The 72089-nt window shown below is 44.7% G+C and overlaps 1 protein-coding gene, 2 long non-coding RNA genes and 1 other non-coding gene across 4 annotated transcripts; 1 reads left to right on the top strand and 3 right to left on the bottom strand.

The window, feature by feature from the left end:
- Positions 1–33307: 33307 nt before the first annotated feature.
- LOC122682051 lies at positions 33308–45630 on the top strand. The gene is made up of 3 exons (XR_006337199.1): positions 33308–33465; positions 41601–41808; positions 45329–45630. It is a non-coding gene; the product is annotated as an uncharacterized LOC122682051 (long non-coding RNA).
- Positions 35690–35793, bottom strand: LOC122682289. Its single transcript, XR_006337307.1, has one exon. It is a non-coding gene; the product is annotated as a U6 spliceosomal RNA (small nuclear RNA).
- Positions 40687–46523, bottom strand: LOC122682050. Its single transcript, XR_006337198.1, has 3 exons — positions 45817–46523; positions 41874–42048; positions 40687–40910 (listed from the first exon to the last, which is right to left on the bottom strand). It is a non-coding gene; the product is annotated as an uncharacterized LOC122682050 (long non-coding RNA).
- A 5135-nt stretch (positions 46524–51658) lies between these two features.
- LOC122682049 (enolase-phosphatase E1-like) lies at positions 51659–53758 on the bottom strand. Its single transcript, XM_043884742.1, has 2 exons — positions 53424–53758; positions 51659–53311 (listed from the first exon to the last, which is right to left on the bottom strand). The coding sequence occupies exons 1-2, from the start codon at positions 53505–53507 to the stop codon at positions 52946–52948; spliced, it is 450 nt and encodes a 149-aa protein (XP_043740677.1). The 5' UTR covers positions 53508–53758; the 3' UTR covers positions 51659–52945.
- Between the last annotated feature and the right edge of the window lie 18331 nt (positions 53759–72089).

Genomic DNA, 72089 nt, shown 5'->3' with positions numbered 1-72089 from the left:
CATGCCACATCTTTTGTCAGTTATGATTTTAATTGAGCCTCCAAGTCATGTTGTTTGAGGGAAAAGGTATTATTTTTGGTTTTATGTGAAACTGTAGATCCTGGATTTTCCAAGAAACCCGAGTCCTTGTCTTTATTTTTCTGACACATTCATTATCCTCATTGTTGAATGAAAATTATACAGGAACCAGCTCAGAGGTTTTCTGTGTAAACGACAGAACATCTCAGGCAAACAAGTTTGGACAATAAAAGGCATCTATTGACCCCATACCTAGAAAGCAGCTGTTTCAACGGCGGTCCTTCTTGCCGCCTACACTCTGTCCTGCCAGCTTCCTCCAGGGCCCTGACTTCCTTCACAGTGCTACTTCAGCGTTCTGAGATTTGTGTTCACACACCCCGATGGGCCCTGCCCCCTGTCCCATTGGCCCAGACTGGGTAACGTGTCCATTTCTTGGACTAGCACTCACAGGGATCCCCTGGCAGGGGAGGCAGACATCTGCCCACTGGCTGAGACAGTCAGACCCCAACCCACAGCTGCCTGCAGACAGAGGAGGATGGGGTGTAGACTGGGAGCCAGGAGCCCTCCTCCAGGGGCTGTATACAGATCTGTGCCCCAGCTGGGGCCATGCTCTGGAGCAGAGTTCAACACAGTGCAAGGCTCTGAGTTCTGTTTTCACAATGTCACTTTGGAATCACCCACTCAGAAGGGTCAATATCAGCTCTGCCTCAACCTTCCCCTTGGGCCCATGCAATCTCATCCCCTGGCCTCTGCTCCATGCCCTGGCCATCCCCGGGTCAGAGATTTCAAGGGTCCTCTTGAGAAAATACACATGGACAGTAAAGGAAGGTGGGACTCACAGACAGACGCTAGAATCATGGGAAGTTGTGAAGAACAGAGGGGACCTGGTGGGCATGGGGCCATGAGAACAGCAGGTGGGAGAGCCCAGGGAGAGGAAACACTTTGCTCACTTGTGGGAGCTGGTCTGACTCAAGGTCCTTCCCTGAGGCAATAGACTTTCATTTCTATTGTTGCTCCAAGGCCAGCCGCCCTGTAGCCATTCTTGGCAAAAAGTCATGACCTTCCTCCTCGCTGAAACCTCCTCTCAACTTGGATACCTGACCCCCTCTCTAGGCAGAGTCTCCTGGCTACAGGCCCCAGGGCCCCAGAATCAGGGTCAGCCATGAGCCAGATGGGCATCTACCCTTCACAAGAATCCCAGGCTCCCAGGCTGTTCTCAGGTCCACCCCATCTCAGACACCCAGCACGCCCGTCTGCATCACCACCATCAACACACTTTGTGTACATTCATTCTGCTTCCAAAGTAAATTTTATTCCCAGTATGAAAGCAACATGTTTTCATTACGAAAAGCAGGAAAAGTACAAAAACAAAACAAAACAAAACAAAACCCAAACCCACCATTTTTTAAAAACCCATCACAAAAAGAAAAGTTCTACCAATAAATTAGTGCATTTCCTTTCATTTGTGTCTTTCCAATTTGATTAAAATTTGTGAATTTTTTTTGTACTTTTGCTACCAGTCCCTTCATACATTGTGGATTTCATACAGTATTTGCACTGAAGCACCGTTTTACACGTGTGCTTTGTCTCCTGTTTTCCACTTTGCCTTGAGTGTACATGAAATAAAACATTCACGAGTGTTGCTTTGCTGATTGCACGTTGCTTTGCTGTGTAAATAGACCCACACAGACATGGGCATCCTTTTCAATAACCTTTAGGTATCTGCAAGTGTTTTCTATTTCATAAATACTGTGCTTACAGCTGCAGTGAGTGCATTGCAGACTCTTTTCTTGGGATGATTTCCCCAGCTGTGGAGTGATGAAGTGAGGGCATAGTTCAAAGCTATTTGTGTACACGATAAGCAAGGGAGTGACATAGGGAACCTGAGTCTCAGGAAAAAGTCCTCAGAGTCGGTCCCTAAGCCAGAGATTCACTGGACCAGATGTTTTCAGATGTGAAAGTTTTTGATCAAAGTCACAAAAGTTCTTCAAATTTATATTTTTGCTTTGCGTGAAATCTTTTGGAGATGATCGAGACTGGCAGTTTAGCATTTCTGGTTGGCACTGCTTCTTTCTGGAGGGGGAAGGATGGCTGAGACACCGGTGCCCTCAGCTGCTGGTGGCACTTTCACCACGTTCCTCACCAGACCTCCCTCCGCTCTCCTGACTCCAGCCTGCTCTTGTGTGTGCACATTCACAGGACTCATACTTATACACACACACATATAAGCACTCAGACACACACAACTCTGTAACACTCACACATACACACACTCTCTCCAACGCACTCACACTCACGACACACATGCTAGCCCAACCCCATACACTCTCATTTACTAGGATTGCTGAATACAACACAGGGTGTGCAGGTTACACCGCATTTCAGATAAACAAGGAAAAATTTTCAGGGTAAGCAAGTTCAATGCATATTTGCAATAGAGCCATGCAGTATTTGGAATAGACTTACCTTCAGAAAATATTTGCTGTTCATCAGAAATTCAGATTTTACCAGATGTTCCACATTTTTATTTGCTAAATCTGGCTGCCCTAACATTCACACACTCATTCATCCATTCACTCACCCGTGCCCCTCTGTGCTCACACCTACTCACACACACCCTGCTTGTTTTCTTCATGTCATATGTTCAGTTTACTTGCTTATTATAAATAGGTACCAATAAAAGGCAAATTGCATGGCAGTAGATTAACACAGGAGACCTATGTCCTATCCTTGGATTGGGAAGATCCCCTGGAAGAGAGCACGCAACCCACTCCAGTATTCTTGCCTGGAGAGTCCCCCTGGACAGAAGAGCCTGGCAGGCTTACAGTCCATGGAGTCACAAAGAGTCGGACACGACTGAGCGACTAAGCACAGCACAGCACAGCTAAATACAGACTTTAAAAATAATTGTTTAATTAAACACTGGAGAATTTCATACCTCACAGGTGACTGTCTCTTTTAGAAACTGGTGTCACTGTGTGAAGAACCCTGGCATCCGGGCTAAGTTCCTGAGGCCTCGATGGCCACTCTCACAAAACAGGCAGACTTCAGACGGCGCAGGTTCCAGGCCCTCGGCCCCAGCAGGCGGCTCTCAGATCTCCCTGTAAACATTTCCCTTTGCACTTCCTAAGTTCTGGGCGTGTTTATTTTACAGAAAGGGGTCTCGGCCCAGCTGGGATTTGTTTGGAAAGGATTGCCTCTTTCCTTTCTTTATAAAAATAACCCCATGTCTTTCTGTAACTGGGCCAGACCATCCATGCAGCGAGCGGGCCTCACCTTTTCCTGGGTGTGTTCCTGGAAAGAGTGTGAGGAGCTGGGCGGGTTCACCATCCGTGTGCACCGCTAGCTTGGCCTCCTGTCAAACACGGCCCCATGGCTCTAGTCGCCCTACTCCTTGGTCCCTGGGCCTCAGGGGTGCAGGGCGGGTGGGCAGGCCAGCTGCATCTTTGATGAGTGAGCCCAGGAGTAAGTGAGTCAATGAGCGAGGACCCCAGCTTCTTCCAATGTGTTTGCTATCTATAAATCTCACCACCAGCAGCAGCCTTGTAGTCAGGGATCCTTCTACTCCCCACAACCAGCTCCTCCAAGTCCAGGGCATTTTAAACTCTGCATATTTTGGCCTGTAATTCTGAGAATGAGTTGAGAATGATTTCACTTGCCCTTCCCTGGGGTGAATTCTGGGTATGTGGAGCAGTGGCCAGCAGGCCACATAGCTGAGGGACCTCACCTCAAGATGTTTGCATGCAGTGGCTTGCTTTCACACCTCGCAGGGACTGGATAAAAGGACCTGAAGCTGTGACGCTGGAGATGGTTCATTGACCTGGGGGTTCAGCCCTGGAGGAGGTGTCCATGGAGGTGCTGAGTGGGTGACACACAGGGTCATGTTTTTTTCTGCGGGCTTTTACACCCACACTGGTTGGCACTGCAGGAAATGTTCACCGTTTCCTGCCCATCAACCCAGAGAGATTGGAGCTTGGCCAGTGCTGCCCATGGTGAAGCTGTCAGCAATACACGGGCAACATCCATGCAGCCTGGCATTTGTCTACTGTCCAGGGAGCATAGAGAACTTTCCAGACACTATTTCCTTAGCCCCAGAAGAGCCTGGAGCGATGGGGATGTGCTGAGAGAGATGGTCCACGTCCCTCACCATGGAAGGCAGAGGCTGCCAGGTATGGAGGAAACTGGAGTAGGGAGGGAAAAGACCCGCCTGCACCCCCCAAACCTCCCCCCAACCCCAAACCCACCCCACCCGCCTGCACATGGCCCCAGGTTCCTGGCTTGCCCTCCTCAGGCTTTTAGTGCCAAATGTACAGTTTCCTTCAAAAAACAAAGCGAAACAAAACCCCACACAAACATCTAACTGCTTTCTGAAACCCACACCTAAGTATAAATTTGGCTCTTCTGAACCCCAGGAGGCCTCCTAACATGGGCCTGGTTTCTATAGAAAACCCATTGCCCTGACGTCATGGACTTTGTTTCTGAGAAGAGACAATTGTTTTATCTTGGGAGGAAGGATGTCGGGGGCCTCAGAGGACACTTGGCCTTGTCCAGCATCGGGGATGCTCCCACATACACACAGGACCACATCTGCTCCTCAATGGAGAGGCTTCAGCTAATTGGAGCTCTGAAATCATTTCTGGCTTTGTAAAAATAAAAAGCAGGTCAGGGGAGGTCCCCAGGAGGTACTGCCCTCCCTGCTCCCCTCAGGAGTGGGCTGAGCTGAGTGAATTGCTTCCGGAGAGCAGACATGAAAAGAGACAGGGACAACTTTAGAGCCGCTGCTGACGACGGTCACCACCGCTGGCCCTGTAGACGTGTCCCCCAACGGGACGTGCTGAGAAGGACACTCACTCTGTCTCTGCTGCTTTTGGACTCCCAGACCCATGACCCCTAACTAGGAGAAGAACACTGGACAGACCCAGGTGCTGGGACATTCTACACACGGCACACCCTTTGTTGTTCTTCAAGGCCATCAAAAACAAGCAAAGTCTGAGATGCAGTTACAGACCCAAGGAGGCTGGAGAGATAGGATGACTAAATGTAATCTCGTCTCCTGGATGTGATTCTGGAACAGAAAAAAACAGTGGAAGCCAAATAAAGTGTGAACTTAGAGGAAGTGACATCAGTTCCTTAGTTGTGACAAATGTACCCAGTAATATAAGATGATGACCACCAGAGAAACAGATGAGACTCATCCTTACAACTTTTCTATCTATAACTACTTGAAAAGAAAAAAAAGTTTATTTAAATACAGATAAGAATAAAAGGAGAGCAGTCTTGACACAAGCAGTATATAAGGCCAGTGCTTGCACAGTGGTTTTCTAGAATTTCATCCTAAATTAAAGTTCTTGAGTTCTTTCCAGGTCATAGATGAGAGGGTTTTGACCGAAGTTAGTAATAAAATGGTGCAATTCTCTAGGGCAAAAGCAGTCACATTAGGTTAAGAAATATAAACAGAAATACCTAATCTTGAAAGACTCTTTACCAGGTTATATGTGTTACACAGGGTGGATGCTAGCAGCCGAGGGACTGACCTCAAAGGTCAGGGTGAGCATCCGGTTAATGTTGCGGGCTGCTCTAAGCCTTCCTCCTTCCTCCCTCCTAGAATTACCCTAGTGATGGTGAAGAAAGAAAACAAGGTCTGCTAAACCTATGAGCACAAAGAAAATGAAGAAGGGGGCATGCAGGTGAGAAAAGAACTTTGAAAGTCACTCAAGAAGATATGACATCTGACTCTTCAGAAACTTGGAAATAATGAAAAGAGCAAAGGAAATGCACCCATGAAATAAGTGGTAGAAGGACAATTCCCCATTCTGAGGCCACAAGTCTCCAGACTCCAGGTTACCCAGTAAAAGAGATCGAGACATGCATACCGATGCTGATCTTCCTGAGATTTCAGAGTTTTAGAGACAAAGCAATATTGAGAGAGTAAGAGAGAGAGAGAGATGCCATTTAAAGGGAAAAAAGTCAGAAGGCACCATTGGAAGAGCAAACATTAGTGCAGCAAAACCTTCAAATTCTGAGATGTCGCCTAAAATTCTATTACTTCCAAATAATAAACAGTAAGGGAGAGCTAAGATATTTCAAAACTGTCAGAACTTCTGCCTAATAGTCTAGGAAGATGGAATAGGTGATTTCCCCCTATTTCTCCTGCTAAGGACAACTAAAATCCAGGCCATTACACATGAAGACAACAGAAGACTGTGGAAGGTAGAAAGAAGAAGACTGGTTGGCGACCAACCTCAGGACCCAAGGAAAACATTGTGTGGGCGTGGGGTTCTTCTTGACTCAGATACCCCAGAATTGGAGCTGGAGAAGCCAACAACCCAGAAATGCCAAAGACACAGACACAAACAGCACTAAAAAGCCCTGCTCTCTCCAGCCAGAGGAGTAGGAAAAGAGCAGCCTGGAAAGACAAAATACTTTTTGACAAGAACTGATGTTCTCCAGCCCCAAACCACAGAAAAGCACGTGTCCCCACCCTTGCCCATGCCAACCATGGCCAAGAGGGCATTAGGACTTCAGCCTTCACTGGGCAGCCCCACCTCCCACAACAGGAGATATCAGAACAGGCGACCAGGGAGCCAAGACTTTCATCTTGCTGGACACTAGAAAGTCCCCATACACGTGACAGTCCATCCTAAAGGAAATCAGTTCTAAATATTCATTGGAAGGACTGATTCTGAAGCTAAAGCTCCAATACTTTGGCCACCTGATGTGAAGAACTGACTCATTGGAAAAGACCCAGATGCTGGGAAAGATTGAAGGCAGGAGGAGAAGGGGGTGACAGAGGATGAGATGGTTTGATAACATCACTGACTCAATGGACATGAATTTAAGCAAACCCCAGGAGATAATGAAAGACAGGGAATCCTTGTGTGCTGTAGTCCTTGGGGCAATGAGTCAGACACGACTGAGCAACTGAACAACAATACACACGCTGCCTAGAGTGACCATGTAGAGAAACCAGTCTGTTCGTAAATGGTTTTCATTAAGTTGAGGAAGTTCTCCTGTATTCCTGAGGGTTTTTATTGTGAATGGGTATTGAATTTTGTCAAATGCATTTTCCCTCTCATCAGTTAATACGATCAGATGGTTTTCCTTCTTTAGTCTGTTAATATGGTTGATTGGGCTTCCCCCAGTAGCTCAGACAGTAAAGAATTCACTTTACCTGGGCAATGCAGGGGACCCGGGTTTGATCCCTGGGTCTGGAAGAGCCCCTGGAGAAGGGAATGACAACCCACTCCAGTATTCTTGCCTGAAGAATCCCAGGGACAGAGGAACTCAGTGGGCTACAGTCTGAAGGTCGCAAATAGTCAGACATGACTGAGCAACTAACACATACACGTATGGTAGACAACATCAATTCATTTTCAGATATTTGAAATTTTCAAATAACCAGCCTTGCATCCTTGGAGAAATGTCCACTTGGATATGGTGTGTGATTATTTTGATACATTTTGCAGAATTCTATTTTCTAACATTTTGCTAAGGATCATTGCATCTGTATTTATGAGGGGTACTGGTCTTTGGTTTTTATTTTTTGTACTGTCTTTGTTTGGTACTAGGATAATACTATCTTTATAAAATGAAATTGATACAACATCCTTCCCACCATGTTTTTTTGGTCAAGTAGTCACAGAGCCCAGTTTCTAGGGGAGAGACCATAGACTTACCCCAGTGGAAGAAGTATGGAGAATTTGGGGTCACACCTTAAAACCATCATGTCTTCCTAGGAAGGTGCTAGGCATGTGAGTTTGAACTCAGAGTGCATTGTTTTAAGAGCAATTTACTGTTAAAATAACACTATGCTCTTTGAGTATCACAGGCTAAACCTTCTCTCTGGATGGAGGCCTGGGAGGGAGCTACGGTGCCTTCTTGATTTATCTTCTTTGTTCCTGGGGAAATGTGTTTTGAGTTCTTAAAGCAATCCACAAACAAACCTTGGTATCTAGACTTTTCTTTGTTTGTTGCGTTGTGTTTCTTAATTCTGCAATTTAAAATGTCCTTAAGGGCAATGGGGACAAATTGTAAAAAGGGGCTGGCAGGACCCATGGGAGACTGAAAAGGAACTGGGCAAGGAAATGGCAGAGACCGTGATATAAGGCATGAAAGTGCCCGACACACCCTGCTCTGAAGCCAGGAGGCGGTGGGTGGCTGGGGAGCTGTGCCCGCTATGCATCACTCTGGGACAGGGGATGGCCAGCCAAGGGTGTGGGCCACCTCCCAGGTGTGGGGTCAGTGGCTTGGGGGCAGAACGTGGCTTCCTGGTACACCTTGCTTCTTTACACAGGGTGGGTCCCAGAAAAGCCACCCCAGGCTTTCAAATACATGAGGTGAGGGCTGGAGAACTCTGCATTTCTGGATGTGTACAAATTAACTATGCACCTCTTGTTCAGAATTGCTAGACTTCAGTTACAGGGTGGTGGAAATTAACTTGTCATTTCTTCCCACCAAGAGTCCTGTGTTGAATCTCTCCAGGGACGCTGGGGTAAAGACCTCAGCTTGTAACAGCAGATTTCTTCCCTGAGGGGAAAGGACTGCTAGAGGACCCCACAGGCAGGTCTTTGGTTTATGAAGGAGGCCACCAGGGAGAGGTGCTTATTAGCGAGATGGACTGAGATGGTTTTCTTTTTGCCCCTCGAAGCCTGGATTCAAAGGTTTCTGGTGACTCGGGACCCTGAAAGGAGAGGCGGGGAAGACCCCTGTGGGAGAGAAGTTTGGACGTAGGCGGGGACTCCCCTGGACTGTGGGGTAGGGTACCCAGGGCCCCGGACAATGGTGTCCGCCCAGGTGAGGCTCTGTCCATCCACCTGCAGTCTCCCGTCTCCCTACGCTCTGTACCAGGGCCCCTGTTAGGTGTCAAGTAATGATGGAGGCGGGGGTGGTCGGTGCTTAGAGGACAGAGGAACTAGAGAAGGCAGGAGAGGAGAAAAGAAAAGACACCCCCATCCCCTCCCATCACATGTGCCCCAGTTCTCTTCAAAGCTCCTGTGGAAGCCCAGAGAGAACATGGAGGAATTCAGTCATGAGGAGCCTACTGGCACTAGTCTCCCTGCCTTTGGGGGCATTCACCCTGGAATTTCCAACAGGGAATTCCCATCTCCACAGCCCTCATCCCTTGAAACCACCATCTATGAGGTCCTACAGGAGGGGAGACACAGTGACCCACACTGCCCCCTGATTTCCATCCCACCCCCGGCCCCCACCCCCAGGGAACAGAGTCGGTGTCGCCTGACCCCCAGCTCCTTCCATGCATCCCTCCTTGACATCAGTGTGACATCAGTGTGACATCATGTGTGGCTTCTCAGCCACCAGCCCTCGGGGTCCTGGGGCCCCTCAATGCCCACAGACATAGGATTCTTTATCCCAGGATGACCTTGACCTTGACTGTGGGTGCAGGGCTGTGAAACCTCGGATTGGGACCTTCTGAGGTATCACCCACCCTCCAGGGGCCCCCGTGGGGTCAGTGGAAACCCCCACTTTGAGTCTCTCCTGAAACTCACCCTGGAATGCTTCCTCCACATCCCAACCACAACCCGTTTCCCTAAACCCACTCCCTGAAGGGGCCTCTGATGGACCCTCTTAACAAAGGCACCAGTGTCCCTTGTAGAGAAGGAAGTCTGGCTGCCCATATTCTCAGAGCAGAGAACCCATCATAGGAATTTAAATTGCATTTGCCCAAAAGGATGCAGAGCAGAGTTCTCAGCCTGGATCCCACTGACATTTGGGGCTGAATGATTCTCTGAGGAAGGGGCTGTCCTCCCCTTATGGGATGTTTAGCAGCATCCCTGGGCTCCACTCTTGAGATGCCAGTGGCAAACCCACCCCCCCGCAACCCCCCCATCCCCGCCTTTGTGAAATCTAGAAAAGTCTCCAAGCTTTGTCAAATGTCCCCTGTTGAGAGACAGGCTCCCCCACTGCTCTAGACAGTCTAGATTGGACTGGGTTTTGTGGTGGATTTGCTCCATTTCAGTTTTGCAGAGAGACAAAGGGGCCCACGAGGAAGAGTTGCCTCCCTTGGAGCCACCTGTCCCTGCCCCACCTCGGTACATCAGAGTGACAGTGGGCAGCCTTTGCAGTTGTCTGCAGGGTCAGGTGCCCACAGCCTCAGGGCTTCTGCAGTTAGAAACACCTCCCCTTTGTCTAACTCACCTCTTGGATGAACAATTCAAATTCCCTTCCTGCCTTCTTTCCCAAGGTGATGAAGAACAACCAGGAACCATTTGAATTCAAAATCAGGAGGCAAACCCGGAGGGCCCAGCTCAAAATCTGATAGTGTTGCAGCAATAACAGAAATGAGTGAACAGCCTTTGGCACATACCAGCCAAACAAGCCTACAAGAGTTAAACAATCTTGGTTATTCTTTAGCTATTACTACTAAGAGACACTGGTAGCTGGCAGCCCTCTGCTGGCTCAGCAGTAAAGAATCTGCCTGCCAATTCAGGAGACACGGGTTTGATCCCTGGTCCATGAATATTCCCCCTATTGCAGGGCAACTAAGTCCATGAGCCACAACTACTGAAGCCCCCACGCCCTAGATCCTGTGCTCCATAACAAGTGAAGCCACCCCAGTGAGAACCTCATGCATTGCAGCTAGAGAGTAGTCCCCACTCACTGCAACTAGAGAAAAGCTGGTATAGCAACAAAGACCCAGCACAGATCAAAGTAAATTAAAAAAAAAAAAAAAAAAACACTTGTAGCTGGACTTGTCCTTCACCAAGTTAATTACTCTCTGACTCTGTATAGATTATACTCTGTACCTGGCATTCTTGTCCCCCTACATTCTCTTGTAGCATTCTGCATTTCAGAAATGTCATGGGCTGATAACTTCAGGGACACCAGACCCAGCTGCTGAGTTGCCTAATGCCAGCTGCGGCCATTTTGAAACTTTACTAAAGAGAAAAAACAGCAAGACCTTCAAAAGGATTTAAAACTTCTCCCTATTCCCAAGAAAGGGGGCACAGCTCTTGAGGTGCTAGCCTTTTGCCTGGAGAAGTTAGTAAAGCTAGTCTTTTCTATTTCCTCTAAACTCGGTCTCCATATTCCTATTAGGCATTGGTGGACAGGGAGCCAAGATTTTGGCAACAATGGTGAATTCAACCAAAGAATGACTACTTCGGAATTGATTACAATGGTTGGAATTGATGAGAGGAAGTCTGGGACCTGTTCTCCCTGATTTCTTTGGGCTGCCTCCCTCTTCTGGGACCTTAGAGCATTACCCAGCATCCCCCTGTTCATGGCCTCTGTTACTTTCCCCACCATCTTCTCAAGACTTCTTAAAGCCTCAACTTTCCACCTCTGACTTCCCCAGCCTGCTTCCTTAATTAGCTATTCTGTATGCTTTTCTGATGGGAAAAGGAAGAACATTGTAGGATTGCAATACTGTAGACACTGCATTGGACAGTGTAAGTCCAGAGATTTCCCATGTCCACAGAAATCTCTCTTTAACAACTCTGAAAGCCCAGTATTTACAGCACTTTGTCCTCATAGAGGTCGTTAGATTTGTCTGGTTTATTAAGTTAAGGGTTTTCATGCATCTGTTATTTTTAACTCATCTTTCTCCCACCCCTACATCATTCAATCCTGCATTATTCTTGGGGTCTTGTCTTTTTCAGCTTTATGGCCTAATCACTAAATTTCACCTACTGAATAGAACAGAAGGGCAATGGGCTGAACTCATTTTTCAGCCCATTTCAGCTCATTTCAGCTGAACATTCAACTCATTTCAGATGAGCGTTGTTTTTCAGCTGAGATGATGTAGCTCTTCCTGCACAAAGAGGACATGGAGATGCTGGTTCCGCCGGTCCTCCACCCCTCACAGAGCATCCCAGTGTAGTCCGTGTAGTCACATGTGGTTTGAGCCATGTAGTCTCTCAGCCCCGCCCCGAGAGATGTTATTTCAAAGCCTTTGGTGGCATGAGCTAGGGGCATGCTCCCTGAAGCTCTGCTCCAATTACTCAGTGCCTTCTTGGTTGAAGAAGTTAAACAAAAAATGTCCTGTTCCCCAACTGCAAGACAGTGCTGACAGGTAAACTCAGCACTCAGGTTTCTGATGAGAAAGCAAGTACTCCCAGGACACCAGCCCATCATCCAGGGTCAAGCACATGTGGCCCCATGCTGTCTGATATGAAAGGGCAAAGTCTCTTACCCAAGACCCAAGGTAAACCCCTTGTTTCCGCTCATCTTGTTCTATAAAAATCTGCCACCTTGCACAACACTTTGGAGCCCATTTCTATTTGTTGGTTTGGATGCTGCCTGATTTCTGAATCACTGAGTGAAAGCCTGCAAGATCAGTAAATTCTCTGCGGAACATTTTCTCATGAGAGAAATGTTTAGAGTGTTTAGATCACACTCCAAGTTTCTTTTCTTCGCAGAACCTTAATTTCCTCTCCGTGAGGGGCAGTAATAAACTTCACTCACAAGGCTGTTGTGAAAATCCATGGACTAAGGGCTATCAGAACATCCCCAGCAGAGGCTAGTTTGGAATCAGGGCCAAGAGAGTTTTCCAGGTATCTAGGGTTCCCTCTAGCCCAGAAGTACAAATATTCTTGCCAGGAGGGGGTGGCTTTTCCATGGGATGAGATTTCTTCCTCCTTGGGTTATGAGCTTCTTGAGAAAAGGGTTCATCTCCTGGGCTTTGACAGGCTCCATACTCTAGCCTGGAAAATCCCATGGATGGAGAAGCCTGGTAGGCTGTGGTCCATGGGGTCGCTAAGAGTCGGACATGACTGAGTGACTTCACTTTCACTTTTCACTTTCATGGATTGGAGAAGGAAATGGCAACCCACTCCAGTGTTCTTGCCTAGAGAATCCCAGGGACGGGGGAGCCTGGTGGGCTGCCATCTATGGGGTCTCACAGAGTCGGACACGACTGAAGTGACTTAGCAGCAGCAGCAGCATACACTTAGAACCTTGCCTTTTAGGCAAATATTTACTCATAGGCAGATGATAGCATTGTTACTTTGTGTCATCAAATGTGTCTTTATTGGGACGTCCTTAGTGGGCCAGTGGTTAAGAATCCACCTTGCTATGCAGGGGCTGCAGGTTCGATCTCTGGTCAGGGAGTTAAAATCCCATAGACAAGAAGAGTTAGTGACTGGAGAAGGGGAGGAGGTGGGAGACGGTAGAGTTGAATGATCCTCAGCAATAGGAGACTACGGGGGACAAGTTGCAACGTCACTCACGCCCGACATTGATGGAACACACGTTCACATGTTTGAAAGTTCCTATGTAGGGGACTTCGACTAGAGGAGGGCACATCAATCCACTCCAGTATTCTTGCCTGGAGAATCCCATGGACAGAGGAGCCTGGTGGGCTACAGTTCATAGAGTCCAAAAGAGTTGGACACGACTGAAACGACTAATGCACGCATGTAGAGTTCTTACTGTATCTTGTTCCAACTTGGAAGATGTCACCAGGCTGTGCTGTTTCAGTTTTAACACAAAGTTTATTGTCCTGTACCTAAGAAAAAGTGCAAGACACCAGAAACGCTCATTTCATTTTCAAATTCAGTGCATCAGAGAAATGCAGGCTTGAGTTGGAAAAATGTGTTCTCTGAAAAACCACTTCCTTTGGTCACACATATGCAATTGAATACAAGGCCCTCAAATAATCTTTCTGGGCTGCTTCTTTTTTTTAGTGTGACTGTAAACACACTATTAGATTTCTATCCTCTGCTTAAACCAACAAAAATATCCCAACCTTCTTGAGGATTCATGTGGGCATTCCCGCTGACAGACACACCAACAGGCGGCTTGTGATCTGCCTTCTCTCCTTCATTTCATTCAAGATGAAAAGTGAAGAAAAATACTATTTGTTGTAAAGGACGTAAGCCCTTCTTTGAGGCGTTGTATCTCTTTTTTTAAATAAGTTTTATGTAGAAAGGTTTCCTTATAAATCTAGTCTACATCACACTACAAGGATCTGCAAAGAATACTCTCGACTGTGGAAACCCTCTCTAGGGCAGTGTCCCTAACAGTGGGGAATCCGTGACCTTGGGTGGAGAGCAAAGGGTTAGTCACTTGGTCATGTCTGACTCTTTGTGACCCCATGGACTGTAGCCCACCAGGCTCCTCTGTCCATGGGATTCTCCAGACAAGAATACTGGAGTGGGTAGTCATTCCCTTCTCCAGGGGATTTTCCCCACCCAGAGATTGCACCGGAGTCTACTGTATTGCAGGCAGATAGATTCTTTACTGCCTGAGCCACCAGGAAAACCCCAAACCTATGACTGACTTCTCTTTTCTTAGAGGCTTCACAGGTCCTTCTGTTATGAATGCAGACAGCAAAGCACAGTAGTGTTAGCGAACCCTGTGCTTTCTGTCACCCTAAAAAACCACATTTTGATATCATTTTACATTTGTCACAGATGTTCATCCTTCACACTTTACATCCTTTGAAATCATGGTCAGTAGGAGAGCCACAGCTAGATCTTTATTTTTTTCAGTTTGTTAAGTGAAAACATTTTAATTATTCAACACATTTTAATACAGATACATATGTATTTTTTGATTGGTGTATTTCCTTGTAATCTTGTGTGTTTTCCATACTGGAAAGCCTCAGTCTATGATAAGGTCTGTGGCTCAGAGGGTGAAGAATCCACCTTCAATGCGGGAGACTTGGGTTTGATCCCTGTGTTGGAAAGATCCCCTAGAGAAGGGATAGGCTACCACTCCAATATTCTTGGACTTCCCTGGTGGCTCAGACGGTAAAGAATCCGCCTGCAATGTGAAAGACCAGGGTTCAGTCCCTGGGTTGGGAAGATCCCCTGCAGGAGGGCATGGCAACCCACTGCAGTGTTCTTACCTGGAGAATCCCCATGGACAGAGGAGCCTGGCGGGCTACAGCCCACTGGGTCGCAGAGTCGGACACAACTGAGCGACTAAGCAGAGCACATGTGAAGGGGTCTGACGGCTTACCTAGACTGCCAGAGTCCTTGGCGCAAAGCAGACCCAGGGGCTGAGCGAGAGGTCAGCCTGGGCTCCTGGATGTCCCAGGTGCTGGGTAAGTTCCTCCCGCGGGTGGAATTCACTCAGTGGAGAGAGACAGGAGGTCAGAGTGGATCCTCACTTGGTATCTGCTGATGAACAACAGGCCCATATCCACTGTGCTCCTTAACCTTCCTCCTCAACCAAGAACCCCCAGACTCCGTCGCTCAGTTTTCCAAAGGTGAGGTAGTACCCATCTGGTGGGTTCCCACAAAAAGAATAGTAGTTTGGAGTATGTGATTCATCCTCAGACAGACCCAGTTTGGGGGCTGGATGCCACATCTCCCAGCTGCCTTGTACACTGGGCTTCCCGTCAATGGCATCTAACTATCCACCTATTCCCTCTATTGTTCAAACCATGAATAAAACAATTTATTATGAAATGAGACACAATGCACTGCTTAATCAGGACTCCAAAGCCAAGGCTGACGTGGACACCCAGGCCAGGAAATGGGATATTGTTAGTTATCTCAGAAGTCCCTGGAATCTAATCACATTCTCAGCTCCAAATGTAACCACTCTCCCAAATTTTATAGTCATCATCTCCTGTGTTTCTTTGTAATTAAAAAAAAATACATTTATTTATTTATTTGGCTGCACCTGGTCTTAGTTGTGGCAGGTGGGATCTAGTTCTCTGCCCAAGGATTGAACCCAGGTCCCCTGCATTGGGAACATGGAGTTTTAGCCACTGGACCACCAAGGAAGTCCCTCTGTAATTTTAAAACAAAATGTGAATCCCTGGGTAATGTAGTTTAGTACTGTTCATAGTTTTATTTATTTATTAAATTTTATTTTATTTTTTAACACCAAAACACTTTGTATTGGGGTACAGCCAATGAACAATGCGGTGAAAGTTTCAGATGAACAGCGAGGGGGCTCAGCCATACATATCGATTCTCCTCCAAAACCCCTCCCATCCAGGCTGGCACATAACATTGAACAGAGTTCCATGTGCTTCATTGGTTATCCATTTTAAAAAGAGCAGTGTGTACATAACCTTCCCAAAGTCCCTAACTATCCCTTCCCCCAGCAACCATAAGTTCGTTTTCTAAGTCTATGAGTCTTTTTGTTTTGTAAGTTCATTTGTATCGTTTCTTTTTACATTCCACATGTAAGGGATGTCATATGATATTTCTCCTTCTTACTGTCCATAGTTTTAACTTTGCTTTGTTATTTTAGTCTCTTTCAGTCTATAGATTGGCCCTCAGTCCTCTCTTTTCCTTATAATTTGTCATAAAACAAGCAGAGCCTTGCCGTTTGGTCTGCAGCGTGGGTTGTATTGGAGACACTCCTGCACCATTCAACCTGCCCCTGAGTATCTCCCAAAAGTTGGATTGAAGTTGGGCTCCATGTCTCTGGCAGGACTCTAGGTCATGTGGTTACCGTCCTTCAGGAGGCTGTGACGTCTGGTTGTCTCCTCTTGCGATGTTAGTGACCATCACTGTGAGGATGGGGCCGAGGGTGCATTGTCCACAGGGAATATGAACAAGATAATATCAGTGGCTAAAAGTCAGCCACTCTTCATCGGCACCATGTACAACGATCCTACCCATTGTCGGGGACACACCCTCCCACTGTGGGCACCCTGTTGTGGAGTCTGGGATTCTGCCATCAGACACCCTATTGCCCTATTGCTTCCTTTTCTGTACCCCACCCCTATCCCAAGCTCATAGCATCCAGGACTTGTGCCTCTGGGCTGTGTGTGTTCATCTGCTTATGCATGTGGCTACTAGGGGTTTTCCTTGCCTGTTTTTCTTTTTTTCCCTTGCCTGTTTTAATGAAGGGGTAGGGAGAGATTTGAGGACTAGGGCACCACCAATGATGTTTGCCCAGAACTCTCTTTGTTCAAGACAGTGGAGTTGGTCACCCATGCCTGGAATTGCAAGAATCCTAAAGTGAAGCGAAAACATCCGATCTGATCAATGCACTATGAGGATGAGAAACAATGCCAAGGACATGGGGACTGAGCGGGGCCCACAGGGTGCTCTTCTGCAGCAGGGATGTCTGAATCCTGATTGCCATCTTTCCCACCTTTACCGCCTGAAGTCAGAGGCAGTGAACTAGTGAGTTGTGGGCCAGGAAATGGCAAAACCCCCAGACACCAGCTGTGTCTCCAGGCTCAGATAAGCTGCCTCGCTCCCTTGAAATTTCACAATTTGCTGACATCTTCCTAGAGCTGCTGACGCATCTTTTTATTGTTTCCATATGGTCTGAAATATGGGTTTTCTCTCTTGTGTGCATTTTTTAGAACAATTCCTCCTAATGTGTTGAGTATCAAAATTTAAAGATGATCTAAAGGTTATCCCACAGCTGAGAATCTTGGATCCCAAGAGCTCTATAGTCAAAAGTAGTGGTAAAGAGTTTGATTTAAGCCAAATCAAGGTACAAGATCCATGTTGCCTTTGGGGGTAATGGAGACACGAGCATTTCCTTCTCAGACGCATTTTCACCCCAGATTCTCTGGTGGAAAACTTTTCGTGCTGGGTTCCCAGGAACATCGAGAACACACCAAGAAGTCAGTCTTCCTTGAATAGAAGAGGAAGGGGATCTGGTAGCTGTGAGGCACAGGCTGGGGTTAATTTTATATGAAAGCAAGTTGTGCAGTCCTTCTACCCAAAGACAGAGCAAGGAAAAAAAGAAACCACCACCTGATGAACTTAATATGAATGGAAAGATTTATAAATTCTCAGGAAAACATATGCTAAATAGTGGATCTCTCCTTCTGGTTATCTTATTTTAGGGATTTAAATATGTCTTTAATATAATGTCTATTAGTATTTAATCATAAGCTGAAATTGATTAGAGAATTGAGGAACTCTGGAAATTCCCAAAATTCCTGGAAAGAGTTTTTGTAAATAAAATAAGCTTTCATAATTTAAAATAATTTTAAACTTATGGAAAAGTTGAAAGGATACCATGAGGACTTCCTGTGTATCTTTCACTCAGATTCCCCCGAAGTTCACATTTTCCCACATTTGCATTATCATGGTATGTATTTTACTGCTTATTCTGGTCATTTGGGAGTAAGTTGCAGATATGACATCTAACTCTTTCTTTTTATTGTTAAATACTTCAGAGCACATTTCCTAAGAACAAGTACATTCTCTTACTTAACTCAGGACTGATATTAAAATCACAAAATTAACAAGAGGAGCCTGATGGGCTACAGTCCATGGGGTCACAGAGTCAGACACGACTGAAACGACTTGAGCATGCATGTACACTATATTGTTTCTAATCTAAAGACCTAAGTTAGATTTTGTCAGTTGACCCAATAATGGCCTTTATTAGAAAAGGCGGGGGGGAAGTCATTCACGATCTTATCAATAAACTTTAGTCTTTAAAATCAGAAACAATCCCTCAATTGTTGTATTTACTTTTTTCCTTTTTTGAGTACAGGCCAGATATTTTGCAGAGCACCCTTGAATCTGGGATTTGTCTGGTGTTACACTCTTAAAGAGATGGGAATACCAGACCACCTGACCTGCCTCTTGAGAAATCTGTATGCAGGTCAGGAAACAATAGTTAGAACTCGACATGGAACAACAGCCTGGTTCCAATAGGGAAAGGAGTACGTCAAGGCTGTATATTGTCACCCTGCTTATTTAACTTCTATGCATCATGAGAAATACTAGGCTAGATGAAGCACAAGGTGGAATCAAGATTGCTGGGAGAAATATCAATAACCTCAGATATGCAGATGACACCACCCTCATAGCAGAAAGCAAAGAAGAACTAAGAGCCTCTTGATGAAACTGAAAGAGGAGAATGGAAAAAGTTGGCTTAAAGCTCAGCATTCAGAAAACTAAGAACATAGCATCTGGTCCCATCACTTCATGGGAAATAGATGGGGAAACAGTGGAAACAGTGGCTGACTTTATTTTGGGGGGCTCCAAAATCACTGCAGATGGTGACTGTAGCCATGAAATTAAAAGACGCTTGCTCCTTGGAAGAAGAGTTATGACCAATCCAGACAGCATATTAAAAAGCAGAGACATTACTTTGCCAACAAAGGTCCGTCTAGTCAAAACTATGGTTTTTCTACTAGTCATGTATGGATGTGAGAGTTGGACTATAAAGAAAGCTGAATGCCAAAGAACTGTTGCTTTTGAACTGTGGTGTTGGAGAAGATTCTTGAGAGTCCCTTGGACTGCAAGGAGATTCAACCAGTCCATCCTAAAGGAGATCAGTCCTGGGCGTTCATTGGAAGGACTGATGTTGTAGCTGAAACTTCAGTACTTTGGCCACCTGATGCAAAGAGCTGACTCTTTTGAAAAGACCCTGATGCTGGGAAAGATTGAAGGTGGGAGGAGAAGGGGGCAACAGAGGGTGAGATGGTTGGATGGCATCACCGACTCAATGGACATGAGTTTGAGTAAACTCCGGGAGTTGATGATTGACAGGGAGGCCTGGCGTGTGGCAGTCCATGGGGTTGCAAAGAGTCAGACAAGACTGAGAGACTGAACTGAACTGAACTGAACACTGTGAGCAAGCTTCCAGTTGAAACACTTTGCATCCTCCTTGGTGCTTCGAATTGCCCAGCACAAGATGTCCATCTGTCTCATGATGGGTGATGTCAACACAAATCCCTTGGTGAATGTGACATCTGCTGGGTTTCCCCAATTTTTGCAATTAATAAATATCTTGTGAGAAGATACCTGAAGACTTTGTAAGTATCCTGTTTGTCTTCAAGTTTCACCGTGGATTTTAGAACCCACTGATGACCGTACTCTGAATCAGTGACTCCTAGGAAATAGCTGGTTTTTCCCCTGTTGACTCCATATTTAAAATGTGCACATAACATGTCCACTCTCACCCTCTTGTTGTTACCATGTGGTCGCAGTTATCACCATATCCCTTGTGCAAGGCCTTCTTTGGAATCCCCCTGCTTCCACCCCTGCCCCTCCAGACTCCCTACTAGGGGCAAAGTGGCCCTGGTAAAGTGAGAGTCAGCTCACATAGCACCCTTGTCCAAACCATCAGGAAGTTTCACAGCTGGTCTTCACAGCTCACAGTGGCTCCCCCTCTGCATAAGCGCCCCCCCACCTCAGGGCTCCTCACTGTCCTCGATGACTCTTATGACTTCTGTCTCCTGTTTTGTCTCTGATATCATCTTCCCTCCTCTGTCCAGCTCACTCTCCACTTTGACCTTCTTGCTTGCCCTTGGCCAGGCTTGCTCTTCTCTTAGAGACCCTGCTGTTCCCTCTGCCTAGAGCATCTTCCATCCTGGGAGCCTCATCCTCTTCCTTGACACTTCTTCTCTGAGCCTTACCCCCTACCACACTTTTTCTTTGTCTCCTTATCACCTTCTAAATTACTGTAACACTGGTTCCCTAGATCTCGTTTTTACTTTCCACCTCCCCTGCCAGAACACAGTCTCATGAGGCAAGTTGTTGATGCCTTTCTTGATCGCTGATGGACCAAACTCATCTAGAACAGTGGCAGTTGGTCAAAAATACTTGTGGGATAAATAAAAAAGGGGGAAACACTTGTATTATGAAAATGGCAAAATATTTAGGTGTTCCTTTATATCTATTAGGTCTTCATTGTCCCTTAATTATCTCTGAAATGTCTTGTTCCTCTCTCTCCATATCCTTTCCTTACACCACCTCTTGCTCCCCAATATTTTTAAACACAAATTTCACACTAATGCCTCCTGCCTCGTGTCTCTACTTCAGAACACCCTCTGGGCTACAAATGTCTACACCTCATGTCTCATGGGCACTGCTCTCTGTTCCACATGATCCCGTGGTTCTGCGTGTCTGAGCCAAACCTTCATCATCCATTTTTTAAACTCACTCTTCCGCTGAACTTTCCCCCGGGTGACATACGCAGCCATTCTTGGAAGGCCAAGCACAGACCAGGAAGCCATCTGAATTCTCTTCTCTTCCGATAAGATGCTAGGTCCTTGGGACAAAACTTCACACATGCTTGTACCCTGCCCCCCACCCCACCACCCATCTCCTCACTGTCCCCTTGCCTCACAGATGGGCTTCAGCTTCCCTTGTCAGGACCACAGCCAGGCTAGGGTGAGCCTAACCCTAACAGAAAAGAGAGGCCACACTCACACTGGGTAATCTGAAGACATTTTAATAAAGAGGCCATTTGCAGAACTGCAGGCAACGGGTAAGAAAGCCCCCCAAAAGTGCCCCCAATCTAGAAACAGGAGCTTCCCTGGTGGCTCACTAGTAACGAATCTGCCTGCAATGCAAGAGAAACGAGAGGTGCAGGTTCAATCCCTGGGTCAGGAAGATCCCCTGGAGGAGGACATGGCAACCCACTCTGGTATTCTTGCCTGGAGGCTCCCATGGATGAAGGAGCCTGGTGGATTACAGTCCATGGGGTCGCAAAGAGTCAGACACGACTAAATAGACTCAGCATGCATGCACACAATCTAGAAACAAATAACACTATTATCACTCCCAGGCCTGAAGAGGTGAAGGGAGGGGTGGTCATGGAATCCAGAAACACAGGTGGCTGTGAGGGTCTTACTCTTGGTCCAAGGATTCCACCAGATCAAGGCAAACCCCCAGGAGGGGTCCAGAAAGCAGAGACATCCCTGTCTCTTCCTCTTTCTGCCCTTTCACCTCCTGGAATGTTCAGCACTGTTTGAACCCAGCTGGAGCCAGCTGTGATGGTCAGCCTCCCAGGGCACAGAGCAGGGGATGGCGTGGATGCAGAGGGGGAGGTGAAGGGTATTTTAATGAAGTATAATGCTTTTCCTTGCCTACTTCTCCACTGACCCATGTGGCCCCCGGGATGAGAACACGTGGCTTATCACTGCCTGCCCTTGTACAGGATGCTGCTCTTTCCGGGATTCCCTTGGTTCTTGGTCTTCCTGGGAAATCCCTACATTTCCCATCTCTATTTAGCAGCTACTCCCTGAAGACACTCCTTGATATCCTTTACTAATTAATCTCACCTCCTTGAGCAGACCACTTACACCATATTACAATAATTCCCCTACACACAAACCTTCAAGTTGTGAACTTTCAAAGATATAAACATGTCCCTGTCTGTGAGTTGTCAAACTGTACTGCTGAAATTTTCAAGGTACTGTTTTGTAAAATTAAAAATGTTTTCTTTGTTTTTGTGTTTATTTGTTATGTATTATTTGTGTGAAATGTATTATACACCTATTACAGTGTAGTACTATGTAGCCAATTGTGTTAGTTGGGTATCTAGGCTATGCTGTGTTGGACTTATGAACAAATTGGACTTATGAATACCACTCTCGGAATGGAATCAGTTCATATGTAAGGGATTTACTGTATATTTAAAACATGATTGTAGCAGGAGACCCTAACATGTCCCCTAATTTTCTCCACCTCCCAATGTTAAGATCCTTGAGGAATCTCCTCCTGTTGACTCTGGGTGAGACCTGTGACATACTTCCAACCAATGAAACGTGACAATAGTGACAGAAGTCTTTCTGTGAATAGATCTTATGGGACTGTGGCTCATCTCTTGCTGGCAGACCTTCCTTATTTCCCTTTTAAAAAAGCAGCCTCCATGCTGGGGAGACCATGTGGCAAGTGATGAGGGTGCCTCCAGCCACAGCCTGAAAGGAGGTGAGGACTCAGTCCGGCCTTTCAGGAAGAACCCAGGAGCTTGGGGACAGCCGTTCCCCAAGTGAGTCTTTGGATGGAATCCCAGGCCTGGTTGACACCTTGACTGGAGCCTATGAGAGACCTTGAAGCACAGGACTCAGTTAAGCTGTGTCTGGATTTCTGACCCATGGATGCCGAAAGATAAGAAATTTGGCTTGCTTTAAGGTGCTAAATGTGTGGTGATTTGTTCTGCAATAAGCAATTACTAATCCAGTTCTTTGCACTAATAATAGCTGACATTTACTATTCACTGAGCCATTGACGTGATGCTCAGTCCCTCTAGTCTTTCTGCTCTGTCCCCAGCAGGTAGTGTTATTAGCACATCATAGGTGAGCACAACTGAAGATCAGCAGCTCTGTAATTGGTCTTCCCTCGTGGCTTAGCTGGTAAAGAGTCTACCTACAGTGTAGGAGACTTGAGTTTGATCCCTGGGTTGGGAAGATCCCCTGGAGAAGGGAATGGTTACCCACTCCAGTATTCTGGCCTGGAGAATTCCATGGACTAAATAGTCCATAGGGTCGCAAAGAGTTGGACTCAACTGAGCCACTTTCACAATTGGCTCAGGACAAGTGATGAGTGAGTGTCAGAAGCAGGGTTTGAACGGAGATGCTAAGAACGCCCTTCCGACTCTGGGGTCTACACTCACGACCACTCCTCTCTGTGACCTTCTGCTGATCTGGTTCTTCTCCCTACCTTGTTCTTCCCTCCTATGGTGTGGGATCCTTGGGACCAGGCTTGTAGGAGTTCATCACTTATTTATTGTGCCAGGCACAGTATCTGGCACATTTTAGGTCCCTGATTAATGTACCCTGAGTGGATATCATGCTCTGTAAAAAAGTTTTCTGCATGTGGATGTACTAAAGATAGGCAGCTAAGTTCATCTCAAGGGGGTATCTCAAATGTACATATCTAATATATATATACTATATATGTATACTTTTAAAAAGCAGTCGGCAGAAAATAAATTACATATTTAATATAGAAAGATCCTTCCCCTGGTTGTTGCTGCTCCAGCAATATCAGCATGCTTGATTTATGCCAATCACATCATAGAGGATGCTAATATTCTGAGACTTTTCTTTACACTAAAAGTGAATTAGTGCATTTGTACACAGTGAATGAAAGTGAAAGTTGCTCAGTCGTGTCTAACTCTTTGTAACCCCATGGATTATACAGTCCATGGAATTCTCCAGGCCAGAATTCTGGAGTGGGTAGCCTTTCCCTTCTCCAGGGGATCTTCCCAATCCAGGGATCAAACCCAGGTCTCCTGCATGGCAGGCGGATTCTTTACCAACTAAGCCACAAGGGAAGCCCAAGAATACTGGAGTGGTTAGCCCATCCCTTCTCCAGGGATCTTCCAGACCCAGGAATCAACCCAGGGTCTCTTGCATTGAAGGCAGATTCTTTACCAACTGAGCTATCAGGGAAGCCTATCTGTATACTGAGCCACACTTTAAAGACAGGAGAAAATGGACCTTTCTTTGTGAATAGCAATATATTCTCTTGGAAATGCTTTTGGCTTATAGAAAACTTCACATACTGGAAGATTCAGTTGTCAAAATCATGATTTCCCCTTTTTCCCTAGGACTTCTTAGAGCATATATCTGGAGGATTGCAGGGAAGGTTGGAATCTCACCATTCTCTCCTGTGAGTAGAAGGAAGTACTGAAGGAATGCAGCAGCTGTGGCTGGTACCCATCCACGTCCTCCCATCCTCATCTCCTACAATGTGCAGACAGGATGCTGAGAACACCAACTGCAGGTACTTGAGAATCTTGGCCAGTGGGCCATTTCTAGTTACCTAAGCCTGCTCTCCCACAATGGGAGGGGCCAGAAATGCTGGAGAGTTAATATCTCTAGGAGAAGCCTTCAGGCAGTGACTGAGAGGAGCCAGTGGACCAACTCTCCCTCTCCTTGTTTCCTGGTCAGGACAACTCTGGGACGTGTCCTCACTGCTCTCCCAGGTAGTCAGGACTGAGCTCCCGCTGCTGTCCGCAGAAGGGAGAGAGCTATGAGACATTTCCTGAGCAGAGGACAAAGCCGGTCACTCTCAGGCAGTCTGGCTAGGGTATGCCTGGCTTTTTCTGGGTGATCTAATAAATTGGACCTCCTACAAAATTCTATAATATACAAGAGCGAAGGGAGAGATAAAACCTCTAAAAGAGCTGTCTTCCAGAAGTAAGAGGAATGTAAAGGATAAAATGGACTCATTGTAACACTGAAACAGATTTCTGTTGACATTCTTTGAGAAACTGCTGAAAGCAAGAAGTTTTCTGAGAAACAAAAATCACTGGAAATTTTAAAGTACTCAGGAGAATTGAGAGCACTCTCTCTGCTGAGAAGCCTGCCCAGCTCAACAAAAGACATATTTAAGATCTAAGAGAAATATCTCCATCAATTATGTATTTGAACAGACATCTCCTACACATTGCCTGGATAAAAATCAGTGTTCTTGAGGAACTTGATTTATCCCTGGGGGCCTCAGAATCTTGACTGTGGCAGGGAAGCAGGGTTCTATCCAGCTTAGAAACCTTTGTGCTGCAATGTTTGGAAAGAGTTTCTTCTGCTTAAAATTTTATGTATCAGGACTCAAGTATACTTGATAAAAATAATTGAGCAACTTATGAAATGTAGATGTTACATAAGAAATGATGATCTCAGATTGATAGTAGCAGGATCAGACTACTTCTGGTCCTTTTAGGTTTGTGGCAACTCTCCATCATCAGATGATGGTTATCAATTTTTGTAGAAATAAAGTATTTTTAAATTAAGTCATGTGCATTGGTTTTTAGACATAATGCTATTGCACACTTAATAAGTTTAAATATAGTGTAAATATAATTTTAATAGGCATTAGGAAGCCAAAAGATTCCTGTGACTCCCTTTATAGTAACATTCACTTCATTGCGGTGGTCTGAAATTGAACCTGCAATTTTTCTGAGTTGGCCTATAGAGAACTTGAACAACACTCTAATTAAATTAGACCTAACAGACATAAAAACAGAGCCTCAACAATATCAAAAATGTATATTTTCCTCAAGTGCACATGGAGCGTGTAGAATGGAGCATTCTATAGTGTAGACCATATGTCAGGCCACAGAGCGTTTACTGAGCAGAGGAAAAAGACTTAATAAACTTCAAAAGGCTGAGATCATATAGCATATCTTTTCTGATCACAATAGAATGGCACTAGAAAACAGAAAAATCCACAAGCATGAAAATTAAACAGCACAATCTTAAATGACCAATAGTTCAAAAAGAAATCAATGAGAAATTTAAAAAAATAAGATAACAAATACAAAAACACAACATACCAAAACGTATAGGACATGGCGGAAGCAGACCTAAGAGGAAAATTTATAACTGCAATTATATATTAATTGAACATATATGTTCAATTATGTTAAAAAGAAGGCACATCCAAGCAAATAGCAAAACTTTATATCTTAAGAAACTATAAAAGGAGGAGCAAATAACCCCAAAATAGCAAAAGGAGACCAATAAAAACTATTAAAAGAGAGAAAAAAACAAAATAGAGACTGGAAAAATCAATGAAAGCAGGAATTGATTCTCTGAAAGGATCAGCAAAATTGACAAATTGTTTAGTAGATTCAGAAAAAAGAGACAAGAACCAAATGACAAAAATCAGAAATGAAAGCCTTTACAGAAATAAAAAGAAGTATAACACTATGAAGACTAATCTGTTACAAAATAGGATAACCCAGTTGAAATGGATAAATTTCCAGAATCATTCATTTTCCCCAGCTGAGACAGGAACCAGCTAAAATAACAAAAATCCGAGTGAATAAAAAATGTAAAAGGAAGAATAGGTATAAAAATAAAACCCCCACTGATGATGGTGGAAAACAATTTGGATGGATTTTAACTCACCCTATTAAAGTATATGCGGGAGACCTGGGTTCGATCCCTGGGTTGGAAAGATCCCCTGGAGAAGGGAACGGCTACCCACTCCAGTATTCTGGCCTGGAGGATTCCATGGACTGTGTAGTCCATGGGGTCACAAAGAATCAGACACAACTGAGAGACTTTCACTTCACTTTACTTCACTAACTCACCCTTTTAAAATATATAGCTCTCAGACTGGATTTAAGAAACTAAATTCTAATGCTTCCTTATTTATAAGATAAATGCTTTGCTGTTTATAACATAAAATAAAATGATAGTCATAAAAAAGATCCATGGGTAAACATTTGTTGGGTTCTTACACGCCAGGCACTTTCAAACCCTTTAACATATGCTACATCTCAACAGGGAGACAGACAGATAGTCAGATAAATAACTGGCCAGGGTGGAGATAGGGAATTGAAAGAGTAGATTTTGGAAACCACACTTGTAAATGCTGTACTATTTTTAAAAGAAAAAGATTGGGCATTTAATAAAGAAAATAACAGGATAGAATAAGAATATACCACAAAAAGAAGACAACAATAATGCAGGAGACCCAGGTTTGATCCCTGGATTGTGAGGATCTCCTGGAGAAGGGAATGGTTACCCAATCCAGTATTCTTGCCTGGAAAATTCCGTGGACAGTGGAGCCTGGTGGGCTACAGTCCATGGGATTGCAAAGAGTTGGATGCGACTGGTGACTAATACACCTTCACACATCTTCCTTGTCTGAAGGTCATGAGACTTCCCAGTCTCCTGTGAGCCAATTCCTAATAATATATTGTATATAAATCATATTATATCTCCTATTGTTTACTGGAGGATAACCAGAGAAGCAAAATATCAGAGAAACAAAGCCAATAAATAGAAACCAGAACAACAGAACCTTAAAACAACTGGAAATTAAAAATAACGTTTCCCCTGTCCCTTTCCACTGCTACCAATCTAACCATCTGCAATTAAAAATAGTAATTCAAAAAGTCCTTAGGTCAAACTGGAAAAAAAAAACACCAAAATTATAGACTTTTTAGAAGTTCAAGACAAGGAGAGTACTGTATATTGGTCCAAAATTATAGCCGAAGGAAGTCCGTAGTCATAAATGTTTTAATTAACAGAAAAAGTATTTGGAAATATATTCACTAGAAATTACTCAAGAAGTAAAGAATGTACAAACAAAGGAAGTTAGAAAAAAGCAGTTATAAACACCAAAGTAGTCACTAACGAATTTGAAATCAAACAAAATTGCCCAGATAAGCAATATGTAGAATTAATAAATAAAACCAATGTTGCTTCCAGGAAAAGGCCAGTAAATAAATCAATCTCAGGCACATCTCTTCAAGAAAAACATGAAGAGCCATAACCTGATGCACTGTGAAGGAGAAAAGAAATGAGCAGACAGATAAAAAGCTTTTCCTTAAGAGCACATTCTGCATAAATTTCATCCAACACTAAAAAAAATCTAGGTGCATTTGATGTTTCCATAAATTAACAGCATTTGTCAAGAAGAGGTTAAACAGTGACTAGACTAATCACCATAATAGAAACCAGAAAGACTGTCAAATCTGTCTTTTCAAAAGGCTTCATGCTCTGATGGTTTTATAGAAAAGTTTTACCTAATACACCCTCAGTCTGATCACAGATATTGCTCAGAAGCCACACCTACACCATAATCACCAACAAAGTGGTAGGACATTCCGGGCACTGCCAAGGCTGTGGGCACATCCTCTGAAATCCCACACTTGTTCAACGTGATATGTCTTACTAGAGCTATACAAATACATTGCAATACTTATGGAATACAATTCTTATAAATATATTATAATGCTTGAGTATTTTATATAAATAAATGGGCTTCCCAGCTGGCACAGCAGTAAAGAATCTGCCTGCCAATGCAGGAGACATTGGACTTGATCCCTGAGTCGGGAAGATGCCCTGAAGGAAATGGCTACCCCATTATTCTTGCCTGGGAAATCCCATGGACAGAGGGGCCTGGCCTTGCAAAGAGTCAGACAGGACTTAGTGACTAAACAACAGCCTCATTTCTTTTTAAGATTCCACATATAAGGGATGTCACATATTTCTCCTTCTCTGACGTACCTCACTAGGTATGATAATCTCAAGGTGGAAGACCAGTGTTGAAAGAACAGGACATTTGGAAGTTTTGTGACTTCAGGAACCAAAGCCTTTTAGGGCCCTCAGTTTCATCAGGATTTAGACAAAGTGGACATTTCTTGGTTTATAAGCATGCATATTCCTTTGTGTCTTTTTTGCCTCTTTTTCAACTTGGTTTTGATATTAGTGAGTGTAGAGCAAAACTGCCATCGCTTTGGGCCACTGAGAATTCCTTCTATCTTCTGATGCTATGGTTCTTCTCCTGGAGGCTCCTAGGTACTGTCTCCTGAGCTGACATCACTCAGACAAAGGGCTCAGGAGCAGGAGGAGGGTGTGTGTGTGTGTGTGTGTGTGTGTGTGTGTGTGTGTGTGAGAGTGAGTGAGAGGGGGAGAGAGAGAGAGAGAGAGACTAGCTGGGTGAAGCAGCAGAAGTTTGGGACTGAGCAGTAACCACCAAGGATCAAAGTTTCCTGGGAATTACAAATCTCATTTTCCTAAATAAACAAGTATTACAGAACACATCTTGTCCCAAATTCCCGGGTGCCTCTTTGTCCTTTCCACAACCATCTTGCGCATGTAGACACTCAACAAAATATTTATCGAATAAATAGCTCACATTCCATCCAATAGGTCATTGAGTGACCTGTTCCTTTTCATCATCTTCTTACATAAATTCTTGCCTGAAAAATAAAAAACAATAAAGGTGACAACGTCAAGAGAGCGTCTGTAGTGGTCTGTAGCATGTGGCATTTGTATATTTGGAGTTGACGGGAAGGACTCCAGTGGCCAGTATTTTCTGTCTGTGTGTCGCCAGCCTGTTGCTTGTCAGGTACACGGTCAGCACTCAGCTGAGATGCCAGCTCAAAGGCTTCTTCTCCTGAGAAAACACTGGTTTGACAGAACACTGTGTCTCATCTTTCTGTGAGAAAGCAAGTCTAGAACCACAAGGGGTGAAACTAGGGGCATTAAGGGATCCTGGGTTGGATCCCAGGACAGAAAAAAGGGACATTTGTGGAAAGACTAGTGGAAGTCAAATTAGGCCTTAATTTTTTTTATTTTTTTTGGTGGTATTGAACCAATGTGAATCTATTATCCTAAAAGATAACGTTAAAGTCCTGCACTCAATATGCCAGCAAATTTGGAAAACTCAGCAGTGGCCACAGGACTGGAAAAGTTCAGTTTTCATTCCAATCCTAAAGAAGGGCAATGCCAAAGACTAAACTACCACACAATTGCACTCATCTCACTGGCTAGCAAAGTAATGCTCAAAATTCTCCAAGCCAGGGCTCAGCAATACATGAACCATGAACTTCCAGATATTTAAGCTGGATTTAGAAAAGGCAGAGGAACAAGAGATCAAATTGCCAACATCTGCTGGATCATCAAAAAAGCAAGAGGGTTCCAGAAAAACATCTACTTCTGCTTTATTGATTGTGCCAAAGCCTTTGACTGTGTGGATCACAACAAACTGGAAAATTCTTTAAAGAGATGGGAATACCAGACCACCTGATCTGCCTCCTGAGAAATCTGTGTGCATATTAAAAAGCAGAGATAAAGGCCCGTCTAGTCAAAGCTATGGCTTTTCCACTAGTCATGTATGGATGTGAGAGTTGGACTATAAAGAAAGCTGAATGCCAAAGAATTGATGCTTTTGAACTGTGATGTTGGGGAAGACTCTTGAGAGTCCCTTGGACTGCAAGGAGATTCAACCAGTTCATCCTAAAGGAAATCAGTCCTGAATATTCATTGGAAGGACTGATGCTGAAGCTGAAAACTCCAATACTTTGGCCACCTGATGTAAAGAACTGACTCACTGGAAAAAACCGCGATGCTAGGAAAGATTGAAGGCAGGAGGAGAAGGGGACAACCGAGGATGAGATGGTTACCAACTCAATGGACATGAGTTTGAGCAAGCTCCGGGAGTTGATGATGGACAGGGAGGCCTAGTGTGCTGCAGTCCATGGAGTCACAAAGAGTCGGACATGACTGAGCGGCTGAACTGAACTGAACTGAACCAATGTGAATTTCTTGGTTTTGATACTTGCAGGATGGTTATGTAAGACTGTTGGCAATAGTGGAGGCTGGGGTCATAGTTCAGGGACTTACTGTCCTATTTTTATGTTTTCCTGTAAAAATCTAAACTTATTAAAAAAAAATAACGAGTTAAAAACTAGATAGAGGAAGTATTATATAAGTGGGTATTTATTTATTTTAAAGATTTTTTTTTAATCTGGACCATTTTTAGAGTGTTTATTGACGTTGTTACAATATTGCTTCTGTTTCACATTTTGGTTTTTGGCTCCGAGGAATGTGGAACCTTAGTTCTCCCACCAGGGATCAAACCTACACCCCCTGCATTAGCGGGTGAAGTCTAAACAACTAAACCCTCAGAGAAGTCCCTAAAGTGGTTCTTTAAAAACCACTACAATATTGTAAAGTAATTAGCCTCCAATTAAAAAAAAAATGGCTGAAACTGGAGCCCATTATACAGAATGAAGTAAGCCAGAAAGATAAACACCAATACAGTATACTAACGCATATATATGGAATTTAAAAAGATGGTAACGATAACACTATATGCAAGACAGAAAAAGAGACACAGATGTACAGAACAGACTTTTGGACTCTATGGGAGAAGGCGAGGGTGGGATGATCTGAGAGAACAGCATCGAAACAGGTATATTATCAAGTGTGAGACAGATCGCCAGTCCAGGTTGGATGCATGAGACAAGTGCTCAGGGCTAGTGCACTGGGATGACCCAGAGGGATGGGATGGGGAGGGAGGCGGGAGGGGGGATTGGGATGGGGAACACATGTAAATCCATGGCTGATTCATGTCAATGTATGGCAAAAACCACTACAATATTGTAAAGTAATTAGCCTCCAACTAATAAAAATAAATGAAGAAAAAAAAAAGAATAGGATTTTAAACAGAATGAGGGAAGAAGAGACCAGTAAGAGAAATGAAAGGGCAGGTTTCTAAAAAGCCCAGAATAGCTGGCTGCTATTCAAGGGAGGGTCTGGGGTGGGGGAGGTATTTAATGCAAAGTAACTAAGAGTTTGTAGGACTTCCAGGTGAGAGTGAGGCCAAAAGTCAGTCACAGAGCAGTTACCTGATTAACAAGATCCTTTAGAAAGGAAAGGATCCTGGGGAGGGAGCAGGTTAAACAGGGCAAAATTGAACTCGGAGTTGCATGCTCAAATAATCCAGGGAGAAAATAGAGTGCCCCTCAACCAGAATCGTGGTTGGAGGCAAGGCAAGGAAGGACTGAGAGCCTCTTCGTAAGGCTGTGATGGATGTGCCAGAGGCTTTTCTTATTTACTTATTTATGTTGGAATATACTTCCTTTACAATATGCATTAGGTTCTGCTATGCAGCATCGTGGATCAGCTGTATGTATACACATACCCCTTCCCTCCTGAGCCTCCAGGTCATCGCAGAGCACCGAGCTGAGCTCCCGGTGGAATGTGTATGTTTCAAGGCTTCTCTCTCCATTTGCTCGCCCACTCCTTTCTCCCCTGTGTCCACAAGTCCACTCTTGATATCTGGATCTCCATTCTTGCCCCAAAAATAGGTTTGTCAGGACCATTTTTCTAGATCTAATGCATATCCTCTTCACAGACAGTGTCTTCTGCTCCTACCTGTGCTTTAGTGCTGAAAAGAGTCTTGCCAGTGGAAGGTGTTGAGTGAGACAAGGAGTCCAGCTTTCTCTTTCCTCTTTCCACTTCTTAGTAGGCAACCTGGAGCAAGGGAAGATGTCTTTGGGCCACCAAAATGAGTCTCTTTATATTCCATTTGCTCCTTGCCAAGCTTTGCATTAGTTGAGTGTGAATGAATCTAATTCATACAGAGATGGTTTCTTTTAGTTTGATGTGTAGATTTAACATTTTTAGAGGGAACTAAGCTTTCCACCATGTGTTTGGGGTTTTGCTCAACTGAACACATTTTGGAAACAGCTGGAAATCAAGGGAGTGCCTTCAGACTCTTCCATCCTGTTTGTTTTGCTATCTCAATTTTTGGAACGTGATCATCTCCTTAAAGTCCAGAGTTTCCAGACTTCAGGATGGAATCCAGCATTGCATTCCCAGAGGGCATTGGTGAACAATCAGAATGTCTAGCAAGGAAGGACTCCTGGAGACCACCCACCCCCACTGGTCCGCTCCCACGGTGCTGAAATCAGGGTCTGGTCAGATTTCTTGGTCTGATGCACACCCCTTTGCAGTTGACTTCTGATCAACAGGAAAGGCAGATAGAGATGAGAGCAAGGCATCTTCAAAACTCTGTAAGTTATTACGCCAACGTGAAAGCTCAAAGACACCTTAAAGGCAAACGATTTCTAAGCTACAGAATTAGGAAGAACTGGTGAATCTTGTCTCTGGCCAAGGATGCTGCCATTTTTGGAGACTTTCAAAGCCGAGACTCAGGCCCCAGGGACTTGGCAGGCCGTGTGAGGACAGACGGGCGTGTGGGATGTTGGTGCTACCAGCAGCTGGCTGTTCTCTGATGACAGCCTCTGCCTTCCATCCAGATCAAAATGTCAAGAGGAAGGAGTGGTTTCAGCAGACAGAGGAATGTGGCCATGGGAGGTGGCTTGAAAGAGACTCATATAAACTTGACTACTTCCTGGGAAAGAACCAGGAGAAAAAGAGAGGAGAAAAAAAAAAAAAAAAGACTAAGCAGACCTACCCTTCCTGGCTGGGAGAAAGAGACGAAGGCAAAAGAAAGAGGATTAACAGACAAGAAGCAGAGTGGGGAGTGTCATGTGGCTCTTGCGTTAGGTCAAAGTGGATGAAGATTCGAGCCCCTCTACCACACGTGCTGTGTTCAGGTAGGTGATCTCACTGACCTCAGATCCCTGACCCGTAACATGGGGGTCACGGCCCTCACAGGGACACAGTCAAGGAATGTGTGTAAAGGACTCGACACATGGCCAAACAGAGATTTTTTTCTTTTTTTTTAAATGGGAGCAGAAATAAAAGGGAGTCTGTGAGGAAAATTTTAGCACCTGAGAGAGCTGAGGAGAGGTAAGACTAAGATGGACAGACCCGTACAGAATGAGGAATTCTGCTCCCATGGGTAACAAAAGCTGCCTGCATTTTGGAAACAGTGAAAATGAAAGTTAGTCAATCAAACGTGTCCGACTCTTTGTGATTACATGGACTGTGGCCCACCAGGCTCCTCTGTTAGTGGGATTCTCCAGGCAAGAATACTGGTGTGGGCTGCCATGTCCTCCTCCAGAGGATCTTTCCGACCCAGGGATCGAACCCAGGTCTGCTGCATTGCAGGCAGATTCTTTACCATCTGAGCCACCAGGGAAGCCCTGGAAACAGAGATTGGGGGTGAAATTCCCCCTCTGTCCTCATGTCTCTCCTCTGAACCCCAGGGCTGGTGGCTTTCCTGCTGGGCCTGCAGTCACCTCAAGGCTCTGCTGTGACCCCCCTGGGCTGGTGGACCCACCACCTAAGTCTTTCAAGTTCCTGGAGACTTCTGATACCTGTTCTTTGTTGAATCATCTTTGTCTTTGTAATCCCTCACCTTTCAAAAGGACACCATCTCTCCTCAGATAGTTTTCTTTACTGAATGTCCATCTGCACAGGATTCAAGCGCCCACCCAGACCAACTGAAGCAGAACCCTGAGGTGGACCCCAGTGATTTGTGTTTGAGCAAACCCATCTGGGCTGAGGCTGACTGACTTCAGAACCTCTACTGCCTTAATTAATTGAGAAATCTTATCCACTTGATCAATCACGATATCATAAGAATGAGTAGATTTCATAATATTTCTGGGTTTTGTTAATTTTTTCTATAAGTCTCTGGGTAGTTTAGTCACTAAGTCATGTCCGACTCTTGTGACCCTGTGGACTACAGCCCGACAGAGTCCTTTGTCAATGGGATTCTCCAGGAAAGAATATTGAAGTGGATTGCCATTCCCTTCTCCAGCAGATCTTCCTGACCCAGGGATTGAACCCTGGTCCCCTGAATTGCATGCAGATTCTTTACTGACTGAGCCACCAGGGAAGCCGAAGACACCAGGGAAGTCTTTGGAGTTATGCTTTGTTTTCTTTCCCCATTGTTATTTAGTGCATAAAACACAGTTGCATTATCATTGTGGGTGATGCCATGTGCTAATATTTGTTACCCTTTTCATGCTAGGTTTCACTTTTTGCTTTAACTTTATCCTTGCCTGATATTGTTACTGTGACTCCTAGCTTTCTCTTTGTTAGAGTTTGCCTGGTCAGTCTTTGCCCAATCTGATTTTATCAGTTTGTTTCACACATACTTCATTCTGCAAGACTTTCTCCCACTAGGTATGCTGAATGATGTGCATTTGTTAGTGTCATTTCATCTGAATGTATGACTTGAACATGATGGTTTATGTGTTACTTGTTGCTAGCTTCACTTTGGCGATTTGTTTTCAATATACTCTGTATTTCCTAATTCGTTTGCTCTAGGGATTTCTTTTCCTTTCTTTGCTTTGTTTTCCCCTTTCGCTTCTTTTCAATATTTGTGGGCTATGTGTGTTTGACTTCCAGTACTTGGGAGGATTTATAGTATATTTTTAACTTGTCAAGTCATCATCATTATTATTCACATGTCACACCTATGAATAATAAGTACATTTATGTCTTAATTTAAGAAGTATAGATAGCCTTTATAGACTCCACTTTCCTATTTTTGCCACCTATAATATTGTAATTATTTGCTTCTTTTTCTTAAACTTATTATTTTGTATTAGGGTATAGCTGATTAACCATGTTGTGATAGTTTTCAGGTGAATAGCGAAGGGACTCAGCCATACACATACATGTATCCATCCCCCACCCAAACTCCTCTCCCATCCAGGCTACTGCATAAGATTGAACAGGGTTCCTTGTGCTATACAGTAGGTCTTTGTTGGTTTTTCCATTTTAAATACAGCAGTGCGCACATGTCCATCCCAAACTCCCTAACTACCCCCACCTCCCCATTTTTCCCTTTTTGCCACTGTAATATTGTTTTATTGTGTGTGTGTGGTTCCCTTTACTACAGCAATATATTTAAAACTCTTTTTTTTAATAATGGAGTGTTTAACGAATTTACACGTCATCCTCGTTCAGGGGCCATGCTAATCTCTGTCTGGTTCCACTTTTACTACATGTGCTGCTGAAGCAAGCACACTTAGAACTTGGTTTAACTTGGAGCGTGTAAGAAAGATCCTTTCTTATCTCTCTTCTCCGGTGATGGGAGGGGAGTGGGAAGGGCATTCCCTGGACCACAGAGATGATCGGGCTTCATCTCCCTGTCACTGACCTATGAACTGGCCCTGGCTTCGTCTCTGTTGCAAAGTATCAACGCACAAGTTTCCCTCTAGAGAGAACAACTCGGTGAAACAATAAAATACCTCCATCTGACAAGTAAATTGCACTTGTTAATCTTATACTTTTCTTTATCAGCTTAATCTATTCGTTGGCATCCGTGGTAAGTAAACAGGTTTTATTGCCAAATGATAAATAGGGGGGAAATTAGAGGCTTTTGCCTTGACGTTAATTAAGTCCTTAGAGAAAGTAGTGATTCATGGTTGCGCCGACTGGGAAAATGCTATCATGGCTAGACTGATTTTACTGGTTTCAGCAAAGACATGCCACTCTGCTTTTTTCAGAGTTTATTACAGGGTCCTGAATAAAGAATGCATCTGAAAACAACCCAGAACTGAATACTTCCTTATATAGTCATCCAACATTTACAGAATTTTTTACCCCCTATTAAAAGTTTAAATTTAATTCAGTGTAACTTCTCAGTCAAAATCACCACTTCTTCCAATTTTCTCACTACTCCATCCTGTCTCCAACTCATAGTTAATTAGCAGAATGTCTGCCTTTTTCAGCTGTTGTCCCCACTTCTCCTGGTCCTCCATGACTGAAAATTGAGGTCCCGACCTGGGTGTTTGGAGAGACCAACCAGCTACCTACCTAATGGAGGCAAACCAGTGGGCTTACCCCTAACAGATCATACCTAAAGGCAGCAGGGAAAGCCTCCCTGTTGTGCGGAGTTTAGGGCTCCTGCTGCTACGACCTTCATAAGCGCCTCTGTGTTCCTGGGAGTTTTTGAGTTTCTGATGGAAAAGGGCAGGAACTTCTCTCATGAGTTCTATGCTGCATTTGTCCTCAAGGCAACACTTTGAGGGAGACCTGGGGTGCTCGGAGGGTGGAGGCAGCTCTCTTGAGGTGCTGGGACCAAGAGTTGGTGCAGGTGGCTCTTACTGATGGATTCCATGGCATTCCAAGCTGCCCCAGTTTCTGTGAGCAATCTCACTTCAGTCACCTGGTGCGACCTGGGGGCTGGGCACCTGGTGGTGTTGGCATGGAGCACCCCCTTAGGAAGAGAAAAGATGAGGGGCTTCATCCCTCCAGATTCTCTGGCTCTGCCACTGGAATGACCTAGGCTGAGTGGTGCTATTCCAAAAAAGCATCCATAAAGAAAGCTAGAGCTGTGTTGGCAACAGCTGCTGAAAAAGTCTACTCTCTACACTAATTTTTTTAGATTTATAGAATACTTACTACCTTTCCTTGAAAGAAATACTATAAAATCAACTTTTTTGCTCTGTTTCTGCTTTCCAGAGGCCAAGGTCTTTATTTGAACAAGCACACCTGAGTGTCCCTCTCCCATCTCTCCTGCCACTGGTGCTGCTGGGGCCCTGCTCCTACCCTCTCAGGACTCACTCTCTATAGATAAAGACTCTCTACTCTGCACTTGTTCTGACTCTGACACATGCTCACTTTGCCTTATGAAAGGCCAGAAGTGCCCAAGAATCAACACACCCCCTAAAAACAGCCTTTTAGGATAATGGATGGATTTTTGGTGTATACCTCAATTTCCTAGCCTCTCAGGGGGACCGGCTCTGTGGCATGTCCTCCAGGGATTCCAAATAGGATGAAACATCACTTGCCTTCAACACTAGCTTCTTGATGAAGCATCCTTCATAGTTACTCATAAGATATCCCAGCTGGGAAGCAGTGAGTAGAATGAACATGACTTATCCAAGACCATTCAGGAGGTTAAGAGTAGATGTCGGCAGACTTATGAACTCAATCTGAGGAAGAAGTTGGCTGCTACAGCTAATTGAAGATGCAAGGAATTGCTTGTGGGTGTAGAGAGGTCTCTGACTGCAGCAGTATTTAAAGAATGAAAAGTCAGAGGGCAGGGGTCTTGAAAAGACTCAGCAGCTTGATAGCTATAACGCCAAGTTTTCCAAGAGTGAAAATTTCTAGGTACAGTGTGCATTGTGATGGACAATGTAATCACCAACTCCACCTCTTTGGTTTCTCTGTTCTGTATTTACATGAGTCATCAATGACCTTAACTACATACAATCATGTCCCTGTGAACCCTGGGACACACCCAGGGTCAGCACGTGTTTCTCTGCTCCTCTAAATTCCAACAGTTCACGCTCAGCTCTCTTGGCAAGACTGTTATCAAAAGTCTCTGTTTGTCTTTGATGATGTATATCGTTCTCACGCCTGTGAACAGGGGCTGCACCATCTCTTCACCATTAGCATCATCACCACCTCGCACTGTGACTGGCCCTTCACAGGTGCTTGGTAGTTGTTGGTGGGATGAAAGACAGTGAGCTCAGTGTTCGGCTCTGAGCACATAAAGATGAACAGGTAACATTCCTTTGTCTCTCAAGAGCTCAGATGACTCCTATGCGACATCAAAGTCGGTGGAGCTCTGGGAGCTGCGTCCCTGACAAGGGTGAAGAGTATGTCAGGGAAGCTGATGATGGAGATGGCTTAGTGTAGTGTGTCTCCGTCCTTAGCATGTCTGAGGATCCCCTGGGGATGCTGTGAAAATGCTGCTTCTGAGTCAAGGGTCGGGAGGAGAGCTCAAGACTCTGTATTGCTAACAACCTTCTAGGTGCCGTGATGCATCTGGTCAGCAGACCACTCTTTGAGTAGCAAGGTCTTAGAAGATAGTAGGTTTTCCCTAAATGATGTGGATTCCAGAAAGAGCAAAGACCATAGAGGCATGGAGACACAGACAGGAAGTTTTATAAGACTGTTGAACAGCTGGTGAGGATGGAGTTTAAGTTGTATTGAAAAAACAGCAAAAGAGAAAGTGTATGAAGAGGACTATGAGCCATTTAGGGCCTAGCTATGGGGTGTCATTGTTAACCTTATTCTTGCAGGCAATAGGGAGCCACCAAATGTTTTTAAGAACAAAGTGGCTTGATTGGCTTGCGATTTAGGTGAACTACCCCTTGTCCCTGTAGTGAAGCAAGAGTTGGTGGAAAAACTCAAGATCTTTGAGTTATGACCCAATATAGCAATATTAAAGAAAGACAGTGAGGGGTTTACCTTGGCAAGAGCTGTGGTGATTGAGAAGTAGAGATGAACTGGCACAGTGTTTAGGAAATAGAACCAACAGTATTGATACAGAAATTGGGAGTGAGTATAAACTACAGTTGACTCTCCATATCTACAGGTTCTGCATCTGCAGAATGAACCAATGGGGGATCAAAAATTTGAAAAAAAAATCCTGGGTTCCAAAATTCAAAACTTGAATTCACCACGCACTGGCAGCTATTTATGTAGCGTGACATTGTATTAGTTGTTATAAATAATTTATGGGTGATTTAAAGTATATGGAAGGATGTACATAGGTTATATATGCAAGTTCTTTGCTGTTTTATGAAAGGGATCAGCACCTGTGGAATTAGTCCCCTGCGGACTCTGAGGGACAACTGTACTAAACAACACATCATTCAGATTTCTTGCCTGGGAGCTTGAGGGGATGAATTGCAGCATGGTGGCATCTCAGGATGAGATAGCTTGGGATGTTTTCCATATGCATTTGATTTTAAAAGCAATTATTATCGAGTCAACCTAAAATGCAGTTTATTTTTATTTTGAACTATTATTTACTTTATGTTTCTTAGGGATTAATTTATCACTGAAAATTTTATTCCAAAGAATACCATACTGTTTTTTGCACAAATGTGCCTCAGTGGTAAACAGTCCACCTGCCAATGCAGGAGATGCAGCAAGTTTGATCCCTGGGTCAGGAAGATTCCCTGGAGGAGGAAATGGCAACCCATTCCAGTATTCTTGCCTGGGAAATCCCATGGACAGAGGAGGTTGTGGAGCTACATACAGTCCATGGTATTGCAAAGAGTTGGACACAACTGAGTGACTAAACAACAGCAACAAATAATGATAGAAAAGTTAGAAGAACTTACCAAAAACAGCTAACTGGTTCCATACTGAAATTTGTTATAATTTCTAATGATTTCTTATTTAAAATTATGGCATTTGATATTAATAATTGGATAGCACTTTGGTATCTTCCCTCAAAAAAGTGTATGCAAAACTCTATTATAGCACAGATTGTACTGTATTGAACAATTTTAAATAAATCTCTGTCTTCCAAGGTAGTGAATGAGTTCCTTGAGGACACAGAGATATTGTATTCATATTTCTCCCCTAGCCTGACCGACCCTAGATGGAGTCAGTGTCAGGAACCAACAGTAATTTTGAATAAATAAATCCTGCCAAGCATACTATTCTTTACTCTTGCCCTCAAGAGGTCAGTTGCTCAGACAATGGAAAGACATTTGCATCACCCAGGACTGAGTTCACCCTAAAGTCAGACATATGCCAGCTGCGCAAGTGAATTAAGGACCATTTTGGAAGTTAACTGTTTAAACTGTGTGCTATAAAGTCACAAACCAGGTCAGGAAAATGTCAGGAATCAATGTGACCTACCAGAAAGTCTGTAGGAGGAGATGGAGAAAAGGGTGAAGGTCAACTAACTCATAGTTCTCTGTGACGGGAGTTGTTTTGGCAAGCGGTCCTGGCTGACTTCATAAACGGAAAAGCAACGGCCAGACACTGGTCAGCCCGAGACACACCCCACTTTGGTTCTGCCCTCCCCACCCCACCCTGGCATTACCTGTGTGGGCCCCATTGTTTCCATGGTGATTTTAATTAAAATAGTAGTCTCCATTGTAACAAGTTACTGCAGCAATTGTCAGTGGTGCTGACGGTTTTGGGAAATGAACCATTGCGTTTAATCTTAATAGATCAAGCAGGAAAGAGAGGAAAACATACATTTAGGGGATTGTTCCCTGGGAGCTTGTGAGACGGTGAGGGCTGGGTAGAGCTGCTCATGGGAAAGTCAGCCAGAGCATGGTAGGTACAATGACATGCTGGCTAGTGAGCCCTGGGCATCTGTCCAGACTTCATCACCTAAGTAAATGGTCTTTCTGAGCAGAAGTCAGAAGTCGTGAGGAACAAACTGAAACAGGAAGCAAAGCAGAGGATGGTAAATGTGAGGCCGAGAGGCTAGAAAGGCGATGAACATTTTTATCCACCCAGAAAACCTACAGACAGGAGCCTCCTTGGGTCCATGAGGCACTGCGGATCACCCCCGCCCCTCCAAGCCTATGGGCCTCTCTCCCTGTCCTTGCCCCCCGGCTTCCCCCAGTGCCCTGACTCCCCATTCTCAGCCTCTGCAGAGATTTCTCTTCGCCCTCATCCTTAAGTCACCCAAATTCAGCCCAGTGTCTGACACCAATGATAACTTTGAACCAATAACTACTGCTAAATGTATTACTCTGTATTCTGATACAGTAAGTCCCCTACATGGGAACCTTCAAGTTGTGAACTTTCCAAGATCAGAATGTGTGTTCATATGTTCAAGTATGTAAATTAGTTCACGTGTCTGGTGTACATTGTCTCTACAAGGGGCTGTGCTTCTGTGTACTTTATAGCACTGTATAGAGTACAGTAATATCTTTATTTCAAGCCCAGGATGTCTGGAAGCAAGCGTAAAAGCAGCAGTACATAGCCAATTGTGTTAGTTGAGTACCTAGGCTAACTTTGTTGGACTTAACGAACAAATGGGACTCATGAGCTCACTCTTGGAACAGAATTTATTCCTATGGAGGGAACTTACTGTACTTTAGACAGGTGTGTCTTCACACAGGTCACTGCTGGGGATAGATGGGCCAGTTCCCAATGGAGACTCAGAAAAAGAAGCATAGAGCACCTCTCTGAGCACTGAGAAGTTGAAGCACTCTCTGCATCTCCTCGCAGCACGGCTCACGGGTCCCTGGTGCTCCTGGCCTCCCCTGCCCATGAGTGAAGCTCCTCCTCACCCAGGGCTGCCCTGGGCCAAGATGCTGAGGCTCACGGTAGGAAACTGCCCATAGAGGGGCCTATGGGGACGAGATAGGGTCTGCTGTCACAGCATTCATACCGCATTCTCTGACTGCCTCTTCTCCATCCACCTCTAGATCAGGACAGCCTCCTCTTATAGAAGAAGCATGTGTAGGGATGTGTCGAGGAGTCCAGTCTGGAAGCTGGATGCAGGGCAGGATGCAGGGCTGGTGGAAGCAGATGGAGGTGCTGGTCGAAGAGCAGGTGACAAATACCTCAAAGTGAAAAGACGAGAGTGAGTGAGGGTCTGAAAGACAGTGAGAACAGGGACTGGAGAACTGGACGAGGCAGAATTCACAAAAGACACAATGGCAGGATGCGGGTGATTGTATTTAGGGGAGGGAAGGGAGGGAAAAGCCAAAGATGACTCTCAGATGCTGAGGTTGGACGGATGGATGCACGCAGGAAACAGTGTGGCTTTGTAGCTGTCCTCCTCTGTCTTGGGCTTTTGGGGACATCCCAACATGCAAGGAAGGCTTCCCTGATAGCGCAGTTGGTAAAGAATCTGCCTGCAATGCAGGAGACCCCGATTTGATTCTTGGGTCGGAAAGATCTGCTGGAGAAGGGATAGGCTACCCACTCACTCCAGTATTTTGGGGCTTCCCTTGTGGCTCAGCTGGTAAAGAATCTGCCTGCAATGTGGGAGACCTGGGTCGGATCCCTGGTTTGGGAAGATCCCATGGAGAAGGGAAAGGCTAGTTACTCCAGTATTCTGGCCTGGAGAATTCCATGGACTGTATAATTCATGGGGTCGTAAAGAGTCAGACACGACTGAGCGACTTTCACACTTCACAGCATCTGAGGACCTTTCTTATTGTTTTCATGAAAAGATTGGAATATATTCTATTCAATCTCTATAGCCTTTACCTTGCCACAATCCTGGGTTTCTAAGAGCAATTGGCAATTTGTATGACTAAATAGAGTGCTGGGCCCTTCTCTTGCAAAGCTGGCTCCTGGCACTGACCCCAGCCAGCCAAGCGGGGCACAGATCCCATCCCACACCTGCACCTCCAATCAGATGGGAAATGTGTCAAAAGTGATTACAACTAATACAAAAAGCGCCAAAGCTTGGGGATTATTTCCTTCATGAAAATGAGAGCTAATTTTAGTTATCATGATAACAACGCCGCTCTCTGCTGCTGTGTTGACAAGAGCCGAGGGTAGGCTCTGGGGACGGGATTGAGAATTGATATCACTGGGACAGAGAGGAGCTGTACTGGCGCCCAGCAGAAACAGCCTCCAGGAACAGAGGGAAATACAACATTCTCAAACTCCCCAAGCCCCAGAGACCCTCACCATCAGACACACAGCTATGGATGAGGGAGGTTTCTGAAACTCAGCTGTTCTGTTCCCCCACCTGAGGCTGAAGCCATCCAGGAAGGTGTCCTGCTTGGATCTGTGATGGGCTGGTGGGGGTGGGGGTGTGGGCGGGTGGGAGGCCGCCTGTCAACAGCAGAGCTCGATGAGACACACGTGGTAGGGAGCGTGCAGCACGCAGGTCTTCACGGGCAGCCCAAGCTCTCACGGTGTGAGTGCAGGACATCCCTGGGCTCGGAGCCATGGGCCTGGCAGCAGGGCCACCTCTGGTCCATCATTCCAGGGAGTCGAGCTGACACATGTTGCAGAGCCTGCCTGAAGGCTTATGCCCCGGCCTTGCTTGCATGGGTGGGAAGGGGGGAAATGGCCAGAATTTCCTTTCCTGCAGAGGCACTTCTTGACATGTTCTTGCACTTTTACCAGGAATAAAATCATGATGGCAAACCATTTTAGTGCTTCATCTATTCGGAACATTTCAGAGATTTTAGCCCAAATCTGGGCCTGCCCATGGGAGGATGTCATTCTTGGGGTCATTACTCCTTCTACATGTGGCTCCAGGGAAAGCTGAAGACCCTGGTTGTACACCATGATTCTTAAAAACTAAGTGGTTTTCTCCACTGTGAGTGAGGATGGACATTTTCACTTTGGAACTTGGCTGAGGAGACGAACAGCATTAGAGATGAACTCCAATCATGAAAAGAGAAATCAAGACTGCCTGACCTTACTGACTTGGACAGTTCAAAGATCCAGTGGGTCTGATACTAACATCAAAATCAGAGAAAACACCACTGGCTATGAAAGATGTGGGAAGAAATTAGACTTCTGAGGTGTGGGTTACTAAAAAGGCTCCCTTTGCTCCCAATTCCTTTCTCTTCCTAGTGTAAATGATAACACTATAATGCTTGCGGTAAGTAAGGCCCGTCACTGAAAACCACTATGAAAACCTAAAGGGAAATATGTTGTGAATCTTACAAAACATGTCTAATTAAAGACAACCTATAAATAATGCATGATCTTTCAGCAGACCAAAATTGGAAAAATACATCATTTATGATTTTTCAGTGATCCATCAAATAGAAACAACTTATCCAGAGCCTAAGTCATTGTTCAAATAACCAAACATATTTGAAACCTATAATGGTCATTCTTAATTATGAACCTTTCTGAATTACCAAGGAAGAATCAAATTTTCTTTAGATGAGTTTTTATGATGACGGATGTTTAATATAGTTTCATTTACAGTGTACAATTAATCAGAAAGCCCACGGATTAGAAATTCCTACCTCCATTATTAATGATGAGAAAAAGATGAATATATATATATATACACACACATCATGGAAGGCAAGGAGAAGGAAGCCAATTTCATAACCTTTCCTTGGATTAGAATGTCTTGTCATTCCCGTGAAAACAGTTCTTAGCTAAATGTAAATATTTCCAGTTACAATCAGGCAAGTATTCTTTTATTTTTGCAGTGGTTATGTAATCAATAATGTTTTCTCAGGACCTCCCTAGTGGTCAGTGGTTAAGACTTCACCCTTCCAATGTGGTGCGTTCGATTCCTGTCAGGGAGATAAGATCCCACATGTCTCTTGGCCAAAAAAGGAAAACATATAAAACAGAAGCAATGTTGTAAATATTCAATAAAGACTTTTAAAAGAATGGTCCACATTAAAAAAAAAAGTTTGCCATTTTTTTTAAAAAAAGTTTTGATGTTTTTGAAACATCAAAAAGAAAAAAAGCAGGTTGTTAAGGGGAATTTTATTTATTTTCAGTCAGTGTAAAGACAAGTGAAAGATGAAGTAGGCCCAGCATTAAAAAGAACAGAGAGGAGGATTTTGTGTCCCTTTAAGTAAGGTAATTTCATGTTGTCCTGCTAACATTATGATCTATATATTTGGTACTGACCACAGTTGTTCAAAATTTGGAATTTTACTTTAGAGTAAAAAAAATTCAGTTTTGTGTAGAATCTTGGGTTTTCTTTTTCCTCACATTTCTTCTAGTTTATCTTCTTCCATCTAAATAAGACTTTCTTTCTTACTTTTCCTATGGAATCAGGGACAATCTTAGCAAGTAACACATTGTAGTAAAAATCAGGAAAAGTGTCCAAAAAGGGTTTTTACACTACCCACGCTGGTAAAGAGTTTTGAAAATGTCATTTTAAACATTGTTGAATAGGTAACACAAGGAAGAGAAAATGAATGAACCTGGAGTTTATAGGATTGCTGGGGAGAGAGACATGAACTCCCCCAGTACGAAGAGGCTCATGAGCAACCATCTTGTGCAAGATGGCATACAGGAGGTCCAAGGAGCAAGCCCTATCGCTGGAGAAAATGTTCAAGAAGACTGCCCTACAAGGAGAATCTCTGGGTCTCAGAAGATGAGGAGGAAATTGGGGTGGGGGGGTTACCAAAAAGGGATCTCCATTTCCCCACAGCAGCTTCTCCCATGGCTCAGCCTCTTCTTGAAGGTACCTTAACACTCACCCTGTCTAGACATGGAGCTATGTCCTGCCCCTCAGCACTGGGACGTCTTCAGTGACTACTTCGGCTATTAGAGTGTACAGGGGTGATGTAACTTCCGAGGCCAGGCCATGAAAGGGGATTCAGTCTCCTCCTTGCTGCTGGTCCCCATGCCACCACACTGGAAGGTGCCCAGTCACCCACCTGTAGAGGTCACGCGTGGCCACCCTGCAGTTACATGAACAGAGATGGGGTGGGGGAAGATGTCCAGCCACACTGCTCCAGCACTCTGCTCCAGCGCCCAGGCTCCCCAAGTCTGTTCCAGCTCCAGCCAATGACTGACTGGCCAGAGGATTGCCTGAGTCAGAACCACCCACCGACACTATGAGAGAATAAAATGTTCGTTGCTGATTGAAACCACCAAGTTGAGGGGTGATGAGTCAGCAACCATCAGAGATAAATGGGAACTTGGGGAGAGATGTGGGAGTTCCTGAAGCCACTTCTTCCATCTAGTAATTTCAGCCCTGTTCAAATGTAGAAAGAGGTTTGAGCCAAATGCAGAGTAAATTTCTGCATGTCTTGGTGGAAGGACCTACAAAATCATGGAGATTCATCAGTGGAAAGCTGGGGATGGTGTACCTTCAGGAGGATGCTGTGTTGAGTGCTGTGAAAGACCTTCCTAGAATGGCTGGAGGCTGTTTCATTTTTCAAGATCAAACCTCTCTGTTGTGTGAGTTTGGCTCCTCACCGACTCCGGAATTTCTATAAAGATTCTTGCTACAAAGGAGATTTGAAATACCATGCTGATTTTTGCTAAGTCATAAAACAATTCTTGTTAGCTTTTGGAAATTCCTAAAAATATACAAAGGATGAGTGAGGAAACATTATTAATAATCCCATGACCCATTCTACCATGTTCTTATATTTTCTTCTGGCATCCTTCCATGTTTATATATAATTGATAACATGTCTGTTAAGAGCAATGAATGCTCTCTAAATATTTATAGAGAAAAAATGCTCATATAATAGCAAACCTAATGCCTGGAACTCAGTGCTCCATGAATGTATAAATAGACACATAAATATGATAACTTATCTTTAATGTAAATAGTCTCATAAAATGAGGGTCATACAAGTTGCTTTTTTTCACTTCACATTACATAGGGAGCATTTCTATGGAGTAAGTTCATGAAGGAACAGAGAATGGAAACTCAGCCTCTTGTCTCTGATGTGAGTTCCGATATGGGTCCTTGTCCCTTTTGCCTGTTACATGAATTGTGAACAGACTGTTTCTAACAGGTCCTGTCCCTCAGGGCATATATGGAATACAAAAAACCAACAAACAAAAACCCAAATAAATGAACAAGTCTAACCAAACAAAAACAAACAGGTGGGTAACAGAGAATGGAGTAGTGGTTCCCAGACGGGCAGGGGGCCAGGAGGGGGAAATGGATGCAGGGGGTCGACTGTCTGCTCCTGAATGGAAACTGCATTGTGGGTGTGAGGAGCGCAGTGTCCACAGAAGTAGAAATACAATGTGCACATGGCTCTCCTGTAATGCTATAAACTAGTGCTATCTCAATCAGTAAATCAATCCATTTTTTAAAAAATTTGGAGACTTCTCTACACTGAAAATGTAGTTGTAGATACTGGAATTTATGAACCTGTCTCTTTGGAGCATCCTGGCATTCAGGGGCATGTTCTTTTCCCCCTTATGTCCACCTAGTTACCTAGGCCTTCATTTAGAAGGTGCATGTCTAAGTCTGGGTTCCTCTAGAAGCAGAACCTGAGACAGGAAGGTGGGTGCATGTGGTTTATTTGGAAGGCAATCCCAAGAAGAAGGACAGGCAGGCTGTGAGGAGTCACAGCTGTGGGCCCCTGGCTCCATCCTGTGAGGGAAGAAGGTTGTGGGATGTGGGTGATTCCACTCAGAGGCTAGGAGGCTGGGTGCTCACCTGTCCATTCCAGCCTCATGGCCTGGGGCTGTCTCCTTGCCATCTGCCTCAGGGTATTCTGCATCCATCCCATGCAGGTTTTTCTTTTTTTCTTTTTGACAATATATTTGAACTACTTTTATTAAAAGAAAAAAAAATTTTTAATTTAAAAAGTACCAATAAACCAAAAAGTCTGAATTTTAATAAGGAATTAATCACAAAATATAGACATCATAACATCCTCAGATTTTTTTTTCTGCAATACCTGATGCCAAAATACAATGAGAAAATTATTACTAAACTTTGAAAAGTTGCAACTAAGGAATTTTGTAAATAAATTCCAACAGTAACAAAACACTTGATTATTCATAATGTGAATGAAGTAACTATGTGAAGGTAGAAGGAATAAAGTAAAATTGAGGAGACAAGTTGTAGAGGAGGAGCCATGAACTTGGAGTTAATGCACAAGTCAAGCAAAGACTATGAGATAATGTATCAAAAAAATAAAATGTGGAATGACTCTAGCTAAGTTATATAAATTCTTGATAGGAATTGAGCTAACAATGAATAAATTATATATGCAAAATCCAATAATCAAATACTATGTAGTATGTAAAATACTATAGAATTGACTCAAAACTACAGTTTAAATGTCCATATACACCCCCCTCCTATATATATTTGCCATGCAGGATTTTCTTTAGTGGCATGATAGCCAGGGAGACACAATGGCTTTTGTGATTCCTCTGGCTGTTTCCACTGCTGTGTTGTGACTCCTGGACTGTGGGGCTGCTTCGGGACTGCACTCATGGTCTCAAGGTTCCCAGATGCCCTTTTCCCAAAAGCTTCCTTGGTGGTGGTAAGACTGAAGATAAAAAGTCCAAGTCTGATTCAAAGCTTGTATTGATTTCCCTGCAGCAGGAAAAATAAGTTCAACCCCAAAAGGTGGCATCCAGCAGAGATGAGAAAGTGAAAGTCAAGTCGCTCAGTCATGTCTGACTCTTTGAGACCCCATGGGCTATAGAGTCCATGGGATTCTCCAGGCCAGAATACTGGAATGGGTAGCTTTTCCCTTTTCCAAGGGATCTTCCCAACCCAGGGATCCTGGAGTTTCTGAAGCCCCCTGCTGCAAACCAAGCTTTAAAGATGGGAGCTCAGCAAAGTCCATTCTTTGCCATGTTTTTTTGTTGTAGTTTTGTTTCGAGGAGGAGGGTGGGGAAGCCAGTGGCAACCTCAGGGGATAGAGACTGCAGTTTGCTGTGATTCATTCCCTCCACTGGGTGTTCATATTGCACGCTTATCATTAGCCTTTCAGAGAAGCAGGCAGCTACTTTGTCACGTGGTCCATTATGAATGTGACAGACCTTGGGATGCATGACTGTCTCTCAGATGCCTCTCTGAACTGGGGTGGACTCTTGTCACTCCAAGCCTTAGGGTCTCCTTCCTGATTCTCCGCATGGCAACCCCTGTGAAGTGCGGTCCCCTCTCTCCGCTCCTTGTCCCAGGGAGCTTTGGCAAAAACCTCTTGGGAAAGCAACTGGGAAATCATGTCTTCATTTCTTGTCTGCAAATGGTAACCCTGCCAGTTGTCTTCCTCGGCAGCCTTGGATCTGGCAACCCTCCCTGGGAGTCACACCGGGTGACAATGCCATGAGGTTCTGAGCCCAGGGGGACACAGACGCCAGAGAAGGCATGTTTATATAAGCCATGTGATCAGCATTTCGGATTTCGCAAATGATGTTTCAGTTCTCAGGGAGAGGTGGGCTACTAGACAGGGGAAAAGTTAAAGGGAAACCAAAGTTCCACGGTGTTGGGCTGTGGGGATGAGGGACATGTTCTAAGGACTGGAGATGGGGGTGAAGTGTTCTAGGCCTCTTCTGGGTGGGGGAAGAGGGGTCTGCTTTGTGAGGAACTCAAAGAAGAGAGAGACATAAAGGAGAAGAAAATGGTTTCTCTGAATCTCGAGTAGGGGGCAGGACAGCCAGAAACACAGCAGCAGAAGGGGACAGTCAAGCCTCCAAGGGGCCCATTGACCCTTCAGGGGTCAGGCGGTGAGAACACATGGACATGGATACACAAGAAGTTCTCAGATGTTCAGGTTTAAAGAGTTCCCTTCGTCGCCCTTCTTGGCCCAGGGAGAGAATTTTAACAGAAGAGTCAAGAATTTTTTGTGCTTTTTCTTTTTAAGGTGAGTGATTTATATCTGTCTCTGCAGGCTTTGTCTGTGCGTGCGTGCATGTGTGTGTGTGTGAGTGTGCTGAGAGAAGGCGAGGACTGAAGAGATACTTGGAATAGAAGAAAAATAAACAAACTGGGGAGTCAGCAGAGAGCACAACAACGTCAGCCCATCACATCTTTTTCTCCCTGTGAGTCTTTTTGTCTCCACAGAAGAAAGTCTCTGCCACGTCAAAGAGCCACCTCCTTGAGGATGAGAGGCCCCATCCCACCCATCCCGGTTCTCCGGAGGACTATGGAGATGGAAAAGCAACCCCATGAGCGATCACCATCCTCCTGGGCTGGGCAGGCTGCTCACCTCCTGGCTAAGTCTTGGGGTGGGGTGGGGAGTGGAGCTGCCCCTGTGTAAGCAGCACCTTGGGCTTAAAACTTATTATACTTTGCACTCTAAGCCTTTACACAAGACAAAACACAATAATGTAGTCACTTATCAAAGACAAGGACCTTTAGTTCCTCCCCAAGGACCAGAGGGCACATTCTGAGCTGTATTCCGTGGGCTGTTTTACAGACACTGAAGCCCCCTCAGGTGGAAGAAGATGACCACACGATGACTGAACTGAAGCCATGACATAAGCTACTCTACTTGGCACAATTCCAAGACCTGGCCTCAAGGAAATGGGAACAAACTCCAAAACTAGAGATTAATTTTACTTAACCAAAATGACCAAAAGTCCACCGCATCATGGATTTCAAGATGACTGTCAGAGATGACTGTGCCATCCTACTCCTTCTCTGCCTGGACAACCCAGAAACTTCCCCTTAAAGGTGCCAGTCCTCTGAACAGCAAGTGGGAGCTGGTTCTCTACAACAGGAGTCTGCCTTCTGCCCTGGTTACCAGCCTCCAAAATGAAGCAACCTTTCCTTTCCTACCAACACTTTTCTCTTGAGAACTGGCTTCTGAGAAACAAGCTGCCAGACCTGGGCTCCACAACATCTGCAGAGAGGACAGTCCTGGAGGAACTGGAGGCTGACTCCACTGTCCCATCTGTTCAGGGAAGGGTCCCCAGGCTTCCTAGCAGGAGTCTTTCAGAGAAAATCCACTGGTGGTGGGTCTGCAAGGGTGTGGGAGGGAGCTTGGTTTTCTTGATCCTCTTCAGGCCCCCACAGTCATGCACATCTCAGAGGGGACTGGGCAAGAGTCACCTGTGCTCTGACCCCAGGGGCAGTGGGCTTGGAGACAGTGTGTGATATCAACCGTCAGCACAAGAACACACTGGGGAAAACAGTCCAGTTCCAAGGAGGGTAATTCCAGAGGGGAAAGGTTGCTGAGCCTTGCTTGGACCCGGCTTCCACTGCAAGGATACCTTTAGCCGGGCCAGAATACCTTGTATTCCCCAGTGATAAGCGTCAGTTCAGTCACTCAGTCTTGTCTGACTTTTTGCAACCCCATGGACTGCAGCATGCCCATCTTCCCTGTACTTCCCAGCTGCCGGAGCTTGCTCAAATGCATGGCCATTGAGTCGGTGATGCCATCCAACCATCTCATCCTCTGTCATCCCCGTCTCCTCCTGCCTTCAATCTTTCCCAGCATCAGGGTCTTTTCAAAAGAGTTAGTTCTTCGCATCAGGTGGCCAGAGTACTGGAGCTTCAGCTTTAGCATCAGTCCTTCCAAAGAATATTCAGGACTGATTTCCTTTAGGATGGACTGGTGGGATCTCCTTGCAGTCCAAGGGACTCTCAAGAGTCTTCTCCAACACCACAGTTCAAAAGCATCCATTCTTCAGTGCTCAAATTTCTTTATAGTCCAACTCTCATATCCATACATGACTTCTGGAAAAACCATAGCTTTGACTAGATGGACCTTTGTTGGTAAAGTAATGCCTGCTTTTTAACATGCTGCCTAGGTTGGTCATAGCTTTTCTTCCAAGGAGCAAGCATTTTTTTTTTTTTTTTGAAGAAAATGCTTTTATTAATCACATGAAACTGACATGCCATCCCATTAGGTTGAACCAGGATAAATAATGCTGTTATAAAATTTACATTTCTTGCATCCATTTCATATTAGATATCAGGGCTCTAGGTCTTTTGGATAAATTTCAGTAAACCATTTATTTTTTAATAGTAAATAGGAATTAACATATGTTCTCAAACTGTGCTAAGAAGTAGTTAGCTGGGCAACTCTGAAATCTGTAACAACGGGCAGGATTAAGGCTGTTTGCTTAAACCTTAGGAAGCACATTTCTATTTCAGCTGTTACATTAGTGCATCTTTTCCACTGGTAAGGCAACTGCTTGCTGTGGGTACCACAATGATCAGCAAGTTTCTTAAGTAGCAGACACTTGGTTAATCAAGACTCACATGCATTTTCTTTCCCAACTCTGCTCTCTTCTGGAGCAGAAACAAATAGCTTTGTCATTTGTAAATAGAGATTAATAGTTTCAAATTAGGTTGTTGTAATCTTAAACTCACAACTTAAAGGGGAAGTAAATTATTATTAGGAATGTCTTTGAAAAACTTCTAGTTTCAAAATAACAAGGCTTCTGAGAAACCGCTCAAACCAATCTATTTTGATGCTTGACTTGATAAACATTAACACACTTGACCTGTTCAGTCATAATTTCTTCTCTCAACTATACGTCGCCCTCCATAAGGGTTAGGGTTGTGGTCCCAAACAATTTCTACATATAGAGCATCTTTAAAATAAGTTTCCTTTTCACTGAACGGAGATTCTTTTTCCCACTTATGTGCTTGTGAAAGGAAGTCTGAACATACACACACTCAACAAACCTTCCATGTGTGTTTATCTGTATTTTTTAAGCAAATGCTTTTTACCATTAGAATAAAACTAGATGACAGGGACGACGCTGTGAAGACAGTCTGGTCTCCTCAGGGTCCCTCCCCTAGGCTGAGGAAGGCAGGTACAGTTCGCTGAAGGATGTGATGAGGCTGAAGTGGGTCTTCTCATCATCAGTTAACCCTGCGTTGCCCGGTCTTACCACCACAGCCACATGCACGTCCGCCTCCTCAGCAGCGCTGGCCTCTCGGGAAACATCCGTCAGAAACAAGATGTTGTTGGTTGAACAGCCGATGCTGCTGGCGATCTTTCGGTAACTCTCACTCTCCACTTTGTGTCCAATCTTGGTATCAAAGTGACCATCCACAAGCTCAAGAATATCTCCCTCTGTAGAATGCCCAAATAATAGTTTCTGTGCTTCCACGCTCCCTTAAGAATAGACATATACCTTCATTCCAGCCTCTCGCCACTTCCTAACGGCCGGAACCACGTCTGCAAAGAACTCTGCTTTCATGTGCCCCGTCTTGAACACCGCCCTCCACATGTGGCCCTGCAGCTGCTTCAGCGCCGTGGTCTTCCGGTCCAGCGACATCTGCCAGTACACGTTATCCACCACGGCCTGGATCATCCACTGTGGGTCGTCCGCCCCATTACCAGAGGCTGCCGGGATCGGAACAGCCCCATCCAGGTGGGAGTCCTCTTCAGCCTGTTTCCTCAAAAGACTGACATCCTCTTCTTCCCAATGTGTCTGCAGATACTCTTTACCATTTTCTTTGACGTAAGGAAATAAAATGTCCTGCAGGGCGACGGGGCGCACACCTGCCCGGCGGGCGGCACCCATATCTCTTCGCCGCGGACCTGCCCTCCTCCGCCCTTCTTCACCACCACTTCCGTCCCTTCCCACCCACCTTCACGAAAGCAATCGGGGTTGTGGTACCTTCGATATCTAACAGGATCACAGTGACTTCGGCGGGCACCGAAAGCACGACCATTTCCCCACCCCACCGACTGCTACCAAGAGAATCGGCCTACTGGTAGAGAGGGCGGAGGGCGGCGCCGGCAGCGCCCCCAGCAAAGGGCTGGGCTTCTGGTGGCCCCGAAAAAGAGTCCCGGAACGGATAACCGCAGCGCGGCCTGACGCACGAGGCGGAGAGGACTCGTCCGAGCCTCCGGACGTAAAGAAATGCGCAGCCCAAGACGCATCTTTTAATTTCATGGCTGCAGTCACCATCTGCAGTGATTTTGGAGCCCCCACCCCACCAAAAAGAGCCTGTCACTGTTTCCATTTTTTCCCCATCTATTTGCCATGAAGTGATGGGATCGGATGCCATGATCTTAGTTTTCTGAATGTTGAATATTAAGCCAACTTTTTCACTCTCCTCTTTCACTTTCATCAAGAGGCTCTTTAGTTCTTCTTCACTTTCTGCCACAAGGGTGGTGTTATCTACATATTTGAGGTTATTGATACTTCTCCCAGCAATCTTGAGAAGAAGGGGATGACAGGGGATGAGATGGTTGGATGGCTTCCACTTCCACAAACTCAATGAGTTTGAGTAAACTCTGGGAGTTGGTGAGGGACAGGGAGGCCTGACGTGCTGTAATACATGGGGTCGCAGAGTCAGACACAACTGAGCAACTGAACTGAACTGATATTTCTCCCAGCAATCTTGATTCCAGCTTGTGCTTCATCCAGCCTGGCATTTCACATGAAGTACTCTGCATAGAAGTTAAATAAGCAGGGTGATAATATACAGCCTTGACATACTACTTTCCCAATTTGGAACCAGTCTGTTGTTCCATGTCAGTTCTAATTGTTACTTCTTGACATGCATATAGATTTCTCAGGAGGCAGGTCAGGTGGTCTGGTATTCCCATCTCTTTCAGAATTCTCCACAGTTTGCTGTGATCCACACAGTCAAAGTCTTTGGCATAGTCAATAAAGCAAAAGTAGGTGTTTTTCTGGAAACTTCTTGCTTTTTTGATGATCCAGCAGATGTTGGCAATTTGGTCTCTGGTTCCTCTGCCTTTTCTAAATCCAGCTTGAACATCTGGAAGTTCACAGTTCACATACTGTTGAAGCTTGGCTTGGAGAATTTTGAGCATTACTTTGCTAGCCTGTGGGATGAGTGCAGTTGTGCGATAGTTTGAACATTCTTTGGGATTGCCTTTCTTTGGGATTGGAATGAAAACGGACCTTTTCCAGTCCTGTGGCCACTGCTCAGTTTTCCCGATTTGCTAGCATATTGAGTGCAGCACTTTCATAACATCATCTTTTAGGATTTGAAATAGCTCAACTGGAATTCCATTCACCTCCACTAGCTTTATTCATAGTGATGCTTCCTAAGGCTGACTTGATTTCACATTCCAGGATGCCTGGCTCTTGGTGAGTGATCACACCATCGTGGTTATCTGGGTCATGAAGATCTTTTTTGTACAGTTCTTTTGTGTATTCTTGCCCCCTCTTCTTAATATCTTTTGCTTCTGTTAGGTCTATAATATTTATGTCCTTTATTGTGCCCATCTTTGCCTGAAATGTTCCCTTGATATCTCTAATTTTCTTGAAGAGATCTCTAGACTTTCCCATTCTATTGTTTTCCTCTATTTCTTTGCACTGATCACCAAGGAAGGCTTTCTTATCTCTCTTTGCTCTTCTTTGGAACTCTGCATTCAAAAGGGTATTTACTTCCTTTTCTCCTTTGCCTTTAGCTTCTCTTCTTTCCTCAGCTATTTGTAAGGCCTCCTTGGACAAGCATTTTGCCTTTTTCATTTCTTTTTCTTGGGGGTGGTCTTAATGCCCGCCTCCTGTACAATGTCACGAACCTCCATCCATAGTTCTTCAGGCACTCTGTCTATCAGATCTAATCCCTTGAATCTATTTGTCACTTAGATCGGATCTCTGTAGATGAGGTTTTAAGCCGTGGAATGCTTGACACATACAACTACAATATATATTGCACAGAGTGTTGTTGTTGTTGTTCCGTTGCTGGGTCCAGTTGCTAAGTCATGTCCGACCATTTGCGGCTCCATGGACCGCAGTACTCCACGCTTCCAGCACAGAAATAAAATAAGATCCACATGCCAACCAACCAATGTGTTTCAGAAACACATCATTCGCCTGCAAGTGTTCCCCCTGGTACCCTCTCCTGGCATCCACAAAGGAAACCCCTGCCCTGAGGTCGTCTGTTCCTTCTCCTGTGGCGGACATCAGGGTTGTCTTCAGGGTTTCACTGTCAGAGGGATGCTCCAGGAAGATTCTTGAACATATGTCCTGAGGCACATGGCCAAGAATTTGACCAGCATAGGTGAGCAGGGCTTGACTTTACTGGATAAATTCAAATTGCCATAATTTCTACCCTAACAGCTCTTTATAACAGTTTCTTTCCGTGTTGTTCCACAGTCTTGCCAAACAGTGGGTGTGATCAAAGATCTTAACTGTGCCAACTGGCTAGAATGTGGTAAAATGCATTCTTGCATTTCCTTGCTAACAAATGAGATTGAGCTTTCCTTAATGTTTCTTGGCCATTTGTGCTTCCTCATGTGTGAACTGCCAATCTGTGTTTTTACCAATTTGCCCCTTTGAAACTGTCTTCTCATTTTATTAGTGATCTGTGTTTCTCTCTCTTGTTCTTTCTTTTCCCCAATCCATTACTCTCTGTCCACGCAGCACTTTCCCCCACTTCCTCTGTGAGGTCTTCAGACAAAGAGAAGCTCTCGATTTAAGAAATTGGATGCTTCACTGTTTCCCCTGTGGTTTGTGTTTTCAACTTTAATTGAGGAAGTTCTTTCTGGCTCCAACATCCTAAGGATTTACTCTTATATGAACTTATAAAAGTATGACATTTTGCTCTTATAGTTAAATCTTTATCCCACTGAGCTACTGATGAGGCAGGTGTATGTACTGTTCTGCATGTAGATATTCAGCTGTGCCTATCTATTGACTGTGCACATGGGGCTGTCTCTGGGATCACCATTCTGCCCCATGGGGAGATCTGTCTCTCTCCCTCCCTCCCCAGCTCTCTCTCTTTCTCTCTCTCTACTGAAACCTCACTTTAAGGACCATGGTTTTGTAATACTTTGCTATCTGGATAGGTGAGCCTCCCCACTTTATTCTCCATCTTCACAGAGTGGTCCCCACACTTCAAGTTGTTAAAACAGAGGGTCTAGGATGCCTGGCAAGAATAGGTTTCCCAGATAGCTGATGGCACTGGTGCTTATTCATCTCTTGGGACTCCTGTTCTCACTTCATTTCTGCCAGAAGAGTATTTCCCTTACTAACAAGAGCTGCCTTGCATTTAAAAGTGTGCTTTAGAATATTTTTCCAGCACATCAGCATATTTTATTGAGGATAGCTTTAGTCCACCATTGGCAGAAGCCTTCATTGATCCTGAAGTCCCCACCACCTGCAGATAACAGATGTCTTTGGAGAATTTTCCTCTGGGGCAACACAATGGACTCAGCCACTCCTGGACTGGGCCTGGGGACACAGGGTGCCAGACCTGGATAATGAGTTCTGGCTGGCTCTAATGGTGCAGCGAAAGTTAGGGGCTTGGAGAGAGTGCTGGAGATTTCAGTCAAGAATCCTTGGCCCTTGGTTTTGTTTTTTTTTTTTTTTTTTAATCACCTCCCACATCTCAGAGGCAGCCCATGCTTGGGGGAAAGTCAAAGGCTCTCCTGGCAAAAGTGGGAGTGTCTTAGGGCATAGACTTAGGGAGGGGAAGGGACAGGGACCCGCATTATGCTTGCTTTTACCTTCCTCAGGAGGATGTCCACTGGAGTCCTGAACTGACTAGACCCCTTCTTAGGGTGTAGTTTCAGCAACCTGCTATGGATCTGTCCAAAGGCAGGGTGGGGGGCTTGTTGTGGTTGAGACGTGACCTCTGGTGATCAACTGCAGATCAGCCAGCATGGCCACCATGGGGGACTCACTGCAGCATGCTCAGCACCAGGACTGTAGTTGATCTGTAACCCAAGACGCCCCTCAAACCTAAGCTTTTAGGACTGGTTGGTGATTCTCACAAATTCTAAGGTCTGGCTATGACACCCAGCCTCACATGCTCAGATGAGTCCTGGCTGATACTTGCTTTGATCTTGTTCTTTCTTCCTCACCCCGTGGAGCTGGTTTCCACAGAGGTACTGACGGCCATGACAGGGTGACCATGTGCCCAGACAGGCCTACCCTGGACAATCTGCCAAGGCTCTGGACATCTGCTCATGGGTCTCACCCCAGACTCCCTGAGGCCCTGGGAACCTGCAGTCTGTGGGTTTTCTCTGCCTTATTAAAAACCTTTATAAGAAAATCTGCTTTAGGGACTTGCTTGGTGGTCCAGCAATTAAGAATCTGTCTTCCAATGCAGGGGTGTGTATGCATGCTAAGTCACTTCAGTCATGTCTGACTCTGTGTGACCCCATGGACTGTAGCCCGCCATGCTCCTCTGTCCACGGGATTGTCCAGGCAAGTATACTGGAGTGGGGTGCCATGCTCTCCTCCAGGGGATCTTCCTGACCCAGGGATCGAACCTGTCTCTTATGCATCTTGCATTGGCAGGCAAGTTCTTTACCACTAGCACCACCTAGGAAGACCCCAATGCAGGGGTCAGGGAATTAAGATCCTACATGATGTCATGGAGAAACTAAACTCGTACAACTCAAGGAAAGATCCTGAGTGCTGCAACCAAGACACAACACAGTCAAATAAATAAATACAACTTTCAAAAAAGAAATTTAAAAATAAATATATTTTTAAAAATAAAATTAAAAAAAAAGAAAACCTGCTTTAAATGTGTGATTTACCAACCTATGTATATTACTCTGCAATATAAAATTCCCAATATTAAGATTCCTGATAACTGATAGATTGGGGCCAGTGGATGATCATAGTCATCACTGGTCCTGAGGTCTTTTTCTCTTTTATCAGAACTTCTCAAGCTCTCAATTGAAGTCCTGCGGTCAGGTGCTGTATGGTTAGTTTTTCTTCTGAAAAATCACTAAAAACCCCTAAGGCATTTTGAGTTTCCTATAATTGGAGTCCTAGAGCCATTGTGGATAGTGGATATAATTTCAGGGCCAGCCCTCTCTCTGGGCTGAGAATGTGTGTGTCCACTATTATCAACAAAGGTTCAGGGAACTGACACATGTCCCAGGACAGTTTTAAACTCTTCTCCCTGGGGGACCAGACATCCAAAGGATCTTGCTTCTACTCTTTTGGTACAACTGAAGTATAATGATCTTATCTAAATAAACAAATACCGCTATATATTTCACACCCTCATTAACCTTTTCTTTTGCCTCAAGGCCTCTTTGAAAATTGCTAAAACCCAACAGGGAAATGAAGGCAATTTGTGTTCTGTTTCCATCAGCCAAGGGCACTCTTCAAGGGCTCTGCTTCCTGACTTCTGACTCCTTAGCAACCAACCCAAGCGACTGGCTCCTTAGCAACAGTCCTGACTCTCCTGAATTCAAGCTGAAATCCATGTATCTGTTTTAGAACATTTAATGGATTTACTCAGGGTAGGAAGCCTGGCTTGACCAGATTCCTTCTGGACCACCCAAGTTGGATATTATTGAACTCTGTAAGATTCAGACATTATGCTCTTGGTTAGCAGCTCTCCAGTGTGCCCTGCAAATCCTTGAACCCAGATGATGAGTTCCTCTTAGACTTCTCTCCGAAGGTCAGTGTCCTTCTCCTCTATCCTGTGTTACTCAGTCTGGAGGCAACTTACATCCCATCCCCGGAATGCCCTTTTTCCTTTCTCCTTCCACAGTTCATTAATGAGGAGTCATCAGAATAAGAACTCTCCAACTCTGTTTTAGGAGAGGACTCCATATCTACTGTCTCAGGAAAGAAATGACGGTGTGCTCTTGTTCAGTCTCCATCTTTATATAGCATCTGTACATGGGCTTCCTGGGTGGCACTAGTGGTAAAGAACCTGCCTCCCAAGGCGGGAGATATAAGAGATATGGGTTCCATCTTTCAGTTGGGAAGATACCCTGGAAGAGGAAATGGCAACCCACTCTAGTATTCTTTCCTGGAGAATCCCATAGACAGAGGAGTCTGGTGGCCTATGGCCCATAGGGTTGCAAAGAGTTAGACACAGCACACATATGCCCAGCAGAGGGTATCTAGGTATTCAAGTCTGTATGCTGCTCACCATACTGGACCAGTACCTTAAAAAGTTCCTTACAGACAAGCACACACTTTCTAAAGATAACCTTTCAGCCCCCAACTTTTCATTTCAGTGTGTTGAGGAAGCAAAATTTTACCTCTGTCTTCTTTGAGGTTTTTTTTGGCTGGGCCTGAAAATGAAACTGACATGGAAGCAGTCAGTCAAATGTATATGTTTTACATTACACAGAAATCCTTATAAAAAATAAAGGCCCAAAGAAATGGCCCTGCAGGCTTTTATAATAGGCTGAGCAAAGAGAGGCAATTGTGAAAGTAACTACACTCTGGGTGGAGGCCAAAGGGAGATAAGAATTATTTTAATGAGGTCTGTCTTATAAAATTCTCTCTGTCTCAACTTCTCATCCTTGATGATAAAAGTGCTACTTTCTTTCTGGCAAAGGGAAGACATCTTTCATTTAAATGGGAGGTTTAATCTTGGTTTTCCAAGAAGAAAAGTAAAGATTAGAATGTCCTGCTTGCACCTGCTATTTCTTATGTGCCTTTATCTCAAAGTAACTCTTATGCCAAAATGAATGTTTTGGGGTGGTGTATTCTGTCACCCTTCAAGGGCTCCACTTTGGGGTCAACAGCAGAATTTGCATTATATAAAATCAGATCCAGTTCCATAATAAATATGGGCTTTCCAGGTGGTGCTAGCGGTAAACAACTTGCCTGCCAGTGCAGGAGACATAAGAGATGCAGGTTCACTCCCTGGGTTGGGAAGATCCCCTGGAGGAGGGCATGGCAACCCACTGCAGTATTCTTGCCTGGAGAACCCCTGGAAAAAGGAGCCTGGTCCATCGGGTCACGAAGAATTGGACATGAGTGAATCGACTTAACCTGCACACACACCAAACTGAAGGTGAGCCCAAGGTTTTACTCTGTTCTTGATGAAGTCTTCCATTGCCTGTGAGTCCTGACCACAGCTGGTGGCTTCCCCTACTTCCCCCTGCGTGTCCCCATGCACTGCTCTCTTACAGATCTGGCAAGGTAACCAATTTCAAGTGGCTTCAGTCCAGACCTCTGTGGGGGATGATTTTGTTTCATGAAAATTCTTGGATTGAATAATAAAATATGAAAAGAGAAGCAAAGCCATTCTCCTTCAAGTATATATACCTTTACAAGGACATTCATTACACATGTTAACATGTCTTCCTATGCAGGAGGGGGAGTAAAAGTGCAATAGGGTTAAAGTGCAGAACAATGACTGAATTAATCCATCTATCGATCAATGAATGCAGGAGAGGGGCCCTGCATGACCCAAGAAGTCACTGGAGACACTGCATTGACTGATTCCTCCAACTAACCCAGGAACGGGGACTGCGATGGGGGGAAGGACCCTACAGACAGACATTCACACTGCCCCTTCCTCACTTCAGGGGGTCCATTCTTTCCTTTGTACTATTTTGAACTTTGAAACATAAATAATGACACTGACATTGGCTGTAGGTCCTGCAGCTGGGTGAACAGTAACCCTGTGCTCACCACTTTCTATGGCCGTAACTAGACATCATTACTCATCCCGTTGCTCATTGCTGCAGTCACTCAGGGTGGGCACAGGAGTGGGTGGACTGATGGGGAGAAGAGAGGAGTGTTATTCCAGCAAGAAAAGTGTCCCCATTGAACCCAGTGTAAAGCAGTGAGAAATAGGACAGCACTTAAAATTCAGGAATCAGACACAGAGGAGCACATGGGCGCATACAATAAGTCACATTTTGCGTGGGCTCCGAGCTATAAAAGCGGAGAGGCTTTTGCATAAATGGTGTTCATTTATTGTCCGTTACATTTGTTGATGGGAATTGGCCTAAAAAATAAGAGTTGGTTGCTTTTTTTCTCTATCTTACTTCAATTCGACCCTGTGTTTTGTGGTTGTTTTGTTCTTACAATTTATACAACAGGAAGTGATGATAACAAAGTAAGGATTATATAATAATGGGATTCTATTCCAAATTTCAAAAAATAAGTAGTTTTAGGCTAAGACTGTATTCTCAAATGAAGCTGATAAAAAAGACTGAGTGATATACGAAACATTTAATACACATTTTTTTTTAAAAAAACAGTTTTAGTTTTGGTATTTACTGTTGGAAAAATTGGATGGCTACATGCAAAAGAATCAAACTGGACTCCTTTCTCACACTGTGTACAAAAATAAACTCAAAACTGATTAAAGGTTTGAGTATAAGATCTGAAACCATTAAACTCCTAGAAGAAAATAGGCAGTATGCTCTTTGACATCAGTCTTAGAAATACTTTTGTGACATGTCTTCTCAGGCAATGGAAACAAAACCAAAAATATACAAATGGGACTATATCACACCAAAAAGCTTTTGTACAGCAAAAGAAACTATCAATGGAAAGAAAAGGCCACCTACTGAATGGAAGAAGATATTTGCAAATAATGCATCTGATAAGGCATTAATATCCAATATATTCCAAAGAACTCAAACAATTCAATATCAAAAAAAATTCAACCAACCAGGTGGAAAAATAGGAAGTGCATTGAATAGATGCTTTTCCAAAGAAGGCATACATGTGGCAAACAGGCACATGAAAAGATGCTCAAATAACTAATCATCACGGAAATGCATATCAAAACCACGGCGAGATGTCATGTCCCACCAGTCAGAATGGATCAAAAGACAATCACTAACAAGTATCGATGAGGGTGTAGAGAAAAAGGAACCATCACGCCCTGGTGGTGGGAATGTAAGTATGTGAGGCCACTATGGGTAACAGTATGGAGGGTCCTCAGAAAATCAAGTATAGAACCGTCATACGATCCAGCCATACCATTTATGGGTATTTCACGAAAGAAAACAAAAACACTAATTCTAAAAGACATATGGTCTTTTGAATTTATTCACTCTAGCCAAGATATGGAAATGTAAATGACAAGTCATTGGGTTGTTCATGTGTTTTTTTTTAATATACTGAGTTGTATGAGGTCTTTGGAGGAGGGTCAGTTCTATTTTTAAATAAACATGCTTTATTGAATTTCCCTGGTGGTCCAGTGGTTAAGACTTCATGCTTCCACTGTAGGGGACACATGTTCAATCCCTGCTCAGGGAAGTTCTGCATGTTGTGCAGTGTGGCCAAAAAAGATATATATGTTTTATCTTCATTTAATTTGTTTTAAGCCCTGGAACCAATGTGGACCCACAATTTTCTGGGTACTGACTTTGTATTATTTTTGAGATCATACATCATCCCTTGAAATGTGAAATGTTAGTTAGGCCAGAGTGGCCGGGTCAGCTCAGCCCGCCCCTGGGAGCAAGTCAACTCAGGTACCTGAACTGCAGGACTGTTTTCCTCCATGCTCAAAGTGTCTTCCAACACTGCCTGACCCCTGTGTGGGAGCCTGTTGCGTCACTGGAGTCTGGATCATCTCCTGCTTCCACATCTCAAACCTCTAATACCTTAGAGGTGAGTTTGGGCTTCTGTGGCCACCATGTTCACTCCCCCTGTGGTCAGTCTCTTTGTCCACCATGCCCATCTCTGAGTGGTACAAATTCATCTCCATCACAACCAAGTGCAGGAATGGGACCTCCCCTCTTTCTGTCTTTGAACTTGGATTTGTGGAGTTGTCTCACACAGGCTTTTCCCTCCTAGAGCGCTGAGGCTCTCACACACTCCAGTCACTGCCTCCTGGATCCTGAAAGCCTTTCTTTTCCGCCTGAACCCCTTGGACCCTCTCCTCAGACTAATTCACCCATCAGGCCGCTATTGTCCTTGGGGACTGCTGTAACAAAATACCACTGCCTAGGTGGGTTGTAAACACAAGAGGTTTATTTCTTACAGCTCTGGAGCCTGGAAGTCCAAGATCAAGGTGTCTGTATGGGTGTGTTCTGGTGCTTCATAGAAAGCTGTCTTCTCAGAGTGTCCTCACGTGGCAGAAGGGTTGGGGGAGCTCTGCAGGGTCTCTTCCAAGAGCACTGATTCCATTCATGAAAGCTCCACCCTCATGACCTCGGCACCTCCCAAGGCCCCACTCCTCATACCATCACATGGGGCATGAGGCTTTCTACGTGTGAGCTTTGGAGGAACATGAGCATTCAGACCGTGGACAGGGCACCAGTTAGTTTTGGGACAGCCACAGAGTTTCATTTATTTTTCCAAAATGCCCTGGGAACTCTTGTGCATATAACATGTCCTTGTGATATAAATGGGCATGAGATCAGAGCCTTTATACCTGAAAAAAACACCCTTCCATGTCATGGGCTACTCTGCTGACCCCTACGCAGAGGTAGACACAAGATAGTCACTTTAAAAACATATACAGTAAAATACCCCTGACATATGAACCTTCTAGTTTCGAACTTTCAAAAATGCTAACTTGCTTTCCATTAAAGTCAGGCATGAGCAAAATTCAGCTTGCCCTTCCTTTCCTGTTGCTGACGATTCTTCAGCTCTACCATCTCTCAGGTCCTCTTCCTCGTCCAGTCAGTAACTCTTCTTGCCTGTTCACTCGATGCCTGCCATGAGATGGCAGCTGTTGGGCTGTACTATTGTGCCTTTCAAGATTCTGTACTTGAGACTAAACACATTTTCTTTATTTTTTGTGGTTGTTTGTTTTATGTATTATTTGTGTAAAAAGTATTACAAACCTGCTACCGTATAGTACTATATAGGCAAATGCATTCGTTGGGTACTTAGGCTAACTTTGTTGGCTTACAAACAAATTCGACTTATGAACATGCTCTCTGATCAGAACTTGTTCATGTGTAGGGAACTTACTGTGTTGTTGAGTGACTATTCCACTTGGAGAGAACTGTTTCAGGAATAGTGTTTCCTGAAGAGCTAGACAGCTGGGGTCTGAGGGGTGGGGTCAGACAGGGTTGGGGAAGGCCGTGAGGACAGATGGGATGGGGTGGCACAGGATAGAACTGGACACCCACGGTCCTGCCCACAGTGGTCCAGCCTGCTTGTGCCTCCTGCCTCCAGAAGACATCAGAACTCTCCATCCACGGCCAGGATCATGGCATATATGGTAGCACAACTTCAAGAGCCCCCAGGTTTGACAACTGGCTTTCGGTCCAAACTGTCTAAGGGAGCCAATTCTAGAAATATCTGCCAGCAGCTGAAGTTTTGAAGGGCTTTAGGCAGTAGCAAACCACTGAAAGAGTTGGTTGCAAAAAGTATATTTTCTTATAGGGAACATTGAGCATGGTCATAATCAAAGAAAAAACTTTTTGTGCAAATAATATAGTAAGGACTTTAAAACAGCAGTGGGACAGCCCAGAGGAGATCAGGTTGGGTCAAGAAATACAGACAAGAAGAAGAGAAGAACTGGGAATCAGGGAAAGGTAGGCTGATGGAAGACAGGAAACATTCCCCGCCAAGGAAGAACTGAACTGTGACCTGGTGACAGAACCTGTCAGAAAAAAAAAAAAAAAAAAAAACCTTTCGTATTTCTTGTAGGTATTTACACTTTAATTTATCCTAGAGTGAAAAACACACACCACACTCCCATAATTCAGAAGCTCAAAATGAAAGATAAAGAATCAATTCAACAGCAGGATTTTTATGGTTTGCTTTCATGAAATGTAAACTTTGATTCCTAATTTCAGGAATGTAAAGCATATGGGGGAAAGGGTGTGTGCTGGAATCAAAGAAACACAAGAGTTTTCTTTGCATAGTTCAGGCTTAGGAATGCTCTATTAAAAGTTTTACTATTTCAAAATATTCCAAGATAAAAAATGCATGACTTGTTTTTCCCTCTCTTGAGCATTATAACAAAGACCCTCATGTCCAGACTGGACAAAAACAGGTAAGCAGAAGTTCTTGCAGAATCTCTTTTTTTTCAAGGCCTAGTCATGTCCGGGATTTTTGTCTAATTAAAAGGGACAATAGTGATTTTCATTGGAACTCTTCATGCAGGCGCCAGGAAGCTGAATTGTGGAAGGAGCCCATGGCCATGGAGCCTGATTCCTTCCTGGTGTGTGTGTGTCTCCTGGTCATGGGTATCCAGGAAAAGGCGTCATGGGCCCCGGGTGACTGCACCTCTGGCAGGAACCTTTAATTATCACAGCATTGGAAGGCTCAGCACAGAAGCAGGGCCTTCAGCACGGAATATGTGTTTCCTGGGATTTAAATACTAACAATCATACCGGGGGCTTCCTTGGTGGCTCAGACAGTAAAGAATCTGCCTGCAGTGTAGGAGACCTGGGTTGGATTCCTGGGTTGGGAAGATCCCCTAGAGAAGGGAATGGTTACCCATTCCAGAATTCTTGCCTGGACAATCCCATAGACAGAGGAGCCTGGTGGGCTATAGTCCGTGGGGTCACAAAGTGTCAGACAAGACTGAACAACTAAGCACATAGCAAACACACACATGCATGGTCACAGACAGGGCTATTTCTGTGTAGGAGGTTATGTGTTCTCACAGCAGAGTTAAAAACTGAAATAAAATTGACTGAAAAAAGTGGTTGAGGCTGCTCTGAATTGCTGCCTTGGATGCAGGACACAGCGTGGTATTCTGTGCCCTGGTGATGGTCCCCAAGGATAAACAACTTGCCTGGAGCTCCACTGCTGCCCACGACTAGAGATGTAACGGATGGGCTTGACCCTCATGAAGGAAGAGGAATAGCATCAGAGAGTTTGGCATTGTGGGAAAATGGTACCCAGGACTTTGTGAAGAAAATTCAGTGCTCAACACTAATCCCTGCTTTTGAAGTATGCTTTAGATACAGAAGTTATCCTCAGAGGTGACAGTGTGTAAACTTTTTAGGAAGGATGAGTGGTTTGCTGTTGTCGTCACTAAGTCGTGTCTGACTCTTTGTGACCCCGTGGACTACAGCACACCTGGCCTCCCTGTCCTTCACCATCTCCTGGAGTTTGCTCAAACTCATGTCCATTGAGTCAGTGATGCCATCCAACCATCTTATCCCCTGTTGCCCCCCTCTCTTCCTGCCTTCAATCTTTTCCAGCATCAGGGTCTTTTCCAATGAGTTGGCTCTTCGCATCAGGTTGTCAAAGTCTTGGACCTTCATCTTCAGCATCAGTCCTTCCAATGAATATTCAGGGTTGATTTCCTTTGGGATTGACTGGTTTGACCAAATATCATTATTAACGTGCTCCTTGTTAACTAATGATCAAAGGCTATAGGTGAACAAATGAAACAAAAATCAGAGCCACTTCAACCCTAACTTATCTGTGAATCCACATTCCTTCAATTGAGCACTTACGGCTCATCCAGGCCCATTTGAAGATGTTCTTTGACCATGTTTCTGCTGAGATTTTTCTATGGTAGATTTGCCTCAGGTGCGAGAGAAAATTCAGGAAATTTTCTAAAATTAACCCACTAAGAGCATCAGAAAACCAGAGTGTATCTGTCTTAAAATACAATTTTTATACTTATTTTGTAAGTCCTGGAATTCTCCTTGCAGGTAGAAGGTCGCGTAGTCAATGTCCATCTTCGTTGACCCAATGGTGAGCAAGTCTGGGAGGGCTCCCACTCTTCCTTGTTGAGTAGCAAAAGGTGTGTGAACACAGGGGGCAGGGCCAGTTTCCATCCTCTTCAAAGAGGATGTTGATCACATCCTCTTCCTTCAGGTCATAATGGGGACTGGCTGTTTCAGGAAATGGGGCCCCTCCTTGCAGGAGCTCAAGACACAATTTCATGGCCAGGCACACACGCTGTGGCCCCTTCCTGTGGGTCTTGCCATATACCCTCTGGACTTGTGAACAGGCAGACCTTGCTGGGCCTTTTGTGTGTTGAAAGGGTTAAGTCAGGATTGATCTTTTTTTATGGTCCGAAGATGATAAACAATCTGCCTCCAGTGTGCAAGAGAAGTTGCTCCAAGCACCTATTGGGCATTTGTGTGTCTTTTTTGGAGAAATGCCTATTTGTTTCTTCTGCCTTTTAAAAAATTGAATTGCTTGTTTGCTATTGAATTATAGGAGCTCTTTATATATTTTGGCTACTCACCCCTTATGGGATATTTGATTTGCAAATATTATCTCACACTGTTTAAGTTGCCTTTTCATTGATTATTTCTTTAGCTGTGCAGAAACTTTTTAGTTTAAGTTAGTCCCAATTATTTTTGCTTTTGTTCCATGTGTTTTGGGTGTCATATCCAAAAAACTGTTGTCTTTTTTAACATCATTTATTGAAAAGACTAATAAAATGCATGCATAGGTCAATGGAACAGAACTGAAAGAGCAGAAATAGACCTTTGCATATACAGCCAATTAATATTTGACAAAGGAGTCAAGAAAATTTAAGGGGAAAATACAGTTTTTTCAATAAATGGTGTTGGGAAAATGGAATAACCACAGGCAGAAGAATAAAACCAGACTCCTATCCTTACACCACTTACAAAAATTAACTTAAATGGATTACAGACTTGAGCCTTAAGCGAAACTGTAAAACTCCTAGAGGGAAACATAAGGGGAAACTCCTTGACATTAGTCTTGGCAACAGTTTTTTTGGATGTGACACCTAATTTATAGGCAAATAAAACAGAAATAAAAATGAGGACGGACATTCTCTACTTATAAAAGCCCAGGCCTAAGAAGCTCTCATTTTGCCCCCTTTCCCCCCCTTACATCATTCTCAGCAGAGAAACACATGGGTTTTCCAACTAATTGTACCTTGTTTTGATTACTTTGGAATTACTTAAGACATGACAAATAGCTTCCATGCTAAGATAGGTAATGAAAAGGCCATGGTGGTGATGTCACTGTTACTTATTTTGGGGCCCCAGTAGAACATTATCTAGCATTTGTTGGAACACCAGACGATGCAGCTTCTTCCCACAGGGGCTTCCAGGCTTGTACTATGGCTAATGCACCTATGACATAAGCTAAAATGAACTAGAGATGCAGCAAAAATGCTCACTTCCTCACTCTGCATTTCCCACTCCTCTGAATCCTAGTAGTGGTTCGGTAGAGACTCTTTTGGAGAAGGCAGTGGCACCCCACTCCAGTACTCTTGCCTGTAAAATTCCATGGATGGAGGAGCCTGGTGGGCTCCAGTCCATGGGGTCGCTAAGAGTCAGACACGACTGAGTGACTTCACTTTCATTTTTCATTTTCATGCATTGGAGAAGGAAATGGCAACCCACTAAGCGACTTAGTAGCAGCAGCAGCAGAGACTCTTCACTCCAAACCCGTGGGCAATCCTGTAGGTTTTCTTGGGGTATCTGCCCAGCTCATCACTGGTGCATTGTTCCTCTACTAACATCCAGTCTCTACAGCCTCCCATTTTATTCATTATAACCACTCACCCCGGTCATGGTTCACTGTACTCCATGTGGACTTTCACTCAGCTCCTCCAACCAAAGGCCTGTTCTGGGAGTTCTGGGCTGGACTCAGGCTCCCCCTCAATCTGGGTGATGGTGAATGGAGGAACAAGGGTCACAGCCTCAGGCCCACCAAGGTCTCTAGATCACAGAGAGCGAGTGAGATGCCCAGAGGGAAGGGTCCTGCCAGCCCTGCCTCTGGACTGGATCCTTTATTAGATGTGGGCCTTGGGTTGTGAGACAAACATCTGCCTTTTTGACTTAAGCTACTTCCAGGTGGTTGTTCTTTGAAAACTGAAAGTCCGGGCTCGGTCACTCCCACTGGGATGTTGGGATAGAGAGAGACATTTATAGTTGGTCTTTTCTCCAGTTTTTGGGCCAACAGCTCTAAAAACTAGGAATTCTCTAAAAGATGGGAGTGGGGATGTGAGGGATATCTTTTGTTATTCCTAATAAGCCCCTTTCAACTCTATCTGAGTTATTCTAGTGAGGTGGCTCCTGGTGGGTCCCACAAAGGCTTCAGGATGGGGCCTGGTTGTCAGAGGAAGCAGACAGTAATTAGAGGGTTGGAATTCTCAGCTCCACCCCCAACCTTCTGGGAAGAGAGGGAGGCAGGGGACTGAGTCAGTGGCCAGTGGTCAGTGGCCAGTGATTTCATCAAATATGCCTCTATAATGAACCTCCATTTATGGACCCTACATGGGAGGGCTCAGAGAGCTTCTGTTTGGTGAAAGCACCAATGTGCCCCAAGGGTTGTGCACCCCCGACTCCACAGCTCCCATATTGGGGAACCTTCTGGACCTCACTCGATGTACCTCTTCATCTGACTGTTTATTTGTATACTTTATAATATCCTTTATAGCAAACTGCTAACAGTTAGGTAGAGCACCTCCCTAGGTTCTCTGAGTGGTTCTAGCCAATTATCAAAACTGAAGAGGGGCATCTGGGAACCCCCGATTTATAGCCATGACGAACAGAGGTGTTGGTAAGCTGGGGACCCACTGCTTGTGCTTGGCCTCTGGACTCAGGGAGCAGTCCTGTGGGGCTGAGTCCTCCATCTGTAGGGTCTGTGCTAACTCCAGTGTCAGAATTGAGCTAAATTATAGGACCCCCAGTTGGTGTATGTAGGGAGCTAGGAAACTGGTACAGAAAACCCAGCCATCAGTTGTCAGAGTGTTGTGAGCGGAGAGATGGTTTTCCTTTACCCATTGACTCCAAAGCTGTACTTTCTATGGGAGAACATGAGTTTGTTGACTCTGGCCCATGACCCAGTAGCACCTCTGGGTGGACCACAGCCATAGGGCTGCCCACCGTGGATCCCTTGGGACAGCTGCCTGGTCGTCACCAGCCAGTCCTACCTCCCTGGTAACAAATGCCAAGAGCAGGCCAGGAAGGCGGCAGTCTATCCATGTGGCCCATCAGTTTAGACAAGTTGCCATATGTGTAGTAATCGACAAGAACCTGAACCCTTGCGTCCACAGACACGTTTTGGATTCTGTGTGTTCAGACAAGACCAGGAGCTACAGCCCTGAGACTGCTGGGGGTTTGCTGTCCTCTGTAACATGACTTAGAGCTCACAGTCCCCCCAGGGTGACCCCCACCCCTTCCCGTCCTTAGCTTGGTTATCATATGGGTCATGGAGGCTAACAGAGACAAAGAGTGGGCAGGACTCTAGACCCATAATCCTCAATGCATTGTTTTTTCATAACTCTTAATTTTTTTTAATTTAAAAAATTTTGGCTGTGCTGGTTCTTCATTGAAACACAGGGCTTCTCTTGTTGCAGTGCACAACCTTAGGTGCCCTGTGGCATGTGGGATCTAGTTCCTCAACCAGGGATCAATCTTGCATCCCTTGCATTAGAAGGTGGATTCTTAACCACTGGACCACCAGGGAAGTCCTCTCAAGACACTCTTTATTTGCTCATTCAGCATATATTTTAGTATGTTCCCATTTTGAACTTGGTATTATTGGGCCCTGGGGACACAGCAGAGAACCAGACAGGAGAAACCCTTGCTCCCATGAAGCTTCCCCTGTAGCAGAAACAAATATTAATACTGCTGCTACCCACATGGGGCTTCCCAAGTGTCTCAGTGGTAAAGAATCCACCTACTGATACAGGAGATATGTGTTCTATCCCTGGGTTGGGAAGATCCCCTGGAGAAGGAAATGGCAACCCACTCCATTATTCTTGCCTGGGAAATCCCATGGACAGAGGAGCCCAGAGGGCTACAGTCCGTGGGGTCACAAAGAGTCGGACACAACTGAGTGATTGTGTACTCATGCAAGCTACTTACACGTGATGCAAAGGACACTCATCTAAACTGGAGTGGAAGGTGTGCTGGGAGAAGTGAAAGGAGTTGGTCAGGGGGTGAAGCTAGGACAGAGCACCTAAGACCTGTAGGATTAAGCTGGGTCAAAAAGTTTATATAGGTGAGGGTGGGATGTTTCAAAAGAACAGCATGTATACTATCTATGGTGAAACAGATCACCAGCCCAGGTGGGATGCATGAGACAAGTGCTCCGGCCTGGTGCACTGGGAAGACCCAGAGGAATCGGGTGGAGAGGGAGATGGGAGGGGGGATCGGGATGGGGAATAAGTGTAAATCTATGGCTGATTCATATCAATGTATGACAAAACCCACTGAAATGTTGTGAAGTAATTAGCCTCCAACTAATAAAAAAATTAAAAAAAAAAAAGTTTATATAGAGTTTGTATAGGGTGGGTGGCTCCCACACATTCAGTCACGCACCCAGGGCCACCCAGAGTGGGTCTGGAGACTTAGGATTCAGCTTCAACACATCTTTGCACTTTTCAGCCTTGAACTAGGCCAAAGAGAGCTGCAAGTTTCTGGAAGGTCTGGAGTAGAGTACATACTCTCAGCAGGTTGGGTTTTGAACCTTAAAATGTTCTTTCAGTTTTCACAAAATTCAGGATGTGGTTCTGAAAATGAACAACTGGTATCACATAGGAGTCAGCACAGCAGGAACCTCCGAGATATCCTCTTCTGGGCCAGCTTCTAGGTTCTAAAGTTGCTGTCTTGGTCCTACCATGTCCCTCCCACAAGGAGCTGTGGCCACCATTCTCCCATGACCTTGGCTTCCTGCCTCAACAGATCCAGCTGTTTCCTACCCTGGGGCCTTTGCACCTGCTGTTCCTTTCCTCTGGAAT

This window comes from Cervus elaphus, chromosome 23 (assembly GCF_910594005.1).
Source record: "Cervus elaphus chromosome 23, mCerEla1.1, whole genome shotgun sequence".
Classification (NCBI taxonomy): domain Eukaryota; kingdom Metazoa; phylum Chordata; class Mammalia; order Artiodactyla; family Cervidae; genus Cervus; species Cervus elaphus.
This window is presented reverse-complemented; position numbering and strand designations above follow the sequence as displayed.

Bases quoted from the DNA above. Each gene is read 5' to 3' on its own strand.
- LOC122682049 (XM_043884742.1), bottom strand. From the start codon at position 53,507: ATGGTCGTGCTTTCGGTGCCCGCCGAAGTCACTGTGATCCTGTTAGAT. The intron at 53,312-53,423 runs GTGGGTGGGAAG...GTCGCCCTGCAG, and splicing joins CCCCGATTGCTTTCGTGAAG to GACATTTTATTTCCTTACGT.